Source organism: Stegostoma tigrinum, chromosome 12, assembly GCF_030684315.1.
Source record: "Stegostoma tigrinum isolate sSteTig4 chromosome 12, sSteTig4.hap1, whole genome shotgun sequence".
NCBI lineage: Eukaryota > Metazoa > Chordata > Chondrichthyes > Orectolobiformes > Stegostomatidae > Stegostoma > Stegostoma tigrinum.
Genome location: NC_081365.1, coordinates 33,790,337 through 33,862,425, shown reverse-complemented (window position 1 = coordinate 33,862,425; position 72,089 = coordinate 33,790,337). Strand labels below are relative to the sequence as shown.

Below are 72,089 nucleotides of genomic sequence, written 5' to 3'. Positions count from 1 at the left end.
TCAGCTATTTTCAGTGTACATAGTCTACCTTGTATGTAGAGAAAATACTTGAAATTACATTCAGTATTTAGAACTATAACTTAGCCTAAAACGGGTAGCCCTTAATGTATTTGTCTAATGTCAAAAAATATCCCTAATGTGATTAAATGGAGAACCTAATGCAGAACCGAGCTGTAGAAGTTGTAGAAGCTGCAGAGGAATGAAAATCTCAGGTCAATCCCTAGTCTTGTTGAATACCTATGTTTAGCCTGGTGATGAATTGAGAGACAAGTTGGCCTGAGATATCTTAGAAAGCTGCCAGAAACCTTGAAAACTTTGTTCCAATATAAATTAGCATTTTCAGGAAAGGAGCAGTAGAAATGAGGAAATATTGCAGAGAGATGTGTCAGAAAATTGGTAGAATTTATATATGCAACAAAATGACTGCTAATATTCAAAAATAAATACGCATTAACTTATCAAGTTTAAATCTAACATATATAAATGTTCCAATAACTTAGTGAAAATAATATTTCTAATAGTATTAGTACAAATAGAAACAGTTTTTAGATATTTTTTATTCACTCACACGATGTGGACATTGCTGCCTAAGTCCTTTATTAACTGCCTTGGGGGTGCCTTCTTGACCTTCTACAGTCCATTGGGTGGAGGTGTCCCCATAGTGGCATTGGGAAGGAGGTAATAATGTGAATAGAACGGACCTTTAAAGACTTTAATATACAGATAAAACTGCATCAGAATAAATTATTTGTATGGAAGTCACTGTTAGAAATAGTAGCACTTCAGGTTTTACCTAGTGTTTTTAAACAAATCTGATCATCCTCTTTTACTTCTTAAAGTTATGAAATTAAAACACCCTCAACCGTGACTCACCCCCAAACCCCTAACACAGAATTGATGCCCAACACCCCTCAGAATCAGCACACCTCTAGGTCTGACCCGATCATGGCTCAACCTCATTCGACCTCCCCCAACCTGACTCATCCCAACAGTCTGCAATTCATGTAATTTGACCCCATGCCAAGTCCCCACCCAATGGTCACCCACACTACCCACAACCCACCTGTCACCCATAGGCAAAAATGCCGATTTCATTGTCCACAAAGGAACCCAAAGTCCATCCCAGCCAATTTCTGTCCCATCGGTCTAATCTCAATCATCAGCAACGTGATAGAGGTATAATTGAGACCACTATTAAGTACCACCTATACATTGACAGCCTGCTCTCTGAAGCTCAATTTGAAGTTTGTCAAGGCCACTTGGCTCCAAATCTTATTACCACCTTGGTCCGTACAGACACAAAACAGCTGAATTCCAGAAGTGAGGAGATAGTAACTGCCTTTGACATCAAAGCACCATTTGACCAAGTGTGGAATCAAAGAGTCCTAGCAAAATAGAAACCCAAAGGAATTCAGAAGGAAACCTCCAAAGGCTGGAACCATATCTCGCAGTAAGAAAAATGGCTAATCATCTCAGCTCCAGGACATCACTACAGGTGTTCATCAGTGAATTGCCTAAGGCCTAAACATCCTCAGCTGCTTCATCACTGACCATGTCCCTCCATCATGAGATCACAAATGGGAATAAAGGCTGATGACTGCACAATGTTCAGCATTGTTCATGACTCAACTATCTCCAAAAGCAGATTTTCTGAAGTTCTTACCCTTCCTAAACAATGACATTGCCATCACTGATCAATATTCTGGGTGTTACTGTTGACCAGAAGCCAAAGTGAACTGATTTGAAATCTAACCATGTTGTTACTGTGACTAACTGGTTAGAGGCTGGGAAGTCTATTACAAATGAATTACTTCCTGACTATCCACAATTTACTAAGCACTAATGAGGTGTGTGGTGGAATATTGTACACTAGCCTGGAGTGTTATCTGATTTCTATAGTCAACAAGCAGGTGCTCAAGAAGGGGTGGCTATGGGCACCCGCATGGGCCCAAGCTATGCCTGCCTCTTTGTAGGTTACGTGGAACAGTCCCTCTTCCGTACCTACACTGGCCCCAAACCCCACCTCTTCCTCCGTTACATTGATGACTGTATCGGCGTCGCTTCATGCTCCCACGAGGAGCTCGAACAGTTCATTCACTTCACGGATACCTTCCACCCCAACCTCAAGTTCACCTGGACCATCTCCAACACATCCCTCACCTTCCTGGACCTCTCTGTCTCCATCTCAGTCAACCACCTAGAAACCGATATCCATTTCAAGCCCACTGACTCCCACAGCTACCTAGAATACACCTCCTCCCACACACTTTCCTGCAAAAATTACATCCCCTATTCCCAATTCCTTCGCCTCTGCCGCAGCTGCTCCCAGGATGAGGCATTCCACTCCCGTACATCTCAGATGTCCTCATTTTTCAAGGACCACAACAGTCCCCCCCGCAGTGGTCAAGAATGCCCTTGACCGTGTCTCCCACATTTCCCGCAACTCATCCCTCAAACCCCATGTCCACAATAATGACCAAAAGAGAACCCCCCTCGTCCTCACGTACCACCCCACCAACCTCTGGATCCAATGCATCATCCTCCGACACTTCTGCCATCTGCAATCCGACCCCACCACCCAAGACATTTTTCCATCCCCACCCTTGTCTGCTTTCCGGAGGGACCACTCTCTCCGTGACTCCCTTGTCCGCTCCACACTCCCCTCCAACCCCACCACACCTGGCACCCTCCCCTGCAACCGCAGGAAGAGCTACATTTGCCCCCACACCTCCTCCCTCACCCCCATCCCAGGCCCCAAGAAGACTTTCCATATCAAACAGATGTTCACCTGCACATCTGCCAATGTGGTATACTGTATCCATTGTACCCGGTGTGGCTTCCTCTACATTGGGAAAACCAAGCTGAGGCTTGGGGACCACTTTGCAGAACACCTCCTCTCGGTTCGCAATAAACAACTGCACCTCCCAGTCGCGAACCATTTTAACTCCCCCTCCCATTCCTCAGTCAACATGTCCATCATGGCCCTCCTGCAGTGCCACGATGATGCCACCCGCACGTTGCAGGAACAGCAACTCGTATTCCGCTTGGGAACCCTGCAGCCCAATGGTATCAATGTGGAATTCACAAGCTTCAAAATCTCCCCTCCCCCCACTGCATCCCAAAACCAGCCCAGCTCATCCCTGCCTCCCTAATATGTTCTTTCTCTCACCTATCCCCCCCTCTGACCTCAAGCAGCACCTCCATTTCATACCTACTAACCTCATCCCACCTCCTTGACCTGTCCATCCTCCCCGGACTGACCTATCCCCTCCCTACCTCCCCACCTAGAATCACCTTTACTGGCTCCATCCCCACCCCTTTAACTTGTCTGTCTCCTCTCCACCTATCTTCTCCTCTATCCATCTTCGATCCACCTCCCCCTCTCTCCCTATTTATTTCAGAACCCTCTTCCCCCTCCCCCATTTCTGATGAAGGGTCTAGGCTGGAAACATCAGCTTTTGTGTTCCTAATATGCGGCTTGGCCTGCTGTGTTCATCCAGTTCCACACTTTGTTATCTCAGGTGCTCAAGAGACTGAACTTCTGCACAAACTAGTTCCTGTCATAATGTGCGCATGAACAGACATTCCCCATGGAATGCAGCATGTCATGGAGAATAACCTGTTCATGCATCCTCTGTTTAAGTTGTGGAAGAGAAATAGGAGGTGGAGTAAGAGTCTTGATGGGAGGTAGCAAATCCCCTACTTTACCCACAGCAAAGATGGTGTGTATCAAAACTCTATTTCAATACAAATATTCTCAGCAAAATCTGCTACCTACTACAGTCACAACTGCAACAACCCCCGAGCAATAAGTCTATCTGCTCCAGAGATGAGTAAAAACACCTGTGTAATGGTTAACATAGTTCTGGTTAGTCAACATTTCTCCTTAGTCCGGGGTCTATGCTCTAAGATTAGAGAATGTTTCTTAATTGTAAGATTTTGTTTCTGAATGGTTTTGGTTATCGGTTCCAACAATAGGCTGTTCCTCCAATTTTGTTAGTGTGTCCCTCAATACTAACAAAGCCTTATTGCTGTTAAGAAAAACTAAGTCCTTACTTGTCAGGAAAGATAGCTGAGCCTTTGCGAACTTTAGACCTTTTTTTAAAAGTTCACACAGGAATATATCAATTTCCTTTATAACCCTTCATTATGACCACATTTCTTTAATTAGATTCCTTAAATGGAGTACCCTCCTATATGCATGTCAAGACCTGTCACAATCTACGTTCCGTGCAATTTGATCATTACAGTGATGCAGCCTTTGCTAGCAGTGCATGGTAAGCTGCTGAAGAATAATTGCATGAGGAGAAAGGGGAACAAAAGAGGTAAATGGAAGACTGATACCAGTAACCACAATTTCAAATACCCATTCACTATCGCTCACATACCTTACTGTTCTTCTGTCACTGACCATCACAGCATCCTCTTGGACAGAAACAAATAAATAAATATTCAAAAATAAATGTATAAATTAATGAATCCATTTTCATACAAAATTTAAGAAATCATCCTTTGTTTTCTCTCACTGCCTTTCCTTATCCCTTACCTACATTACTGCTCCTACACAATGTTAGGGGATTGGTTACCTCAGTTAGCCAGTCTTCTCGATTGTAATGCAGGGTGACACTGACAGCATGGCTTCAATACCTGTGCTGGCTGGGGTTAATATAACGGGCTGTTCTACTCAATCTTTCCCCTTGCCTGGGGCGTAGTGACCCTTAGGTTAAACAACCAGTTGTCCGTCTCTAATGAGGGAATAGGACTTTGGTGATTTTACCTTCTACGTAATGTGACCCCAGCCCTGGCAGAATAATGGGTGCCAAGTTGCTGACCTTTGCTGGGAAAGAATGAAGATTGTCTTGTAGGGCAACCTTGAACGACTCTGTCTTAGCAGACCAGGCTATAGTCAGCCTCAGTGTGGGCAACAGCTGTCTGTCCTGGCTGACAGGCAACACCAAGAATACTGGCAGAATGGTAGCGGTCAGAGGACTAATACCGTTTTCCTAAGAATTGACAGTAATTCAACGCTTCATGAAACATTTGCTAAAACCGGAGATGGTACTTCTTCAATCCTAGTGATGTGTTGAAGACAGATTGCTGTGACACCCTGCAAGCCCCTGTGAACTACATGATTCTAGTTATGATGGCAGCACTGAGATATTGGGTTAGTTACTGCTAAAAGACAAATCGACTGCTAATGTTGGTGAAGGAGAGATATAGATGATTTTTTTCATTCACTCGTAGAATGTGTGTGTCCCTGGCTGAGCATGTGTCCTTCCTGTTGAAAACAAAGCCAACAGACACTAAAAAAGTCATGGCTTCGGGTGATGTGGGAGTCTACAAAGGTCATGTCCTAAAGTAGCCGAAACCAGTGCTGAGTCATTGAGATTGTGAAGTGTGGCCATGGAAAACGAAGGCTTGTTCTTCCAGATAGTGTCAAGTTTCATTGGAACACTGAAGCAGGCTGAGTATGAAAGTGTTAGCATTGAAATAAGATGATTCATGGAAATGACAAATATAATAACCAGTATAAATGATCGCCACCCCTCTCACTCACTCCAACCTCAATTCAACAAACCCCATACTCCTGGACACCACTCCATGGCCTCACTATCCCTCGACCTCTTCATCTCCAACTGCCATTGTGACATCGATCATCTGAATCTCTCCACCCTTCTCACTCACTCCAACCTCAAACTCTTCGTAGGATACGTGGAACAGTTTCACTTCCACTGTCACACTGGCACCTTCCCTCAACTCTTCCTCCGCTACAATGATGACTGTATCAGTGCCGCCTTGTGGTCCCATGAGGAGCTTGAACAGATCATCAAGTTTACTAACACCTTTCGCCTCAACCTCAAATTCACGTGGACCATCTCTGACACCTCCCTCCCCTTGCTAGACCTCTCCATCTCTGGTAACCATCTCAGCACCAACATCTGTTTCAAATCCACCAACACCCACAGCTACCTTGACTACATCTTCTCTCACCTACCCTCCTGCAAGAATATGCTTTCTTACTCCCAATTCTTTCATCTCCACCATATCTGCTCCCAAGATGGAGCGTTCCATTCCAGATGCCTTCCTGCTTCAAGGACCACAACTTCTCCCATCCATTGATTCATAATGCCCTCAAGCAGTTCTCTTGTATTTCCCACACTTCTGCCTTCAAAACACGCCCCAACAAAAATAAGGACAGAGTCCCCCAGTCCTCACCAACATCTACATCCAGCGCATCATCCTCTGTCACTTCCACCACTTGCAATCCAACCCCACAACCAAAGATATATTTCCCTCCCCACCACTACCTGCCTTTCATAGGGATTGCTCACTCCGCGACTTCCCCATCCGCTCCGCACTCCTCACTAAGCCCACCACACCCGCCACATTTTCCTGCAATCACAGGAGATGCCACACCTCCCCCATACCTCCTCCCTCACTTCCATTCGAGGCCCAAGACAAATTTTCCATATTTGACAGGGATTCACCTGCACATCCTTCAACTTGTATCCATTGCTCCCAGCGTGGCCTCCTCTATATCGAAGAGACCAAGCACAGACTCGGTGACCGATTTGTGGAGTATCTGCGCTCTGTACACTATCATCAACAGCACCTTCCGGTTGCCAACCATTTTAATTTTCCCTCACACTCCCCGGGTGTCATGTCCATCCTGAGCTCCTTCCTGTGCCGCAATGATGCCACGCGCAAACTAGAGGAACAACATCTCAAATTCCACCTCAGGAGCTTACAGCCCAATGGCCTAAACATAGAATTCACCAGATTCAAAATCTTCCCAACCCCAGCCTCACCCCATGTCCAACCTTCCCTCTCATCTCTGCTTCCTTGACCTGACACAACCTGTCCATCTTTTTTCTCTCTCCTCCGCCATACCCTTCCCACTGACCAACTCCAGAACCCTCTAACTGCAGCCATTTATCAACATCTCACCTACCTTCACCCAACCTCAGCCCCTCTAATTTTTGTGCTTCTTACATCCTCCTCAGTCCTGATGAAGGGAGTAAATGCAAAACATCAACTTTCCTGCTCCTCTCATGCTGCCTGACCTACTGTGTTCTTCCAGTTCCACACTGTATTGATGAGTGATAATGGGAACTGCAGATGCTGGAGAATTCAAGATAATAAAGTGTGGAGCTGGATGAACACAGCAGGCCCAGCAGCATCTCAGGAGCACAAAAGCTGACGTTTCGGGCCTAGACCCTTCATCAGAGAGGGGGATGAGGAGAGGGTTCTGCAATAAATAGGGAGAGAGGGGGAGGCGGACCGAAGATGGAGAGAAAAGAAGATAGGTGGAGAGGAGAGTATAGGTGGGGAGGTAGGGAGGGGATAAGTCAGTCCAGGGAAGACAGACAGGTCAAGGAGGCGGGATGAGGTGGTAGGTAGGAAATGGAGGTGCGGCCTGAGGTGGGAGGAAGGGATAGGTGAGAGGAAGAACAGGTTAGGGAAGCAGAGACAGGCTGGGCTGGTTTCGGGATGCAGTGGGGGGAGGGGACGAGCGACAAGCTAGGCTGGTTTAGTGATGCAGTGGGGGGAGGGGAATAACTGGGCTGGTTTTGGGATGCATTGGGGGAAGGGGAGATTTTGAAACTGGTGAAGTCCACATTGATACCTTTGGGCTGCAGGGTTCCCAAGCGGAATATGAGTTGCTGTTGCTGCAACCTTTGGGTGACATCATTGTGGCACTGCAGGAGGCCCAGGATGGACATGTCATCTGAAGAATGGGAGGGGGAGTGGAAATGGTGCAGTTGTTTATTGCGAACCGAGCGGAGGTGTTCTGCAAAGTGGTCCCCAAGCCTCCGCTTGGTTTCCCCAATGTAGAGGAAGCCACACTGGGTACACTGGATACAATATACTACATTGGCAGATGTGCAGGTGAACATCTGTTTGATATGAAAGGTCATCCTGAGGCCTGGGGTGGGGTTGAGGGAGGAGGTGTGGGGACAAGTGTAGCACTTCCTGCAGTTGCAGGGGAAGGTGCCGGGTGTGGTGGGTTTGGAGGGGAGCGTGGAGCAGACAAGGGAGTTGCAGAGACAGTGGTCTCTCCGGATGGCAGACAGGGGTGGGGATAGAAAAATGGCTTGGGTGGTGGGATCGGACTGTATTGAATCTGACTCCAGCATCAGTAGTTCAGTGCTATCTCCCAATGATCTTTTATTGTTCCTTACAGCACTGCGTCACGGAGTCCATTTTTGGTGACAGTGAAATTCATTGTAAGAAGTGAGTACTCTCTTTTAAACAAGACAATAAAATGTGAGGCTGGACGAACACAGCAGGCCCAGCAGCATCTTTGTGCTCCTGAGATGCTGCTGGGCCTGCTGTGTTCATCCAGCCTCACATTTTATTATCTTGGATCCTCCAGCATCTGCAGTTCCCATCATCACTCTCTTTTAAACACCCTTGTTTTTGTTTTCTGCTCTTTGTGTCATTTTTGTAAAGATATCCTCTTATCCCCTCGGCATATGTAACTTTACTCTCGAAGGTTTCTCTTTCTTCCCACAGAGACTCCTTTGCTGAGTATTTTTCGAAGTATAAGTGGCTTTTTTCTCTTTTCCTGGCCCACGGTCTTTCCTCCATACCCTTTACCAGCTGTCTGATAAAGGTTTGTCTTTGGGATGCTGAGTTTACCCTTTTGCTGCAGGATAGGGTAAAGGTTGCTTAAAACAATGTGCTGCCACTTTTTTTAAATTATCACGGTCGAGAATAGCCTGAGTTATCAAGATGGTTTACTGTATGATAGCAATAAACGCAATTTAATTATCAGGGACTTTCAGGAGCTATACAGAATACATCTGTTTCCTACCAAAGCTGGTAATAGAACTCCCTGTTGTCACCACAAGATTCACAAGATGGTGCTCGTGCAATTTCAAAATTAACTCTTTTAGAACCTTTGCCTTATAGAACAATAATCACCTCTTCCATGCCTCTTTGCTCAGTTCTAATTGATCTCAGTAGGGTTTCTGCCTCTCCCCTATTTTTTCTATGAGAACTGCAATGCTGCCTCTGAAAAATGTTGTCCCTTTATGTTGCCCTGACTTGTGATAAGACAGTTTACAAAAGCCTTTTTGTAATAAAGAAACTGCAGTTTTACTATAATTCTCCAAACGGTGTCATAATTTGCAAACATGAAGCAAACAAAGCCATGAACTATAATTCCCAGTGTTCAGTAGTTCTGTTTGGACACACATATTGTAACAGAACCAAACCAGGGTTTTCAAATACAACTGAAACATCTAAAAAAAAGCAATGTTCTTTGAAGTGGAAATGTAATCAGTTCCTCTTTACTTGCAGAAAAATCGATATGTCCTGTCAGGCTTCTCCTCGGCACAGTAAGAAAGCTGAAATGTGTGCCAGGACAAAATGAACAAAATCGATCACTATAGCATCCCTGCCCCTTAGAGGGCAGCAGGTTAACAGCGCAGCACAATACTTTCTGTTACTTGTTTCCCTTAAGACATTTTAATGTATTATCAATGTACTGTCCTGTTCCAAAGTTATATACGAATTTTCTCCACAGCATTATACGTGGCTACATAATCAGAGAAAAACAATTATGCTGGTATATAACAACGCCTTCACATTTTGCTTTTATTTGTACAGTATGTTCATAAGATTGTCTTCTAAAAAATCTAATAATAAGTTAATGAGTTAATCCCAATGTTATTTATTTGATAGTTACCTGGCAGCCTATCCTAAGTAACTACACATTTATTTATAAAGTTGATGGATACTGATAAATGAGTCAAATGTAAAGTGGTGCAGATTTTGGTATCTGAAGCTGAAATTGCTAAGTTACATGGAGAAAACTTAGTTTATTCTCATTACCAACAATTACTGGAATTAGTAGATGCCACTTTATAATGGGTCAGAGTGAGAGGCTTCTAACTATGTGTAGGAGCATTTAAAATGGAGCAGTGTTTGCTCCATTCCCAGTCTGTTGAAACTTTAAAATGTCTAAATGTTCAGACAGGTGAGGTGACAGCCTCATACGCTTATGCAAATTATAGTCCCATGTCAACATGACATTAAGGCCATTTAGCAGTAAGTCAATGGTAGCAGTTGCCTAGCAGCACGGACCCGGTACAACACTGGACAGTCCTGCATGGGGTAGTTTGAGATTTCCCTCTGTGGGTCTACAGAGAGATCCTTTGTGTCCCTCATGGGAAATATAAACCTTCCTTGCCCAGATCCCTTCTTCTCACTAACTTATCATCACCCCCTGAATTCTCCTTACAATTGTTGACTATCCTACAACATTTCCCATCTCTGATCCAGTCTTTCCTTAGGCCATGCTAAAGGCAGCCTGACTTCTGTTGTTTTCCTGGACACTTTGGTGGTGCTTTGAGTCGTTACATTCTAATGGGAGCATGGTGTTAAGCTTGGTTATGTCTTTCACTGCTGCTCTTGGACAGGCCAGGCACTTACTATGCAGCTTTCCCAACTGAGGATTAAAATTTCCACTGTGGGAATGTCAAAATAAACATGGTGTAATTGCCACTATTGGCAACTGTATCTGCATCATCCAAATTAGTTGATGTAAGCAAAAAGATAATTAGAAAATTAGGAATCATTTAGGAATGACCAGAAGGTCACTGGCTTCACTACAACGCTGAGGTGGAAATGACAGGAGTTTCAAGAGTTTTGAGAATTCATTGTCAGTCTCATATCAGCAGTAGAAGCTGTTGAAGTGAATTCCAAAGTACACAATCAAAAAAGGACAATCTCTAATGTTGATTTCTTATTTCTAATTTTCTTACTTTTTGCTCAAAATATTAACATGCTTTTACGAGAACCAAAAGTAATTATTACAATTTATTTGATATATAATTTAGTAAAATGTTTCCTTTGATTGATGCACTTGCTGTTATGTATATGAAAATGATGAATCAGAAGTTTTCAGAAATAAATAATTAAAATAATTTCAAGCCCGGTAGCTTTACTGATTGGTTAGAAAAAGCATGGCCTTGGTGTCAACATCGTATGTTCCATTGCTTATATATAAAGCACTGAATTTGTAATTGAACTTTCAAAGCAGACAAATCAGAGCCATTGTCAATCTGAATAGTGTAGTGTACCACATTTCAGTTTCCTCAAGCAATTACAGCTTTTGTAATAGAATCTGAAACTTCTGCAATTTTTTATAGTTGCTGAATAAAGATGGTAAAAATTCAACGTGGCAATCTAATTTGAAGCAATGCATTACTTCAAAGCACATATGAAGAAAAGTAAAGGTACAATTACTGATCATTAAATAAGGACTCATTACAATCTAGCAATAACTCCGATCGTATCAGGCCATAAACCTTTTTCAGGGAAAGTGCCCTTAGGAGTTAGTAACGTTTCCGAAAGAAACATCACTTCATATTTTAGCACAGACAAAAGCCTCGATGAAACTCATGAATTGTGCGAATTTGAAACATGTAAAACCAATTGTGCATTCGACAGTACAATATGATGTGTCTAGTGTGGATTAAGAGATTCAACATACATTCTGCTATTGTGCGCTTGTTTGCTCTTCACTTTTAGTCTAATTTCTGTCTAGCTCAATGCATAAGAGAGAGGCATTGTTTCTGTTGCTTCAGGTCAATGGACAGCCTCCCGATTGGTAAGCCCTCAGTCCTGCTTCAAGGTAAACACAGAAACTGAATCCCTCGCTGTCCCAGTTGAAACCTCAGATAGCTTTAGACGTTTTGGCTCCCATACAGGTGGTGTGTGGCGACTCGCACACCCTTTGACTCATGGACCAAACTTCCTGCTATGGACAAATAGACCCGCCATCTTGAGTATCTCAGGATATTTAGAAACTAAGAAGGTAAACTGTGACACAAAAGCTGGAATGGTGACCAAAGGTGTTTTAATTTTAATGCAATATGATCTTTCCTGCAATTCCTGCAACCAAGCCTGTCTCATGGCGGCACGGTGACTCAGTGGTTAGCACTGCAGCCTCACAGCACCAGGTACCCAGGCTCAATTCCAACCTCGGGTGACTGTCTGTGTGGAGTTTGCACGTTTCCTCCAGGTGGCCTGGTTTCCTCCCACAATCCAAAGATGTGCAGGCTGGGTGGATTGGCCATGGTAAATTGCCCATGGTGTCCAAGGATGTGTAGAGTAGATAAGTTATAGGGAAATGGGTCTGGGTGGGATGTTCTTAGGGCCGGTGTGGACTAGTTGGGCCGAAGGACATGTTTCCACACTGTACGGATTCTATGTTAAATGTAGTGGTTTGCATTTCTTTGAACTTAACTGGGGATGGTGAAAAGGATTCCTGACTTAAAGCAAAAATAAATTTTGCCGAAATTTGTGCCCTAGAGAGGAATATTTAGAGTTAGTGGTAGCATGTTGACTCAATGTGGGAAACAACACTTACAAGTGATAAGCCCCCTTGGTGGCAGAAAAAACGGATTGCTACAGGCTGTCTCCATTGGTGGGAGGGAGCAACACGTTCTACTCATTAGCCAGCACCCGCATCATCAGGCAGCCCTTGATCAGTAAATTACTTATTTACTTTCCTAGGATGGTGACGGCAAGCACGAGGGGGCATAGCTTTAAATTGAGGGGTGAAAGATATAGGACAGATGTCAGATGTAGTTTCTTTACTCAGAGAGTAGTAAGGGAATGGAACGCTTTGCCTGCAATGGTAGTAGATTCGCCAACTTTAGGTACATTTATGTTGTCATTGGATAAGCATATGGACGTACATGGAATAGTGTAGGTTAGACGGGCTTGAGATCGGTATGACAGGTCGGCACAACATTGAGGGCCAAAGGGCCTGTACTGTGCTGTAATGTTCTATGTTCAATGGCCCCTCTTTGTCAATGAGTACTTGGAACCTTGAGTCTCTGTTCAACAAGTGGACCCACTCTATTGCATCTGGCAGACAAATCAAAGGCAGAAAATGCCAATACTTTATTTGCCAAATTAGAATGCCCAGATCATGTGCACAGGACTGACAAAAGACTTGTGGCTGGTTTTTAACATGAGCAAGATAGCTTTGATGGACATGGAACCTGATAGGATGAATATGAATATAATAATTACAGACTCGGCTCATGAAAGTGAACCATCTAACAAATAACAGTACATATTCATCTGGAAAGAAAAGAGTTCAGAGGAAATGCATGAGCAAGTTATGGGATCTGCAGAAAGTAACTCACGACTCTCAATGATAGCATCTCCTGCAAATGGTTTAGATTGATTTCTCTCTATCCATCTCTCAACTTAAACAAGGCCAGTTAACCTCTTGAATATCAAAGCTGCAATGTCGTACTCTAATACAAAGTTGAAAGACCAATTCTATCAGGAGAGTGACATTGCTATTAGCAGAATTCCAAAGTCAGAACATCTCAGATTTTAAAGCAAGTATCGAAGTGGACCATAAGGCTTGGCCATCCTGCCTCAGAGATCATGCCCTGGAAAAGATAAATGAGATAGTGACTACCTAGGTTTTGCTGCTATGACAAGCTTTATATCGCAAGCAATGATTTTTCAGAGCAAACCAGGCCTCAAGGTGTCCTGGAGATATCCAAGATCAGACCAATAGCATCAGCTGGATTGGTTCGACCTCTAAACAGCATCTCAATACACGTAGTTAACACAGCACTGACTGTGATACAGGTTGCTCCCTGCTGTACACCAGACTGAGGACGAAGTTTTTAATTCAAAGCAGAATACCATTGTCACATCAACAACATCCATACTGACTACCCAGATTAAAAGTTAGCATATCCATGACTTGAATAATTTAAGCTAAAATGTGGAAATTTCTTTGAATGTATATCTTGCTGCTCACCATGTGACAAATAAACTGATACATCATTACCCAGCCAATAACTGCTGTGCAGCAGTAAAATATGGCAACACAGATATACATTCAAATCATCTCATCTCTTTATGCTATTGAAAAAGTAGCTGTTTATTAATATGTGTTCCAATTATCAACTTGTTTTTCTAAACTAAAGATGATCAACATAGTAATTAAACTGAACAGTGTTAGAGTCTTTTATTACTTGTGGACTTCTCCCAGAAAACATTTTCATGGAATTACTTAAGTAGTAGGATATAGTGTCTTTATCTTGTAGGTTTTGATTCCATTCGCTCTTAGTGATGAGCTGGCAAACTACATATGTTTATTGCCTCAGAGATAGTAGGAACTGCAGATGCTGGAGAATCCGAGATAACAAAGTGCAGAGCTGGATGAACACAGCAAGCCAAGCAGCATCTTAGGAGCACAAAAACTTCTGCTCCTAAGATGCTGCTTGGCCTGCAGTGTTCATCCAGCTCTACACTTTGTTGTCTATGTGTATTGCCTGTCTGGTTGGAGGAGTCATGCATAATGACACCAAAGTTGCTAGTGACATTATTAATGTTGCACCACTTGTTAATGAAGCTGTTGATATTGTTTCACTGGTTAGTGATGTTGCTGGTATTCATCATGATTGTTTCTGTTTTTCCACCTCAGGTGTTGATCAAATATGAACAGTGCTCCCTCTTAATTGCATATCGGTTTTAATCGCAATGATATAGGACCTTGAAGTCTCAACTTCACCAATTATTGTGAAAATATTCTCTCTCTCTCTCTCTCTCTCTCTCTCTCAGCAGCTGATTTTTATTCTTAGCAGTCATTAAAAGAAAGCCTTGATTATCATGTAGTGTCAATTATGTCATATGTGATTATGTGTCTGTTTAGTATTGATACTTGCTGTGCTTGTTTGGTTAAACATTGGTGTGGACTCAGAAAAACAAACAAGATTGTGAAAAGAATTAGAAAATTCAGCTGCTAACATGGAAGATACATATTGAATCTGGATCAATAAAAGCTATTTCACATATGTAAGCTGATGATACCTCTGCACTGATTTGACATGTATATTATGCAACACAATTGTATTCAAATAGTTTAGTTAGTAAATAAACCAAAATTTATGGAATTAGTAGTTTTGTTTAGAATCAATCGAAAGGTAAACAGTGCACCCTGAATAATGGGTGGTCCACCTGCTCTTGTTCTTCAAAACTGTAAAACACTCATATGCACCCCATAACCTCCTGTAATTGTAATTTTTATTACAGAATTTTCATTATAAAGAAAAAACTTCTTATTAAGAAGGGTTAATTTTTGTTTTGAAAAAGATAACGAACAGTCTTTGATTTGAGGTTATACCTGTTTTAGTTTGGCGCTTTTGAAGCTTATCTTCTCCAAAGAGAGGAATTTGCATATAGCACCAAGTTCAGTAGCCAGTACATGACACTCAGGATCTCTCCGCAAGTCACACTGTCATTTAACTAGATTGAGCAGTAAAAGATGATTTAAGTAAAAGATATTTATTCTGTTTGAGCCGTAAAAGAGGATATGATTGCATCATAGAGGAGTCAGTGGTGATGCTGAACTTAAGAGGAATAACCTGTTGAAAGATCTACAACTTTGACACTCTTTAAAGTCTGTAATTTATGGAAGTTATCCGATTGCCTCATGATGCATTTACAGCACCTGAATAGCACTACTGGTACACAGTACCTGCACAAAATGCATACCGCATGGCAGTAGAATTTAGTCATTTTCTTTCTTAAAGAAAGAAAGCTCTGTTGGTCAGTCTATTTACTGGATTGTTTTTGCTTTCACTGTCATACGAGACTATTTGTGCACTGTTAACTATTTTGCAGAGTTTCAGAAAACCTTTCCAGGCTCCAAGAGGGTCTGTGAAACTCAATTTGAGAAGACAGACACTGTCATAATACCCTGATGCTGAAAGGCAAGTGTTCCACCTTCATTTTTTCTTCACAAAAAATAATATTTATACTTTTACTATCAAATTAATTCTTTAGAAAGAATCCATTTTATTGTCCTATCTGTAAAATTGCAATACAGGAAAAATATTAAGTAATAACCGAAAATGTGTGAGTGATTGTGTTTCTAAAATGGAACTTTTTTTGTAGGTGTAATGCATTATATGACCCAAGGTAATCTTAGAATGACTGCAGGCAATATTTCAAGTTGGTCATTAATAACACACAGTCCCATGGGCAAATAAGCAAAGTCAACAGTAGTTCCCTGCCTGAAGTCAAAGAAAGGCCAGTGACCCTCCCCCACCCAACGCACAATACTGCAAGTTAATGTAGGCAAGACCCCCGTGCCTCTTAGTCCAAATAGACCTGAGAGATCAAGACAAATTGCTTCGACCATTGATCAGAAGTTACACTCAGAGTGTGCAGAGCCAAGGCCAGAAACAAAATGTTCCAAGGTTCAGTTCTTTAAACATTGTGCTTTAAAAATCTGCAGTGAGTCCACAATGTGTCCCTTGCAAACTTTTAAATGTATAATTTCAAAATGTTTCACACAGAAATCTTTTATTCAATCTACGGTAAAAGTAAAGTTGTCATTTTTTTTCACAACACGATCCCAAATTTGCATTCTATCAATACGGCTCCTGTCACATTGGCATTCCCCCCTACCCCGCCCCCAAACTAACAGTGTTAAAAGCTCAGTTTCATCGATACAGCAGGAAGTGGAAATGTTCCATTTGAGCTACATCCCAGTGGTATTTTCTCAGACTGAGAATTAAAATCACCTTATAACCTCTTTGAAAGTGGAAGCCGGACATGAAATACTGAAGAGTAAACTGAAGAACTCATTTAAGCAAAAAGTATATATTGACATAGATTTTATTGCCACAGGGTTGCAAAATATTTTTCGTACAAACATCACAACATATTCATTAAATTTATAATTTTGCTGATGCAAAGCATTGCACTGCTCATATCAGGTTTGTTGCGGGCTGGGGGTGGTTAAATTGCTTGCTAAAATTGGCTACTTTATTTCTGTGTGCACTTCAATTTCTCATACAGCTTCTCATTCATTAATTCCACTGAACGCATAATTTTTATATTTATTCTGTTTGGCACTTTCTTTTATCCTTCATTCTGATTTCTTGACGATTTCTCCAAGCAGCTATAATTTTATCATCATCGTCACTACTGTTTCCTGATGCAGGCTTCATACCTTTCTTTGCTGTAGGATTCTCAAGGTCATGGTTATTCCTTTTTGCACTGCCCCGTTCCTGTGTATTTGCAAAACTCTGGTTAAATGTTCTCTTTGGATAGCTCTCCAGGGTATCATCATAAGTACTTAGTCCTATCTCTGCATGAGGCAAACAAGACCTCTTAGGGAAAAGATGAGTGGCTGGTTGGTCTGATGTCAGGAGACCAACATTTGGATATGGACATTTCATTTCAATACAAGATGTTTTGGAGTGCAGTTCGCTAGAACTACCAGGTTCTTCAGTCATTGGCCTTTGAAAACTGTAGTCAGGTGGTGGGGTGGAATATTTCAACTTAGTTAAGTTATTACCCTCAACATTTGTCCTGCATGCTGAAGCAAATCTTCGAGATGTATTTTCTTCAGATCCTGTCAATGACATTTTCAAATCAACATCTTTCATAGTACACAATGAAGCTGAATCTTTTGTCACATCCAATTGGTGTTTTGGCAATGACTCACTAAAAGCTTTGTGGAGGTAAGAATTTGAAGTGAGCCTTTTGTCTTCATTCATAACCTGGTCATATGCAAAGGTTTTGTTGTCAGAGACTTCCTTAATATCACTGATCCATTTCTCTATATTGGTAGGTGATGCTGGAATACTGCTGCATGTGTATGAATGATTATCTGAAATGTTGGATGTTGTATCAAACTTATCTGTTCTTGAACTGGAAAAACACTCTGAATTTGTTTCAACCAAAACCTCATCTTCACTTTCATCTCTCTTCTTCTTTTTAAACATTGTGCTCCGTTTATTGTCAAACACAACCTTTTCTTTTTGATATGCATCCATTTTATCTTTCATTTCGCTTTTAATTTCCTTGTTCTTGCAGTCTAACTTTTTAAAGTTAATTTCATCTGCAAATAAGCTATAAAGTGGTTTGCTTGTTTTTGTGATCTTCTCTTTTGAGTTGAAGCCTTCAGACTTGAAGCTAGACAGGCTGCTGCATGACAAGACAGACTGAGCATCTGTGCTGCGAACTGCTTTAGGCCCCAGAAGGGAACCAGCACAGGCTTTTCCAGACTGCATGCTGAGAAGTGACATTTTGTCATTGTCTATACATCTTGCAGTAGCTCCTTGTTGGAGGCTTTTGTCTATCGGGACAGCACCAATGATCTCATTTTGCTTTAGCGCAATTTGCTCATTAACCACAGAAGCAATCCAATCCTGAATACTGGAAAGTGAAACAGTAGCATCAGCATTTACTTGCAATGGTGGCATAGGGACTGCAGTGGCTGAGGCAGTTCTTGCTCTGGACATTGATGTTCCACTACTCTGCATGCTTAATATAGAAGCAGCATCATCACTTACGCTTCTATCGGACATTCTGCACCCAAAAATAGATAGTGGAATGCTTCCACTCATTGAACAATCCGTCTCATACCCAGATAAGGATTTACTCTCTTCTAATGTTCGTTTGGAACGTTCCAAGACCTCAGCACGCCTTTGCTTAGTCCTCTCGGATGTAATATCTCCATCTTTTGTCAAATTTATTATCTCATTTTTATTTTCATTGCCCAACTTTTTCTGATGTTTCAACTTCCAGCTTTGATAAGCAGTCAGGTTGACATCAGCAAGTGATATTTGTTCTCTTTTCTTTCCCTCCTCACTTTCATCAGGGGTGTTCTCATCATCTGCTTTGGGATCCTTTTTATTCCATCCAAATTGTATCCGTTTGATGCGCCACCTTTCTAGAGGGGTCAGATTGTCTTTGTTTTTCTTGCAGAAGTTGAACAAAGAACTAGTCTCTGACAATACAGAATTTTCTTCATCTGGGTCTCTCCTTTTTTCACCATAGTTAAAAGAGGCAATGCTACTGCTATCATCACCTCTTGCGGCTTTCTTGCTGATCTCAAGCAATCGTTCATCCCACATATCCCACGTGCTAGCTTCAGTGGACAAGGAGTCATTTCGAGTTCTCCTTGGCTTATTTAAATATTCCAAACGTTGTTGAAGAAGATCACTGTCAAGACTGCCAACACTTGCTGAGTCATCTTGCTTACTGGCAGGATATTGACTACTTCCTGCAATAACGGATTCTCTATCTTCTTCACTATTGCTCAGTTGTTCAAGCTGCCAAACTGGATCCAACTGAAATTTTTCATTTCTGCTTTGCCATTCCCTAACGAGCCAATCCACATTATTTGCTTCCTCAAAATCTTCAGGAAGTTTGGATCTATCCTCTCTTGGTTTTTTGGTTCGTTCTTTTAGTGGCATACCTTGTTTTGCTCTCCACTCTTCATAAATCCTTTCCTCTTCAGCTTCATCAATTAATGATGGCCTTTTGGAAGCAATGCTTGATTTTGCTACAGAGCTCATTAAACTATTAGCAATTAAGCTGGCCGTGTCCTCCTCTTCCACCATGATAGAATGTGCCTTAGCTCCCATGATGCTCTGTGCCTCCTCTTTGGCCACAGAAACAGAACAGCTTTTTGCTTCTATGACAGAGCATTGGCTTAGAGTCTCATCATCGTCATCATCAAAAGCACATTGACCACGCTCATCCAAAAGGTTTTCATTTAATTCCCTAAGCTGCATCAAGAATCCTTCATTTGGGAAGATTGGGCGTTTTTTACGTAGCATCATCAAAGCCTCCATGATTGTCATATGGTGGAAAATCATAAGGTAGGCTGTCACCAGGGCTGCTGATCGACTGACTCCCATGACACTGCAAACTAAAACTTTACCTGTGGAAATGCAAAAAAATGGCTTTCAACATTAAACTACTTCTCTTGTTATAATTATTACCCGTGCATGGAACAGATATATTTCCACATGGGAAAAGGCTTATGTCCTGAAGGCAGAATTTACATGGTTATTGAAATACAGGAATAGTAGGACAAAACACAAAATAAATGCAAAGCGAGTGGTAAACGAGGTTAGTGAGTTACAAGCACATGTTGCCACAGGGAACCATCATTTCATGGCAATAATAACAATCCATCTCAAAGAAGGGTAGAATCCTATACAAGTAATTCCTGCATAAAGAGCATTCCAAAATGATTTTGAAGTTGTGCCCTGTTTTCCAAAATCTGGATCATTAATGTATGTCAGGAAAAACAAGAATCCCAACAGCGACAGCCGGGGAGCACACTTTCATACTTTTCATTCCCAGAGTCTGAAAAGCATCCATTAAGTGAAGTATTGTGTGCAGCTCTGGTCTCTACATTACTGGAAGGACATAACTACTGTGGAGAAAGTGCAAAGAAGATTTACTGGCATGTTGCCAGGGTTGGAGAATTGTGGCCACCAGGAGAGATTGGAGAGGTTGGGATTGATTTTCTTTCTCACAGAGGAGGCTGAGGGGTGACATGATTGAGGTTTTTAAAAAAATTGAGAGGGTAGAGAGAGTGTAGACAGAAGGAAGCTGTTTCCGTTGGCAGAGGGTTCAAAAGTCAAGGGTCATACATTCAAGCTAAGTGACAGAAGGATTGGAAGTGACATGAGGAAAACACCTCTTACACAGAGGATGGTAGGTGTCTGGAATTTGCTGCCTGAGTTGCCTGTGGTGGAGACACAGATTCTAAACTTTTTAAGAAGTACTTTTATCTGCACCTTAAGTGATGTAAGCTGCAGGGCTATAGGCTGTGCACAGGAAGATGGGATTAGAAAAGGCATCTGGGTTGCTTGTGTCAGTATGGTCAAGATGGGTTGAATAGCATCCTTTGTACTGTATCATGTTTATGGGTTTCTATGGCAGTACACATTATTTCCTGTAACTTAGCCAATTTGAGCCATGTTGTTACTGTGAGTTTGCTCACAATTCAATTGTGCGATACTTTATCAAATGACTTCTGGAAATCCATCTACAGCATATTAACAGCACTACCCTGACCAACACACTGACTTCAGAAAGCTCTAGTGAAGTTGTTAAACATGATTTTTCCTTAAAACGTCCATGCTGGCTCTCCTTTATTAACCTGCAAGTAATTATTAGTTTTGTACTGAAATATTGTTTCGAGAACTTTCTAAAAAGCAAAGACTGCGATGAGATCTGACTGAAATATGCAAAATGATGAAAGGAATAGACAGAGTAAATTGGGAGAAAATGTTTCCATTTGTGAAAGTATGATAGGTTGCCCTGCTCTGCCCTTTCCCCAGAGCCTCCAATTCTCCCCTTTCAATTATGCCAACCTTTTGTGCATGATTAGGTTTCCCTTAATGAGCCTTGCTTGTTACTTCCTCAAACCATTTCAATAAATCACTGTCAAATGAATTCAAGTATAGGAGAAGATGACGCAGTATTAATGTCATTGGGCTAGTAATCCAGATAGTAGAGATAATAATTTAAGGATATGATTCAAGCCCTATCGTAGTACCTATTGTAAGATCATAACCAATGCATGCACTGTCTCTGAAGCCACTTATTTTAAGGCCTTGCAGATTGTCAGGTCTGGGGGACCTTTCAGGCTTTATGTCTAAGAACTTTCCCCGTACCATTGCCTTAGCGATTGAGATTATTTTACATTTCTCTCTAATTTTATTTCTTGATTTTCAAATACTCAGAATTTATTTTAAGTCTACTCATGTGAAGACAGACAGAATAGCTGTTCGACAATTTTGCCATTTCCTTGTTTCCTCAATTTCACTCTAAGTCAGGGCTCCCTAAAGTAGGTTTTGGAACCCCAAGTGGAGTTGTGAGCTGAAATGTTGGGTTGTAGGTGCTGAGGCAGGAATGACCACTGTGAAGCTCAGCCCACCCTTTTCACCCACTCTCACGGGTCTTGTCACCTGCAGTCATAGCTTTACTCATCCACCCCGGCACACTTCCCCCAACCGGTCACAGTTACCTCACTTACATTATCATATAAAATAATCAAAAAGGCAAATTGAATTCTGCCCTTTATATTTGAATGCCCACTATACACATGGATAGAAGTCATGCCTCAGCTATAAAAAATATCTAGCTAGACCACATCTGGAACAGTTCTAGATGACGCTTTCTGATTATCAGAGTTTACAAGTTTCAAGCCTTTTTAAAAAACGCTTTTCTATTTTTAATGACCTAAGGGAATAAGCCATCTTTTCCCAACATTATATTCCATCTGCTACCTTGTGGCCGTCTCACTTTACCTGTCGACATCATTTTGAGATCTGTTTTTGTCACACCCACAGCTTGCATTCACACCCAGCTTTGTCAGCAAATGTAGATGCATTACTCTCTATCTCTTTCTCTAAGTTAATACAAGGTCAGAAGTCGCATGACACCAGGTTATAGTCCAACAGGCTTAGTCTAAATCACAAGCTTTTGAAGCGCTGTCCCAAATTCAGGTGAAGTGAACAGAAGCATATAGGCACAGTATTTATAGGCAGAGTGATCAAAAGGCCATACAAATGGTATGAGTGGAGTGTAAATCGGCTGAATAATAAGTCTCTGCAGGTGATTAAGTGTTAAAAAGTGTGAATAAAGTGTCAACAGCTGAATAGCAAATGAGGTGATGACCTATAATCTGATTAATTGAGGCAGAGAAATAATTCCATAATATTAAGAATAAGGTGGTGCTGGATACAAATCAAGTGACAAGAATAAAATGATAAGCATAAGAGTCGTATGCCACAGTCTAACCAAAGTGACAAGTAATACAAAACTGCACAAAATAAGGCAGAGAAATCATAACAAATTATCAAGGTGATAGTGTCAAAACAGGACAATGAGGAAGATTTTAACAGATTCAGAACAGTATGGTGGGGTTACATGTAGCGCAACATGAACCCAAGATCATGGTTGACACTGCTTTCATGGTTATAGAACTTGGCTGTCAGTTTCTGCTCAGCGATTCTGTGTTGTCGTGTATCTCTAATGCCATCTTGGAGGGTGCTTAGCGGAAGATCCGAGGCTGAATGTCTTTGACTGTTCCCCAACTAGGAGGGAACATCCCTGCCTCGTGATTGTTGTGTGGTGGCAATTCATTGCTTATCGTGGCATCCACATGGTCTTGCCAATATACCATGCTTCGGGATATCCTTGCCTGCAGCATATGAGGCACATGACTATCTGCCGTGTACATGGTGGGTGATGTTCCCTCATGTTCTTCGCAGCCTTCAACATCTCATCAATGGCAATGAACATCTCACCAAGAATACCCCTACGACCCCAATTCTCACCTTCAAACAATCGCCAAGCCTTAAACAGACTGTCATTCACAGTAAACTACTAAGCCTTCAAGACAACATCAATCACAACACCACAAAATCCTGCGACGGCAAACTCTGCAAGGCATGCCAGATCATCGACCTGGACACTACCATCACATGCGGGAACACTACCCACCACGTGCACAGCAGATACTCATGTGACTTGGCCAAAGTTGTCTACCTCATATACTGCAGGCAGGGTTGCCCCAAGCCATGGTATATTGACCAGACCAAGCAGACGCTACTACAAAAGATGAATGGACACTGTGCACAATCACTAGACAGGAAAGCTCCCTCCTAGTTGGGGAAAATTCAGCAGTCAAGGACATTCTGCTTCTGGGCAGCACGGTGGTTAGCACTGCTGCCTCACAGCACCAGGGACCTGGGTTCAATGCCACCCTTGGGCAGCTGTCTGTGCGGAGTTTGCACATTGTCTGCGTGGGTTTCCTCCCACAGTCCAAAGCTGTGCAGGTTAGGTGGATTGGTGATGCTAAATTGCCCATAGTGTTCAGGGGTGTGTAGCCAAGGTGGCTTAGAGGGGAATGGGTTTGGGTGTGATGCACCAAGAGTCGGTGTGGACTTGTTGGGCTGGAGGGCCTGTTTCCACACTGTAGGGATTCTATGATTCTATAATCTATGATCTTCGGGTAAGCATCTTCCAAGGTGGCCTTTGAGATACATAACAGGGCAGAATCGCCAAGCAGAAACTGATAGCCAAGCAGTCACACCATTTGTATGATGTTTTGATCTCTCTGCCTCTAAATACTGTACCTACGTGCTTTTCTTCACTTCAACTCATAAAGGGGCAGCACTCCAAAAGCTTATGATTTCAAATAAACACATTGGATTTTAACCTGATGTCATGTGACTTCTGACATTGTCCACCCCAATCCAACACCAGCACTTCCACATCATAAGTTAATATAGACAATCAATAGAGAAGGGCTCAGCACTGACCTTTGTGACACTCTACTGGTCATAACTCCAAAATGCTTGATTTTCCCTACTCTTGCAGAAATAAAATACTGTCTAGGCTGGAAATATAAGAATAAAAACAGAAAGTGCTAGAAAGGCTCAGCAGGTCTGTCAACATCCAGAATAACCTTTCTTTGGAACTATACTGGACTCAAAATATTGACTCTGTTGCTCTCTCTACAGATGCTGCTAGGCCTGCTGTGTTTCTCCAGCACTTTCTGTTTTGATCCCTACTCTTTCCTGTCAAAGTTTTTCCCAACCCACCTTCCACGCTAATAGAGTCATACAGTCAGAGTAATACAGCATTGAAACAGGCCCTTTGGTCTAAATTAGTCCACGCTGCCCAGCCAGCTTGTTCCAATTGCCTGCATTTAATAAGTCAACTCTAATTCCATGAACTCTTATCAAAAAGAGTAGCAGCACAGATTTGTTAGAGGGAAACCATGTTTGTTTAATATCATTGAAAATATTTTTGAGGTAACAGAGGATCGGTGAGGGTTGAGTATTCAAAATTATAATAAAGACAGGATAGAGTGGTGAACAAATATTTTTAAGACTTTTTAGGTCATCCATTTAAGACAGAGATGAGGAGGAATATTTTCTCTCAGAGGATGGTGAATCTATCAAAGTCTTTCCCACAGAAGACTGTCAAGGCTAGGCCATTAAATATATTCAAGGCAGAGATAGATTTTTAATCACTAACAGAATCAAGGACTATGGGGATCAGCCATGATATAATTGAATGGCAGAGTGGACATGATGGTCCAAATGTCCAACTTCTGTCCCTGTGCAGCATTCCCTCCAATTTTGTTACCGAGTGTGAGGGCACCTGCAGCCCGTGGGCAGCAATGACTTTCGAAACAGGAAGCCAATGCAATGATCACAGTTCAAGGAACACTGGAGTGCAACTTAAATGGAATGTTGTTCGTGTGTTTAGTGGTCTTATAGACTTACTTATGGGCCAGAGTCCCATGCCATAATTTACTGGTCATGAATAGCATGTTCGTAATGCAGGGTAAAGAGGCTGGTTGACAGCTTGTAAATACTTCCAATGTGCCTAAGGCTGTAAGGTTGAGAAAATATCCTGACCAGCCAACCTGCAGAAGACAACAGTAAACCACTGCAGTACTTCTTTCCTGTATTGTGGGCCAATCTAACAGAACTCAATAACCCAAAGAGGAGGGAAGGGCAGAAAGACAGACGGACAGTACTAGGATACTCAGTGCTTAATATCGAAGCCTGCAGATGATTTAAAGCTCAGGAATGCAATGAGCAAGACAATAACAGATATCAGGAGGAGACAGATGGACAAAGACATAACAAATACAATTTAATGCAGAGAAGAGAGGTTTGAGGAATGAGAAGAAGCAATGTGAACTAACATCAAACTCTGGCTTTAAATACTAGCGAATTAAAATCTCTAGAAACAGACAGTTGCCAATGTTAACTTTCACCCAGGCTCAAAGTGGAAGAGTAAATGGTAGCACAATACATTTTGTTTAGTCAACCAAGATGATTTATTAATATGGGCAACCATAATGTTCATTATTTGATTTTATACAAAGCCAAATGGCACAGATTATATTAACTGAATCTAATCATAATTCTTGCTTTGTATAGTCACTTGTTGTCTTAGATATAAAATGGCTCAACGTTTCAATCTGGCCTTATTTAACTAATATGGAAACAGTTTGCTGATCCAAAGATATGAGATGCATATGAAGGTGCCAATGAAAGACAATTAATTATATCCAATACATGTAAAAAGTGGAATGCATCTTTATATTGTTAGCACTAGATTATTATATAAATATAAATTGGGCCATGTCAGGCAACTCCAAAACTTCAAGGATATGAGATTCACTTAATAAAATTGATTAAACCAACAATTGCACCTACAGAAGACCAAGCTTCATCAAATCCCAGTAGGGGCTATACCATTTCTTACAGTGCCCTGATTTGTTTAACCTTGAAATTTTCAATCACTTTTTACCTCTGTATGTTAGAAGTGCTTCATCCATAAACTCTGCAGCTTTACGGAAATGTTTGGATAGGTCAAAGTCAGGAAAGTCATCAGCTTCGATTCCAAGGTATTGAATTTCCATTCCTGCATAAAAGTCTGTCTTGGTATACACACCTGTACCGTGGGCAGCATTAAGGATGTGAGTTATACCCAACCGTTTCAATCGAACCTTATTTACAGTTGCACCCCTGAAAAGACAAAATTAAAGTTTATTCCCATTTTCTGACTAAATGGCAATTTAGGGCATAAAAGTATGCTCCAGGCATGTTTGTAGAACTAACACACTTTTCACAATAACATGATGTCAAGTGCTCTGGAAAATACACCACTGCAAGGTCACACATTAGATTGTTGTTGCTCACAGTCCATCCACTTTTAGTTTTATTCACAGATGTGATGTGGGTATCACTAGCTGGGTTAGCATTCACTGCCCATCTCTAGCTGCCCTTGAGGTGGTGGTGGTGAGCGGCATTTGGTGAGAATCATTTTGTTAGCCGTCTGAGTGGATAATTTGTGTTTGTTAGTATAGATTTTCCTGTGCAGAAGCCAGGAAAGATGAATGTAGCATTTTGAAATATACCTACACCGAGCACTTATTGTTGTGGTGAACAGCATTGCAGCAGCTGCTGGAAAACATGAATCAGATGATTTGCAAGGTGCAGTTAAGGATGTTCCCTATAATGAAAAATCTTAGGCATCACATTATGGAAGCTGCAGGTAAGGAGATGTGCCAACGCTGTGGTATCCTTCTCAAAATAATCCAGTAAGAGGCTGCAGAAAATTGAAAGCAGTCAGTGAAGCTCAGAGACAGACCTTCTAGATGGAAGAACTATGTGTTTGACAATTGAAACATAACACATGTATACCACTTTTACCTTCACTGCTGTTATTTCAGTCTCCACTTAGAACCTTTCACTACTACAAGGAGACATGAGGTTAAAGCTTGTTGCCTTGTAACCATCAGGACTAGGACATAAGAACCAGATTTAATAGGACGCTGCCATCAAGCTAAAATGTTTCTCCTACCACACAAAAGAGCAATGTGATATATGAGTTTTAATGCTGGTGTGATACCAGGTAAATAACCATATATCACAGCGAGTCATATCAAATGATTCATCCTATTGATAGTTTGCAGTCAAGCTCAACCAGCCTGAACTCGAAATCATGTGATTCTTCTATTGGACGACATTTATTAAATAACCTGAACTGTGCTAAGAATTATACCAGAGAGCAATTTAAGATTGCCAGTTAGGCTCACAGTGTGGTGTAGTTTTTTTGTGTGCTAGAGGCGACATATTTCAACACTTGGGACCCTGTCATATTGGCTAGGCCAGTTCTGGAATACTGCATTTATTACTGGTCTCCCTGCTATTGGAAAGATGCTGTGAAACTTGGAAGTGTTCAGAAAATATTTACAAGGATGTTGCAGGGTTGGAGCGTTTGAGCTATAGGGAGAGGCTGAATAGACTGGGGCTGTTTTCCCTGGAGCGTCGGAGGCTAAAGGGTGACCTCAAAATGTGAGGGATACAGTTAGGGTGAATAGCCAAGGTCTTTCACCAGGGTAGAGGAGTACAAAACTGGAAGGCATAAGGTGAAAGGGGAAAGATTTAAAAAGGACCTAAGGGGCAACATTTTCTTGCAGAGGGTGGTGCTTGTATGGAATAAGCTGCTGGGGAAGTGGTGGAGGCTGGTACAATTACAACATTTAAAAGGCACTTGGGTGGGTATATGAATAGGAATGGTGTAGAGGTTTACGGACCACATGCTGGCAATGGGACTAGATTAATGTAGGATATCTGGTCAGCATAGACAAGTTGGACTGAATGGCCTACTTCCATGCCGTACATCTTTATGACTGCATGTAGAAAAAAGGAGCTTGAAATATACAGTGCATCCTTCAGTTTGGGTTCAACAACCCTTTGCTTGCCCAATAATCCCTGCTGCATTTCCAGGACAACACCCCAAACCAGTCATAGTCTATCTGCCTGGTCTGACAAATGAGATTAACAGTTAACTGTTCCTGCTACATCTCTATGCCAATGATATTCTAAATAATCAGCACTCTTCTTCTTTTGCTGTGTAAGTTGGTATCCCTTTTACAAGTTTGCTTTTTCCATCCTAGCTCTGATCAGTGCAATAAAGGATTTTCAGCTTTGTGTCTCTTTTTGCAATATTAAAGTTTTATACTTCCAAGCAGTTAACCTTTCAGTACCATGCATACTGTCTATTGTTACTGTTCCGGTCTAAGGGTGCACAATGCTCAACCAGATTGCTCTGATGGGCCTCAGTCAGTCGTTGTTATTTTTTCATTGTAGACCAAGTTGGCACACAATACAAGAAAGGGGCTGAAAATTGAATACACTCTCTCAACACTCCAGGTCTTCAGGGGCTAACCCTATACGTTATTGGTGATCCCAATTCAACACCACCAGCACAGAAGCTCCTTACAGACAGTCATCAGCTAGCCATTTCATTCTGCTTTCTTGTCACTCTGCCACTTAGAAGCAGTGCTCCATTAGCAACCAGAACACCAAAAGAATTAACAAGGAAAAAAGCTACAGCACGTCACACAACCATTTCAATGGTTGCAAGGGATATTTGGTGGACATTGTATATTTTGCTCCAGTATATGTCTGGCTGTATAGTTGATTTTGGTTGTTTAGAAGTGGGCTTCACAATGGAAGGGAGGAAATTACTAGGAATGACAGGGATAAAATGGTGGAAGAATGCTTCCACTAAACAATAACCTTGGAAATGACATTCATTTGACTCTACCTTTATTTTAAGTCATGAGCATGTTACTACTCAAGCAGTGGTGCTGTGTCTTTGTTCAAACTCAACTGTGCCTCCACTGTCTAATGCTGTTCGTCCATTCCTCCCTTACTGACCATCATTGGTATATTGCTATTACATTGTTGGGCCTGTAGCGCAGAGTAGGTTCAGGGGGAACCTGTTTGACATGTACAAAGTCATGTGAGCAATATATAGGGCAGATAGGGTGAAGCTTTTCCACTTTGTAGAAGGGTCAATAACTAGGCGGGGGCACAGTTTTAAGGTAAGGAGCAGAAGGTTTAGAGGAGATTTGAGGAAACTGTTTTCATATCCAAAGGTTGTGGGTACTTGGAACTCACTGCCCTAAAAAAATGCAGTGATAACCGTAAAGACATTTAAGAAGTATTCAGATTAGCACTTGAAACACCATTGTATATAAGGCTACAGGCTGAATACTGAAAATGGGATTAGAATAGATATGTGCTTAATAATCAGCTTGGAAATGATGGGCCAAATGGCTTATTTCCATGCTGTAAAAACTCCATCACTCTATGACTCTCTAATCCGAGACCTTTACGAAAGGTCTGGAGACATGAGATCAAAAAGTTAAGTGGGGAATTTAAATTCAGCTAATTAAATAGATCTGGAATAAGAAGCTAGTATCAATAAGGGTGACCATGAAGCATTACCATTTTATAATATACAAGTAAATACCATTTATTATTGTAAAAATCCAACTGGCTTACAAAGTCCTTTAAGAAAGAAAACTTGTTCTCATCAGGAATAGGATGAGGATGTAAGAAACTGACTTGAAGAGGGGATACCATTTACACAGCAAAAAGAAGTCCTAACACTATCAGGCCTGTAGGTGATTCTAGACCCGTATTAATATGGTTGACTCTTGATTGCCCTCTGAAATGGCTTATGAAGTCAGTCTGTTATATGAAACTGTGAGGAAAATGACAAATAGCATTAAAACCAACTCAGCACCAAAATCAATTTACCGCTACAAAAACAAAGTTGCTGGAAAAACTCAGCAGGTCCGGCAGCATCTGTGAAGAAAAAAAATCAAAGTTAATGTTTCGGGTCTAGTCATCCTTCCTTGGAACAAGGAGGAACATTAACTCTGTTTCTTCCTTCACAGACCTGCTGAGTTTTTCCAGCAACTTTGTTTTTGTTCTTGATTACAACGTCCACAGTTCTTTCAGTTACAATTTTGCGCGACATGGACTGCAGGATTTGAAGCAGTAGCTCATTGAGCCCCTCCCAAAAGCACTCAGGAAAGATAATAAATTTTGGACTTGCCAGCAACGTTCATGTCCCATGAGCAAATAAAATAAACACTTTGAATACAGTTGGCAGAATTCCGAAGTAAACGCTCATATTGCGGATACTCAGCAAGGTTTGTTTTGAAGTGAAGAAATCAAATCCCCAAATAAATTTTGTCAAAGGGAGTAAAACAAAAGTAGGAGCATGTTCAATATAATATTGATGCAAAGGTAATGAGTTCACTTTAAGAGATTTCTCTGGCTATTTTTGGCATTACGAAATGACATTGCACTAATGACACAAAGTAATATAATTTCCAAGACATCAGAACTGTGTTTGGAACAGTCAAGAGCCATCAATAATCAAACATTTCCACTCTACCTCAAAATCGCTTCCCACCACCACTCCTGGCCCCAGCTTTCCACAACCCAGCACAAGAAACAAGCACTGGGATCAGCTCCAGATTTTCAGCTCTCCATATGCTGCACTTACGCCTGTTCTGTCAGAATAAGGGGTCACTGTTTCACGTTCTAAAACTAGATTTCCAAATTTCCTCCTCTCCTACACCCAGGTCTCTCCAGGAACATTGTGAAAGAATGTGTTTAAACACCTTGTCAAGATGAAACAGTGACTGACATACAATCTCCTCTACGTTGGTGAGATCAAGATTAGGTGATCATTTTGCAGCACATCCCAGTTGATTGGCAAACAATACTTTGTTGCCTGTTATTTTAATTCTCTCCCCCTACGACCACTCTGAACTCTTTACCCTAAGACTCCTACACTGTTCCAATAAATCTCAACAAGTAGGTCACTTCATCTTTTGATTCAACCTTTTACACTCTTATGGACTCAATACTGTTCAGAATCAGATTGTAACCTCTGCCTTCAGTTTCTTCAAACTTTCTTTATACACAGCTTTTGTTGTTTTACTTGTCCCAACACCATCTCAGCAAGTCTGGCAGCATCTATAGGCAGAGAAACTGAATTGACGCTAACTCTATTTCTCTCTCCATAGATATTGCTGGACCTGATGAGTACTCTAAACATTTCTGTTTTTATTTCAGATTTCTAATATTTGCATCTTTGTTTTCCATTGCCATCTCCTTTGTATTTCAGCATAATATCTTTTGTTGTTTTTTTTCTCTTTGCCTTACACACTTTCCCTTTCCTTGTCTACACTTGCTTATAACCTGTTGCAGTTCCAATCATTTTTTTGGTAGTGAAGAACAATCATTGACCTGACAAGGATTGTTACTTTACTTGATATACATTAATATCCCCAACTTGGATGTGCAGCTGAAAACTTCAAAAGCTTCACATGACACAAAACTTGACAATGAAGAGGACAGTAATAAACTTCAAGAGGATATAGGTGGGTGGAAGGAGAGGACATGTGACGGATGAAATTTCATGTACAGCAGTATCAAGTGATATAATTTGGGAGGAAGAATGAGGAGAGGCAATATAAAGGGCATTATGCCAAAGGGACTGCAGGACCACAGAGACCAAAATCTGTTGGAAATGATTGAAGGTGGTAGCACAGATTGAAAAGGTGGTTAAACAGGCATGAGGAACGTTGGGTTTTAGAAATGACAGTAAGGAGTCAGAAGCCACAAAATTATGATGAATCTTTAGAAATTCTAGTTTAACCTGAACTGGAGCATACTGCCCAATACTTTAGGAAGGATATGAATGCTTTAGAGAGAGTGCAGAAAATATTAATTTAAACAGTGCCAGGATGAGTCACTTCAGTCACATGGGTTGCAGGAGTGGGACATTGTTTCCTTAGAAAATGTTGAGAAGAGATTTGACAGAATTATTCAAAATCATGTGGGGTTGGGACTTCTTTTTATTCATTTTCAGGATGAGGGCATCACTGGCTTAGGCCAGCATTTACTGCCCATCCCTAATTGCCCAGAAGGTGTTAAGAGGCGACTACATTGCTGTGGGTCTGGAGTCACATGTAGGCCAGACCAGATAAGGATGGCAGTTTGCTTCCCGAAAGGGCATCAGTGAAACAGATGGGTTTTTCCAACAACTGACAACAACAATGGTCATCATTAGTCTCTAAATTTCAGATATTTATTGAATTCAAATTCCACCATCTGCCTTGGCGGGATTCAAACCCAGGTCCACAGAACATTGCCTGTGTCTCTGGATTAAATAAAAATCCGAAAGAACTGCAGATGCTGTAAATCAGAGACAAAAACAGAAGTTGCTGAAAAAGCTCTGCAGGTCTGGCAGCATCTGTGAAGAAAAAAATCAGAGAGTTAACATTCTGAGGAACAGTCCCTGGACCTCAATATGAACTCTGTTTATTTCCTTCAGAGTTACCGGCAGACCTGCTGAGCTATTCCAGCAACTTTGTTTTTGTATCTAGATTAAATGTTCAGAAATAATACTACTAAACCATCACCTCCCCTGCATAGAAAGAGAGAAACTTTTCCCATTGGCAGGGGCTTTGGAACTAGAGGACACTAAATGAAGGTGACTGGGGAAAAAATCCCAAAGCTACGGGAGGAAAAAGTTGTTTTGCACAGTTGTTAGCACTTGGAACATATGGGCTCAGAATGTGATGGAGGCAGGTAACATAAGGGCTTTCAAAAGGGGACTGGAGAAGCATCTGAAGAAAAAGAAATTGTAGGGATAGGGGTTAGGGTGAGAATAAGGGATCAGTTGCATTGCTTTCATAGAGAGACAAGTTGAATGCTCCCTCAATGTTGTAGCTGTTGTCTTGACCAGAGGATATAAAGAGAATCCCCCAAGAAAATTGTTCTATCTTCTGTATCTTCTAAAAATAGATAGTCTTACTGGTCTCATGAATTGGCAGAAGTTCAACACATGATTATATTTCCAGAAGCTTCTGAAACCCCAGCATTGAGTAAATCAACCAATACCTCACTGTGTGGACTTAAGAGGGGAAAAGCAATCACAATTTAAATTCCCCCAATTTAACTTGTGTCCATGTCATGACTCTATGAGACTAACATTCTACCTGAAGGCTCATTTTTTCCTACCCACAGATGTTACCTGACCTGCAGAGTGCTTTTTTTTGCCCTGGTTTTATGTCAGATTTCTACATTTGCAGTATTTTGCTCTTGTATTACTTATTTAAAACTTACTTTTCAGCTATGAAGACATTTGGCCACACCTCATCCATTAGTTCTCTGGGGGCCTCCAACTTGTGCATCAGTGCACGCTGAATGTCCATGATGCAAGGAGTGTTGAATTTGCTGGTGTCATCAAATTTTACTTTCACCCGATTATAAAGATCTTCCACCAGTAGCTGCTCAGCTGATTCCATCATTTTTGGTGACATTGGCTCAACCTTTATTTCTTTGGGTTTCAATTCTTCAGATACAAAAGACAAAGGATTAACAACAGATATAATGGCATCATTTAAAGTTTAGACTGAACACTGGAGCAATGAAACACAGACAGCATGAAATCCAAAGTAAGAAACATGAAATGAATACAGAATGTAGAAAGATCATCCAACAAAAGACTTGTAGATAAAGATACTATTCCAAGGGTTGGATAAAAGTACCTTACTAGATGTCCTAGCATATTTGAATCAATCCATTACTCAAAATACCATCTTATACCAAGTCAAAAAGTGAATTAACTCATTTCTTACAAGTACACAACACATTTTTTCAAAAATGTATTATCTGATTTTCTTTCAAAATCATTATGACTCAACAAAATAAAATAAAATAAAATATCTCTGTGTTTCCCGCAACACATCCCTCACACCCCGCCCCCGCCACAACCGCCCTAAGAGGATCCCCCTCGTTCTCACACACCACCCTACCAACCTCCGGATACAACGCATTATCCTCCGACACTTCCACCATTTACAATCCAACCCCACCACCGAAGACATTTTTCCATCCCCTCCCCTGTCTGCTTTCCGGAGAGACCACTCTCTCCATGACTCCCTTGTTCGCTCCACACTGCCCTCCAACCCCACCACACCCGGCACCTTCCCCTGCAACCGCAGGAAATGCTACACTTGTCCCCACACCTCCTCCCTCACCCCTATCCCAGGCCCCAAGATGACATTCCACATTAAGCAGAGTTTCACCTGCACATCTGCCAATGTGGTATACTGCATCCACTGTACCCGGTGCGGCTTCCTCTACATTGGGGAAACCAAGCGGAGGCTTGGGGACCACTTTGCAGAACACCTCCGTTCAGTTCGCAACAAACAACTGCACCTCCCAGTCGCAAACCATTTCCACTCCCCCTCCCATTCTCTAGATGACATGTCCATCATGGGCCTCCTGCACTGCCACAATGATGCCACCCGAAGGTTGCAGGAACAGCAACTCATATTCCGCCTGGGAACCCTGCAGCCATATGGTATCAATGTGGACTTCACCAGTTTCAAAATCTCCCCTTCCCCTACTGCATCCCTAAACCAGCCCAGTTCGTCCCCTCCCCCCACTGCACCACACAACCAGCCCAGCTCTTCCCCCCCACCCACTGCATCCCAAAACCAGTCCAACCTGTCTCTGCCTCCCTAACCGGTTCTTCCTCTCACCCATCCCTTCCTCCCACCCCAAGCCGCATCCCCATCTACCTACTAACCTCATCCCACCTCCTTGACCTGTCCGTCTTCCCTGGACTGACCTATCCCCTCCCTACCTCCCCACCTATACTCTCTCCACCTATCTTCTTTACTCTCCATCTTCGGTCCGCCTCCCCCCTCTCCCTATTTATTCCAGTTCCCTCTCCCCATCCCCCTCTCTGATGAAGGGTCTCGGCCCGAAACGTCAGCTTTTGTGCTCCTGAGATGCTGCTTGGCCTGCTGTGTTCATCCAGCCTCACATTTTATTATCTCTGTGTACATTGTGTCATGAGTTTCTCCCCACAAGTTTAGGAATCTAAGTTTATCTGAACTGGTTTAAGATTCTGAAATTTTTAAATATTCAAAATGTTGCAGATTTCCATGCTGACTCTTTGTAATGGAGTACATTTGGATCAGTGAGTTTTTCCAAGATATTTAAATCTATAAGTATCAGGCCAAGTCATGTTTTAAACTTCTTCCCTTCACCGAATGGCTTTAGAATCTGAACACAGACTCCTACATATTCCATAGGAACTGAAATGCAGTATATTAACTTCTCTTCAGTTCTTAACGTTGAAAGATCAAACCTGTTGTAAACATTACTTCTACATTTGGAGAGTAATGGCAATAAGAAAAGGTAAAACATACCCGGACCTCTTTGCAGAGGCAATAGCTGAGTTACAATTTCTACCGATTGCCCACCACCTGCACAAAATCTGTCTGGAATTAAAGTTGGGACTGCAGGATCTGTTAAAATTTGACATATTTCTGGAGATAATGTAGAAAGATGAGGTTCTTACCTTCATTAATTATCTTGGCTGCAGCAACTGTGGAAGAGAGATGGATGGGCTCCATGAAGATGCTCTCTGTGTCTGTATCTGACATAATGGAAAATCTGTCAATGAAAATAAAAAACACATTGTTTAAGTGTGAAGAATTTCTTTGCCCTTCTTTCATCGTTGCTCCTCGTCTCAAACAACTCATTGTTTATTTAGCTGCTTTAGTAGGTGGCATTTATTATTTTTACTTTACCATTAGCAGCGCTTTTTAATTTTAGAGGAGGTCTTACACTTCCATTTTTGCAAGTTTTACATCTCATGGATAGAAGGCTTGTTTCGGAGTCAAAAAGTTGTGGTTTCAAGTCCCACTCTAGGGTTAAACTCTTTATCTAGATGGATGCTTCAGTCGAATACTGAAGGATCACTGTACTGCTGGGGGTGTTGCCTTTTGGGCCACACATGAAGCCAAGACCCTTTTTGGTCTCAGACATATATTAAACATGTCAATAGAACTGTTTGAAGTGCAACAGGGGAGGTTTTCCAAAATTATTCACATTGTGAAGATCTAGTTCACAGAAAAGAGAAACATGTTTGTTGCCACATTCTGTTGAATGTTCTTTTAAGTAAAATATGTACAATCACAAGGTTGCAAGTTCATCCGGTTCTGAGGAAGGGTCACCAGACCCGAAACGTTAACTCTGTTTTCTCCTCCACAAATGCTGCCAGGCCTGCTGAGCTTTTCCAGCAATTTTGTTTTTGTTCCTGATTTACAGCATCTGCAGTTCTTTTGGTTTTTGCAAGTTCATTCCTTTAGCTGCTTTAAATTATTGCAAAGTTTGGTATAAATAGGGAACATAGAATTACAGAAAAATTTACAGGGCAGAAGGAAGCTATTCAGCCCATCTGGTCTACACTATCTTTCCAAACGAACATTTCACAGGAGCATTCTCATGCTTTCTACCTGTAACTCTACACATTCTTTCTTTTCAAATAATCAACTCATTCCCTTTCGAATGCCTTAATTAAACCTTCTTCCTGTACACGCTCAGGCAGTTAAACTCTCAAAATCTGAAAAGTTTTTACCTCTGATCATTTTTGCTTCTTTTAACAATGTTAAATTGATGTTCTCTCTTTGTCCATCTTTTCATGAGTGTGGACATTTTCTCCCTATTTACGCTGTCTGGTTCCCTCCATAAACTTTAATCAGATCTCTACCAAGTTTTTACTTCACCAAGGAAACCAGTCCCAAGTTCTTGAATTCATTTTTGTAACTGAAATTCCTTATTTCTAGGACCCGGTACATGTGACAATAGAACAAAAAAAAACAAAAATCATTCTCATAAACTGCTTCCGCCATCTCTCCAATGCCTTCCCATCCTTTGTTATTACAGTATCAGAACTGAATGTAATACTCCAGCTGGGGTAGAACTGCTGGCTTATAAACTTCAATATAACTTACTACTCTTGTACTACATGCTTATGTTAACAAAGAAAAAAAATTGCATGTCAATCCTAAAAGGCCATCCCTAATTTTAGAACACAACACTTAGTTTTGGCTTATCCAGACTTCAATCAAGTTGCTGCTCACTTTTCCAAATTCCAGTCTGTTCAACTTTTCCCTCACAAAACAACCCACTCATTCCTGCTCTGAATCTAGTAAAACTCCTTAAAAAAACCCCTGATTCATTTACATCATTTCTTAAATTAGATGGCCAAACCATGTACCATATTCAAGTTCCAGTCTCATCAAATCTGTTTATCTGATGCATAACATCCTTACTTTTATGTTCAATTCCTCTCATAACAAAGGAAAGTATCTTTATTACATGGTACAGCTGCATACTAACTTTTTGTAACTCATGCACTAGAACACCTAAAATCCCTCGAACCTCAGAATTCTCTAGTTATCATCTAAAGTAATCCTCTGCATTTTCATTCTTCGTGCAAAGTGAACAACTTTACATGTTCCTGAAATAACTCCACAGATGTGGTATACCATCACCAAGTCACCCTTTATTTACATGTGGAGAGTCTATGACACTGATCCAGCTCCATCAGAACCAGCTGTCAGAGTGAACAGAACCTCTGACACTCTTGTTTTTAATCTGTCAGCCAGGGCTCCCTGATTAGACCAGATTAATAGCCCCAATCAGGGAACTCATACTCTAAAGCTGACCTTGTTACAATCACCACATTACACGCCCTCTCCCAGAATTTTGTTCATGCTTTCAATCTATATCTTTCTGCAAACTCCTTATGCCTGCTTCATAACATACTTTCCTATTTAGTCACATCTGTCAATTTAACCACCGTGCTCCTCACTCCCTTTATGCAAGTCATTGATTTAAATTCTAAGAGGTTGGTGTCTGAGTACAGACCCCTGGGGGAATTTTATTTATCATATCCTGCCAATCAGACAAGAATACATTTTTGTATTCTCTTTTTCTCTATTCTCCGGCTAATCTACAATCAATGCCAATGTTACCCCCATGTCATGTGCTTTCTTTTTCTGCAATATATTTTAATGTGGCACTTTATCAATCGCCTTCTGGGAATGCAAGTACTACATACCGACAGTTCCTTTTTATCCACAGTGCAGGTTACTCCTCTGAAGAACTCCAATAACGTGTTTAAATATGATTTACCTTTAACAAAAACAAGCAGACTGTTCACCATTACATTGGGTTTTCTAAGTGTGCAGCTACAATTTCTTTGTTGATCAATTTTAAGATCTTCCTAATGACAGACACCAAACTAGCTGATCTATATTTATTACTTTACCGTGACCCCAACTTAAATAGAGGAGGATATATTTACTACTTTCCAGACTTTAGGCCTTTCCTGATTCAAGGGAGTTTTGAAATATTAACATCATCACATCATAGGTAACAGCTATCTCTTTTAAGATCCTAGCATGAAGTCTGTTTCAACCCAGTGATGGTCAAACTGCAGCTCCATGTTTCCTTAGTAAATCTTCTCTCGCTATTGTAATTTCTGTATATTCTCTCTCCTTTTCACCTTCTGACTTACAGTCACTACTGGAATTTTTATTATCTTCTCTATATCAAAGATAGAAGCAAATTATTTGTTTATTTCAACTGCTCTTATCATCTACTACTAACTCTCCATTCTCACTCTCTAGAGGACCAGCATTCACTTTATTAGTTCTTTTCCTTTTTAAATGCTAGTAGGAATTCTTGTTATTCATTTTACATTCCTAGCTATCTTCATCTCGTGCTCTAATTTCTTCCTTCTGATTAATCATTTAGTCATTTTCTTTTGCTCTTTATCTTCTGACCAATAATCACGACGCACTTACATGCTTTTTCCTTAACTTCTCTATCTTCTATAGTTAACCACAGCTAACGGGGCCTCGCATTAGAATTTTTCTTTATTTTAGAACTGACTGCATGCAGTTGTTCAGTAAGAAATTTTTATTTTAAAACTTTGTAGAAATTGAATTTAGTTAGTAACCAACCCTAAACTGAAATCTATGTTTAAATGTTATAGTTGTCAACCTTAAGAAGATTTTTTTTCAAGTATTCCAGAGAAAGAGTAGCTTAATTTGAGCCAATTACACCCTGTGTGGCTAATTAGTCCAGTTTAGCACTGGTGGTAGACTCGATGGGCTGAATGGTGTACTTCTCCATTATTTTATGTATAAATGATCCACCCACTGTGCCAAATTACAGGTTGGGACTCTATTCACTGGAGTTTAGAAGAATGAGAGGTGATCTCATTGAGACATATGATTCTTAGGGGTCTTGATTGGGTTAATGCTGAGAGGATGTTTCTCCTCTTGGGAGAGTCTAGAACCAGACAGTATAATCACAGAGTTATAGAGTGCCAATTTAAGACTGAGATGAGGAGGAATTTCTTCTCTCAGTGAGTTCAGAATCTTTGAATATCCTTGTCGCAGAAAGCTGTGGAGGCAGAGTCTTTGTTTATATTTAAGGTTGAGAGAGATGGATTGTTGATCAGTTGTTGAATCAAGGAGCATGGAGAAAGGCCAGAAGAAGGAAGTGGGGAGTGTCAGATCAGCTATGATCCTATCAAATAATGTAGCAGTCTTGAGGGGCTGGACAGCCTACTCCTGTGCCTACTTCTTATTATTTTATCGTCTCATTGAATAGGGTTGTACAGCAGTGTACAACCAGTGTTTCCTTCAGGTCTAGGCCCGAAACATCAGCTTTCCTGCTCCTCTGATGCTGTTGGCCTGCTGTGTTCATCCAGTTCTACACCTTGTTATCTCATTAAGTGTAAGTGGGTCTTTTTCAGGTCACAAGATGTAAAAGGCACTGCCACAGGAATTGGTATGGGACTTCAATTATTCACAATTCATATCACTGACATAGAAGAAGAGGCCGAATGTGGGTTTCCAAATTTGTTGATGACGCAGATAGCCAGGCAAGTATTTATGGAGAGGATACAAAAAGATAAAGATATAGACAGGCTAACTGAGTGGGCAATGATGTGACCATTGGAATATAATGTGGGAAAGTGTGAAATTGTCCAATTTGACAGGAAGACTAAAAAAGAAGCACATTATCTAAATGACAAGATATGGAGAGCTCTGAGTTGCAGAGGGATCTGGTGCCTTAATGCCTGAGTTGCAGTAAATTAGTATATCACTACAGCAAGTATTGAAGAAAACTAATAGAATGTTGTCATTTATTACAAGAGGAATTTAATTCAGTTGTAGGCAGGCTATGTTTTACTTACACAGAGCATTTGAGAAGCCACAATTGGAGTACTGTTCACGGTATTGGTCATGTTAGAATCGTAGAATCCCTACAGTGTGGACCTTATTTAAGAAACAATGCAAATGCATTGTAAACAGTTCAAAAATAGTTTATTAAACTAATACCTGGAATGGGCGGGCTGTCTTATAAAGGAAGTTTGAACAGGTTAAGCTTGTATCCATTGGCATTTACAAGAATAAGAGGTGACTTGACTGAAACATCTAAAATCTTGAGGAGTACTTGACAAGGTAGATGAGGAGCGGTTGTTTCCTCTTTTAAGAGAATCTAAAATAAGAGTCATGATTCAAATATTGTGTCACCCATTTAAAGTAGAGATTAAGCAAAAAAAAATCTCAGAGCAGAGTCTCTTTTCCTGAAAAGATGGTAGTAGCAGAGTCCTTGAATAATTTTAAGAGGGGGGTAGATACCCTTCAATCCCTTGCTTAATCTATCAGGAATAAGAATGTTGATGTGTGTTTATAATCAGATCAGCCATGATTTTATTCGAATTGCAGAGCAGGGTAGACTGACTGAATGGCCTGCTCCTGCTCTTGGTGCAGGTGTTAATATGAACTCTATGAACTATCACCTTAAATGTCTACCACTGGGTCTCTGTTGATCTACTCCTTGACTAGTATGCTGATTCTCTTCAGATAGCTCAGCTTTCACGTCCACACAGTTGTCCTTAGTTAGGTTTAAAATACTAGAGCTGAATCTTCCAATTTGCTGACTAAGTCGAAGTTGTGCTAAGTTTTTTGGAGGGCTTTTTTGCATGAGCCTTAGCGAGTTCTCTTGCCATATCTTACTAAACTCTCCATATTAATGAGGTACCTTGACAACGTGCTGTTCCTGGAACAACTTGCCATTCACTGCACATCCCAGAATTCACCATCACATGCACCAATGCCACCTTTGAAGGACCGTCATATACGTGGACAGGCACTGTTAGTTTGGACCTGCCCTGCAGAGAAGGCCACAATACCAGACTGTGCCAGCCCGGTCCCAGGTTGCCACCTGGTCTTAGGCAGTCTGATGGAATGCACTGCAACATGGGGAGAAGGTCAATGACTTCCTCCACCCCATCAATTTAAATGCCACCATCTTCTCACACTCACTCTCTCCTCTGTTCCCCCTCACTATTGCCTGTGAGTTATCCCCCACTCATTGCACCTGCCCAACCCAATACCACAAACTTGGCATGGCCTAACTTGGGGCACCTGCCAACCTGCACCAAAATAATAGCTATGCCACTTAGTTCCATCTCCCTTAATACCTACATCTCTCTCAAAGACCCCCTAACAAGGCCAAGAAAAAATTAAGACAGAAGTGGGCTGCCAACATTTGCCTCTTGTGGGGAGGATACTGACTCTGCCTGTAACAAGCAGGCTCTGGGCTGGTATTGGATGCTGCCCTTGACCCACTGTGCCAGGATTCCCTGGAGCAAGGCTATCCCTCTTGACCTGACTGAGGACTGTTGACTACAATGACAAGATTCCTGACTTTGTGTCTGTGCTGAATGACAGAAGTAACGTGGGCCAGGTATCTCTTACTGAGGGTTAAAACACAAAACATTAAAGCAAAGCAATACATGGTAGAGATGCTGTGAGTATCAGGCACTCAGATTCAGTGAGTGCTTGGGCAATAAGTGAAGAGTCCAGAGGTACAGTGTGGTCCAGGCCACGAGCATTGTGCTTGTCTCGGAGTGCCCAGTGCCCTGGCAGCAATATTACAAAGTTAATTGCTGCTTCAACCCAAATGACAATAGACAACAGACAACAGGTGCTGGAGTAGGCCATTCGGCCCTTCGAGCCAGCACCACCATTCATTATGATCATGGCTGATCATCCACAATCAGTATCCTGTTCCTGCCTTATCCCCATAACCCTTGATTCCACTATCTTTAAGAGCTCTATCTATCTCTTTCTTGAAAATGCAGCAGTGACATGTAGTAAGTGAACCAGAGATGTGCCATGAGGGATCCTACAGGCTGATAAATGTCAGATGCCAATGTATGTGGATGTGAGGCGTATGTACACAGTGTCTTGTAGCACAGACCGAGACCCTTTGGTACCTGTCGTCCAATGTGGAGGTTCCAAGCAGCAAGGTGAATCTATCCAATGAGGCAAGTTAGTCCATCAACAAGGTGTTTAACAAACAATAATCCCTGTTAATTGCTGCTGCCTAGCGAGGAACATACTATGCCACTTGTGAACAGCATAACAGATTGCTGAGATGCTCCCATCGACAAGATGGGCCTCACTGGACTCTTATCCAGATTCTGCCTCACATTTCGCATCACCCACATCACTCAGGCCTCAATACAAATCCGTCCCTAGTCTTAGACCCAATCTTCTCCCTTTTAAAGAGACGTGAAATTTAATCATTTGTTACCTATGGGTACCTTTACTCTGAGATAATTAATTAATCCTATCTCATGAAACAATACCAAAACTAATGTCAATTTTGATAAAGAGTCACTGGATTCAAAACATTAACTCTGCTTTCTTCCCACAGATGCTGCCAGACCTGCGGAGTATTGCCAGCAATTTCTGTTTTTATTCCAAATCTAATATAACCTACTTCCTATCAATAAAAGAATTTACCTTTCTGAGAAACCATTTCAAAACCATTCTATGAATTCCTCATGCAAGTGACTCCTGTTAATCCAGTTGACATGTCAATTGGAGTCACCTATGATTAGTGGCATCACTTTATCACAAGCACCAAATATTTGTTCTTGTATACATTGTAATTATTGTAAGGGGCCTACAGAACACTCGCACTAGTGATTCTCTTGTTATTCCTCATCTCCACCAAAACAAATTCTACATCCTGATCTCCTAAACCAAAGCCATTTCTATTACACAAATGCCATCCTTGATTAACAGTGCTAACCCTCCACATTGCCTTATTTTCCTATTCTCCTTGAGTCTCCTATTCCCCTCACTATTTAGAACCTAATCCAGTCATCTTGCAACCACATCTCTGTAATGTTTAATGGATCATTTTATTTATTTCTGTGTGTACTTTCAATTCAGTTCCCTTGGTGTGAACACTAAGTGTATTCAGATACAGAGCCAATAGTTTTGCCTTTTTGCTATCTTTGCAACATCTAAGTATCATTGTCAGTGCATTAGTAGAATTTTTCCCCTCTGTCCCTTCCTGCCAATTCCTGAGCTTCAATTCCCATCATACTATTTTCCTCAGTTACCTTGTCACTACTCTTTGAGATACTACATCATATACGTTTGAACCCTTACCCCTCATTTTGGGTGAAACCCCCTTGCTATTTCCTTAGTTATCCATTTTATAAAAATAGTGGCCCCAGCATGGTTCAGGTGTTGATCACCACAAGTTCAAGTCCCACGTATCCCAGCATTAGTGCCAGTGGCCCAGAAACTAAGACCCACAGCTCCCACACTTTGTGTTGAACCAGGTATTCATCCCTCTAACTTTATGTATTCACAGAATCCTTACAGTCTGCAAACAGGCCCTTCGGCTCAACAAGTCCACACAGACGTTAACAGCATCCCACCCAGAGCCATCTCCCTATAACTGACATCCCTGAACACTATGGGCAATTTGTACTGTGTGAAAATTTGTTTATGGCTCAGGAAGTACTTTTCTCTATAATTTAGTGCCCTGTTCTCCATATTGTCAATGCAAAACACCTTTCCTTAGTCCTAGCAATGCTATTGATACCTACATGGATCACAACAACTGGATCTTCGCCATGCCATGCCAAGCTCCTCTCCAGCCATGAGTGGATGTTCTCAACATTTACATCTATGCAACAATGCAAACAATTGCCCAGATATGTCCTGTTCACCAAAAGCAGGGCAAATGCAACCCAACCATTTCCTGCCCCATCAGTCTAATATCAGTCACCTGTAAAGTGATGGAAGGTGACATCAGCAGCGCTATCAAGCAGCACCTGCTCAGCAGTAACCTGCTCAATGAAGTCCAGTGTGGGTTTTGCCAGGGTCACTCAGTTCCTGGCCTCATTGCAGCCTTGGTTCAAACATGGGCAAAAGAGCTGAACTCCAGACATGAGGTGAGAGTGACCACTTTTGACATCAAGGCTGCATTCGACTGAGTGTGCACCGAGGAGCCCTAGCAAACTTGAAATCAATGGGTATCAGGGGGCAAACTCTCCTGTGGTTGGAGTCATATCTGACACATAGGAAGATGGTCATAGTCGCTGGAGGTCAGTCATCTCAACTCCAGAACATCTCCGCAGAAGTTCCTCAGGATACTGTCCGAGGCCAAAACACCTTCAGCTGCTTCATCAATTACCTTCCCTCCATCATAAGGTCAGAAGTCAGGATTTTGCTGATCATTGCATGATGTTTAACATTATTCACAACTCCTCAGATACTGAAGTAGACCATGTTTAAATGCAACAAGTTCTGGACAATATCCAGGCTTGGGTTAACAAGTGGCAAGTAACATTGATGTCACATAAATCCCAGGCAATACCCATCCCTAACAAGAGAGAATCTAACCATTGCACCTTGACATTCAATGGCATTACCATCACTGAATCCTTCATTAACAAGATCCTATGGGTTACCAATGTCCAGAAACTCAAATAGACTAGCCATAAAACATTGTGGCTACAAGAGCAGGTCAGAGGCAAGGAATACTGCAATGGTACCTCTCCCGAGCCTGTCTACCATCTAGAAGGCACAAGTTAGGAGCGTATTGGTGTACTCCCTACTTGCCTGGATGCATGCAACTCAAACAAAACTTGAGAAACTTGAAACCATCCAGGGAAAAGCAGCCCACTTGATTGGCATCACATCTACAAACATCCATTCCCTCCACCACTGACATTCAGCAGCAGCAGTGTGTATTATCTACCAGATGCTCCGCAGAAATTCAATGCTCCTTTGATATCACATTTCAAACCCATTAATCACTACCATCTAGAAGGACAAGGGCAGCAGATACATTGGAACACCATCACCCATGAGATCCCTTCCAAGACAACTCACCATTCTGACTTGGAAATATATCACTATTCTTTCAATGATGCTCGGTCACACTCCTGGATTTCACTTCCTCCTGGCATTGTGGGTCAACCTACAACATGTGGACTGCAGCAACTCAGGAAGCAGCTCACCACCACCTTCTCAAGGGAGACAAAGGATGAATAATAAATGGTGACCCAACCAGCGACACCCACATCTCACATGGGAATTTTAAAAAAATCTTGATACGAGGTAGGCATCACAGTCATTTAGATTCTCACTCCCTCCTGATGGGTCAATCCTCCCCAATGTAATATCCCCTGCTACTATGATTACATTCCTTGCTCCTCACTTTACTTGAATGACTTCCTGTACAGTCTGTCCATCTACCCTGCAGTCTCCCAATCCCATTCAAAGCCGTTGCGGGTACCTTAAATATGTTGGACAATTGCAGGGAAAATCACTCCTGTATTCCTGACCTTACCAAGACCCACAAAATAGATAATTCCATTCGCTGTAGTAGAGGCAAAACTAACTCTCATCAGCTCCAATCATCTAACTCTACCTCCGAATGCCACTCTCAAGATTCTGCTCCTACTTGCTACTCTAAGTGATGCTGGCTGCTTAATTCAGGGTTCTTCTCTCTCCTGCTCCTCTCATAACATCAAAATAAAGACAGTCAGAAAAGTCACCTTTACAGAATGCAAAAGTGGCTGTTTGCACAGACTTGAGTAAAAGTAGCAGCAAAAACCCTGATTTAAAATAAAATAAAATTGCTATGCAGGGAAAAAGACACACTTTTAGTAGCAAAATTTTAAAAATTGCACTTGCCAATGTTTTCGTCAAAAATGCCTTGCAATCTTCCTTATCATTCCTACTGTGTTAGGAATAAGACCATAGACATAGGAGCAGAAATTAGGCCATTCAACCCATCAAGTCTGCTCTGCCATTCAATCATGGCTGATAATTGCCTCAACCCCATTCTCCCACTTTCTGCCTGTAACCCTTGATCCCCTTGATAATCAAGAACCTATCTAGCTCAGTCTTTAAATGTACACAATGACCCGGCCTCCACAGCCTTCTATGGCAGTGAACTCCATAGATTCACCATTCGCTGGATGAAGAAGTTTCTCCTTATCTCTGTTCTAAAAGGTCTTCCCTTTACTCTAAGGCTGTGCCCTTGGATCCTAATCTCTCCTTCTATTGGAAGCATCTTCCCAACATCCACTCTGTCCAGGCCATTCAGTGTTCTGTAAGTTTCAATTAGATCATCACTCATCCTTCTACACTCCAATGAGTATAGTCCCAGAGACCTCAAATGTTCCTCATATGTTAAGCTTTCCATTCCTGGGGCCATTCTTGCGAACCTCCTCTGAACCTGCTCCAGGGCCAGTGCATCCTTCCTGAGATATCGGGCCCAAAACCGCACACAATACTCCAAGTGTGGCCTGACCAGAGCCTTATAAAGCCTTATAGTATATCCTTGCTTTTATATTCAACTCCTCTTAAAATAAACGCCAACATTGCATTTGCTTTCCTAACTACTGACTCAGCCAGCAAGTTTACCTTGAGAAAATCCTGGACTAAATAATGAGTTGGGTTGAGAATAATGAGAATGATGGGTTGGGTTGAGTCTGAACAAAAACAAAGTTGCTGGAAAAGCTCAGCAGGTCTGCTAGCATCTGTGGAGGAGAAAACAGAGTTAATGCTTCGAGTCCAGGGACCCTTCCTCAAAACAGGTTGAGTCTGAGCTGGAAGTAGAGGGAAAGAGATCATCTATGCCACTGCATACCATTGAAATCATCCATGTTTTCAATGTCATAGAATAGGTACATTTTGATCCATAATGGGGATTAGCAATTTAATTTTCCATTCCCTTACAGGGAACACTGATCCAGGCCTAGGAAATATTTGTTTGAATGTAAAAAGACTTACATTTGTGTGGTATCTAGTTTGCACAGGGCTAGTTCCCACAAACAGCAATATGATAATGACCAGATGATCATTTTTGTGACGTTGGTTGAGGGCTTAGATTGAAAATTGGGAGAAACTCACTGCTTTCTTCAATATAATGCCTTAAATCTTTTTCATTCACCTGCAAGCCTTGTTCACCATTTCATGTGTAACACAATACCTCAGTACTACACTGGGGTTTTATCCTGGATTTTTGTGCTCAAGACCTGACATGGGACTTGAACCAAACTTCTAGCTGAGCACTATTTACTGAACTACAGTTCACATGATCTGTGTTTAGATCTATTTATCCCAAGAAATTAATCACTGCACATATCAGACCTGCTTGGCGATGGACTGCGAAGATATCGGGCCTGTACAGACAGAACATCTTGTTGATCATTATCTCCTGGAACAACTTGTTCATTGTTGGTATTCTGAGATGTTGCCATTACTGCTTCCCAGTTCTGTAGAAAAACGAGAAAAATAAATATCTTGACATATAAAAAGGCAGACATAGAAATAGTGAAGAAATAAATTTACACAAAATTATCATTTCATATTCTCAAAATGAAAGGCAGTAAACATCATAAGATCGATCATTCGTCTGAATTGAGCTACTCCACTCAAAATGGAACAAAAATCTGTACCATGTAATTATTCTGACAATATTCCTCAATCCCAGCTGCACTGCAACATCTGACCTTTATATTTTCCATTCTCTATTCTCATACTATCTGAGCTGAGATTGCCAATACAACTTGGAAGAATTATCCTTTCACCTTTGTGGCCTGTGCTCAAATGCTGCTCAGGCAGAGAAATCTCCTACTTTCTTTGATTTTTAAAGGCTCTGAATGAAATGATCTTGAAAAAGCGTCATCTGACCTTCAGGAGTCAGGAGCTCTCCACAAACAGTAGTCACCAATTCTGGACAATCACTTGGTTTGACAGCCTGTTTTCTATCCCACAGGATGTACTTTCCGATGGAATGTGGAATGAAACAATGTACAGCAAACAGATAGTCCCATCCTATCAATTTCACACCAGGTCTGTTTGGTTAAAACTACTCCCCTCCCCCGCAACTATCGTCAACATATTTTTGAACAGGAGCAATGTGGAGATAAACTAGAAACCGTCAGAAGCACATTACTAGAACTACAAAATAACCGAATCACACTGAGACAGCAATGTAGGAACGAAGGGACAGAAATATTGCAGGAGCCAAAATAACTTTCCTCAAACATACATCTACAGGCAAAATTCACCAAGCTTCAAAAAATCTGTAAAAGCCAATAATCCTTGCTGCCAAGACAAGTGTATTTTCATCATGTATGAGCACAGTGCAACATTTGTTGAATTCAAAATTTAGGTCTTAAAGGGCTGCCAAGCATCAAATACTATTCAGTATTGATAACGAACAGGGACAAAACTGGAAACTGCATATCAGCAGGAGAAATGCAACATGACTCCACAAACTGAAGTCAGGAGATGGATCTGAGGGTACTTGTGCATTGTTTGCTTAGCTCATTAGTGATTGACAGCAATTTAAAAAAAACAGGATTTTCAGCTGATCAGAGATAATGGGAACTGCAGATGCTGGAGAATCCGAGACAACAAAGCATGGAGCTGGATGAACACAGCAGGCCAAGCAGCATCTTGCTCCTAAGATGCTGTTTGGCCTGCTGTGTTCAACCAGCTCCACAGGATGTTCAGCTGCATGGCCAGAGAATAGAGATTCCATCTCAGGGAGTGAAAATAAACTGGCGTAAACCATCAGAATGGCTTCCGTTGAAGAATGGATTGGGTTAAATACAAACATAAACACATGCTGGCTTTTGAAAGGGCACAGCAAAGGAGAATGACACAGAAACTACTAGGAAAATGCTAAATATATGGACAAACATTACACTGGAAGAAAGTCTTGGAGATCTTCCATCTTATTCACCTTTCTATTAAATGCAGATGATGGGGTTTGAATAGAATAAGAATAATTTTTTGACCAGGTATAAGTTTGTGGTTGCATACACGAGTCCCACTTACACAGACTATTGGGAGGCCTGGCAACTCTCAGGTTTCTGAGTGGGGACATTGATTTGGAGGGCGGATGAGGTGAGAACAGATTAGCGACAAACCAGTGTTGATCACAGCATGCCAAAATTCCCTTGCAAAAGTGGCCTGCAGCCAACTGGTTAGATTGCTTAACGCCTGGCACAACTTGTGGATCAAATGACAACAGGTATTCTTTTTAAGACTGAGATAACAAGGTGTAGAGCTGGATGAACACAGCAGACCAAGCAGCATCTTAGGAGCAGGAAAGCTGACGTTTTGGGCCGAGACCGATTGGTACCGCTTTAAGGGCCTGCCTTAAATTTGAATCTAGTGATGCCCAAGGTGCTCAATTCATTACTCTGTAAAAAATTCCAGTTCTGTAAGATGGAGTGGCAACTGAAAATCTCAACATTCACGTATCTGTAACAAAAAGTCATTAATAGGCTGAGAGGAAGGAATATGAGCTAATTGTATGGGAAGACTATGGATAGTGCCACAAAATTAGAGATATGCCCTATTATAGAATTAGATTTTTTTTTGAAAATAAAGGTTTTGAGATCAATTTGAGATTTTTTCATATTTGGGACCAGGTGCAGGGGCCACTATGGTTCTATTTTCTGACCAGCTAGACATGGCTGATTATGTTGCAAATCCACAGATATTTCATTCTTATTCTTTCATCACAGGGGTTTTCATTGGAATGCACATTGGCTACTGGTCCAGGAATGTACAATGAAAAAAAGTCCCCACATTTATGGCGCTTAGCCAGCTGTTCCCCAGCTGCTTTTTCATGGGATACCAGCATTTGTTGTGCCAAACTTAATGGCCCTTTAACTGAATGGCTTGCTAGCAAAATTGCTGTGGATCTGGAGTATGGATGGCTGATGTTCTTTGCCAGAGAGGATTAGCGAACCAGATGACTTTTTATTACAATTGCACCACAAACTAGCTTTGTATTCCAGATTCTCAGCTGTGATGGGATTTGCACCCATGGGCCCTGTACTATCCGCCCCTCCTTGAGTCTTTCAATAGTTGTACTTTCTACAGCTTGTACTCATCCACATAAGATTAAATAAAACCTGACTGATCCTATCAAGCAGACTCCTGAAAGTATAAAAAATTACAACAGTGGAGGGTGCAATTTAGAGGTTGCAAAGTAGAGAACAGTAGAGATTGCAAAGCAACACATAGCAAAAGGCATGCATATGCATACACAGATATAATTAGTAACAAAAATGTCATGGTATAAATAAAGCTATGAGACTTTACCATATCTAAGCACTTAAGTAAAGAATACAAAAAGGTGTTATAAATTAAAGCCGTCATTTAAATGTAGGTTAGCAGGCCAAGGACAGATTCTCCTACTCACCTTCGAAACAATATTATGGGATTTTGTACATTCTTCCAAGCAGATAGATGGCTTTAGTTTAACATCTCATTTGAAAGACTAGAGCACTGCTTGGAGAGGCAGTCTAAATTATTTTTGCTGGAGCCCAGAAGAGACTGGAATAATGTAAGTTAGGGACAAATGCACTATATGAGCCACAGGTGACTATTTTGCAGTTTTAGAAATGTCCTGAAGAAGAGTCATTTTGGGACTTGAAATGTTAATTTTGTTTCTCTCCTTAGATGCTGCCAGTCCTACTTGAGGTTTTCTATCACTTTTTGTTTCCAAATCAATGGTCTTGGAAAATGCTAATCTCAACAGCATTCTCTCACTGATAATGGGAACTGCAGATGCTGGAGACTCCAAGATAATAAAATGTGAGGCTGGATGAACACAGCAGGCCAAGCAGCATCTCAGGAGCACAAAAGCTGACGTTTCGGGCCTAGACCCTTCATCAGAGAGGCTCTCTGATGAAGGGTCTAGGCCCGAAACGTCAGCTTTTGTGCTCCTGAGATGCTGCTTGGCCTGCTGTGTTCATCCAGCCTCACATTTTATTATCTAGCATTCTCTCACTGCTAAGTTCTTCTGTCCTGGCTCAGCCACATACATCATATGGATGATGACTGTATACTCAAAGACATTTCAAATGGAGAGCCATCAGGAGGCCTAGATGCCTACTCAGCTTCCACCCCAATGAGGATAACCTGTAAGCACAATTTGAACATTGACACTCCGAAGGTTGACTACTTGGAGAGACATCAACGAAGGGGAGCAGAAATGAAACACTCAGATTGATGAGAAGAGGGTTCAGAATTAGTAGAGGCCAGTGAATTGTGTACCTTCTCAGCCTCACTGTCATCAGCTTCAGCAAATGGGACAAAATCGGATTAGAGTGGGGTTCCTGAGCCACAGCAGGTGATGTTTAACACAGTGTTGACCATACTAGCCAAACCATCATCTCACAATGGCATTTAATATAGGCAAAGGATCCCTGAGCATTTTAAAAATATTCTGTTTTGATAACTGTAAATGTAAATGCCAATCGAGCAGCTGTGGAATTCCAATACTTTTCTCTCTTTCACTTCATTTCTTACAAATTTTTGTTTTCTCAAAGTTTAATAAAAGCTACTTAGTCGCATCCTTCGAGATTGCAACAGCAATTCAAACTATGCTGGAAGCACTTTCATTTAAGTGAAAAGTGTTTCAGATCTCCTGATGTGGTCTTCAATGATGTGATGATTACTAGTCGAAGTGCAAGCAACAACTAAATAAATAAAAGAATTGCTTTCAATTCAAGTCAGCAAAATCTACCATTTTAAATGGTTATTTTGAAAAATGCTACTTTTCTAAGAACAAACCACAAGGATGGCAGAATCTTTCAGAATAATTGAGGATGCAGGTCACTGTTTCTGGATCATATTCAGTTCTGCTAGTCTTCATGCAACATCCTCAATGCATTCTTCTCAGATCAGATAAAACTGGATGCACAGATTTGCTTTAGTGCCCTTAAAGAAAGAAGTCCATGATCTGAAAATTGTCTCTTGTATTAAAAGTTTACTGACATCACATAAATTTTACTAACATCCTAGGCTGACAGAGGAACAATCTGCCATCTGGATGTCATTTTTACTCAGGATGTCAACGAAAAGGTAATAAATTTAACACTGAGGCCTGAACCATTGGAATATCTGTACAAAATTTTAATGACTCAGCTCCTGTCAGATGGAAATGTGGCAGGACAAAACCTCTTCGATTGTGTCCAAGACTGAAGATCTTAGAATTGATCCTTATGACCAGCAAAATTCATAGGCCATGATCCAGCTAGCCTGGACCTCCAAAGCTGGCCCAACCAGATTCTGTGAAAGGGTTCTTAATTCATATGATTCCCACAGGCCCTGTTGCTATCGTAGGTACACTTCCCGAACTGTGCATGTTGGAAATCTAAATGCTCATGTTGTGTTTAGTGAAAGGTTTTCCAGCTCACCTCCTCTTATATGTATTGAGGTGGAAAACATATGTAGGAGGCCAATCCAGTTACTGAAATTTACTTTGGATTTGCCTGGACCCAGCCTTGTTGGGGTGAAACAAAGTGCCCACTTGGAGGCCAATATTCCTCACCCTACGCCAATACCAACTTAGCGTCCATTGCATGCACCAAAAGATACAGCACTGATTAGATCTGAGATTGAAGACAGTCAAACATCATCTTCTCACATGTTTCTGTGTGAAGTGGGTGGATGTTCTGCCTATTATAAAAGGAAATTCTGGGAGGTTTCAATCCAGTTCCTTAAAAAAAAATTGGAGACTCTAACATTCTGCAAATTCATCATGAATTTAATGAATTTCATAACTGTTCATAACTATATATTCACTTAAGTGTTATAATGTTTGTAATACTTACTGGAATCTGCATTTAACCTGAAAATTCCAAGCAATGAAATCAAGTTTACAAATTATTGCCCCACCCAAATACCGCTTTTTATATTGACTCCAAAAGCAATTGACGAAGTGGAATATATGGGGCCAATTTTAACTCATGCAGAGCCATGCACATGAACAGAGGTAAAACAGGCCCCATTCTGCTTGGGGGTAACTCAATAGGAACACAAACCAATGAATTTTAGTGAGCAACATAGAACAAAAACAAGAGTTGCTGGGAAAGCTCAGCAAGTCTGGCAGCATCTGAAGAAAACATCAGAGTTAACACTTCAGGTGCAGTGATCATTCCTCAGAATTTTCTAATTTAATAGAATTACAGTTTAAAAAATAGTTAAATAGTTTAATAGAATCCTTAGTGTGGAAAGGAGTCATTCAGCCCATTAAGTTTGCACCAAATCTCTGAAGAGCATCCCACCCAAATCCTGTAACCATAAATTAATCATGGCTGACCCAGCTAGCCTACACATCCCTGGATACTACAGGACAGTTTAGCATGGTGAGCCTGCATATCTTTGGACCGTGGGAGGAAACCCCTACAGATACAGAGAGAACATGCAAACTCCACACAGGCTGTCACCCAAGATTGGACTAAAACCTGGGTTCCTCATCTTGTGAGGCACCACTGCTCCATCCTGTCATGATAAGAATCACAATGGCCAGGCCCAGTAATCACAGAAGAACCTGTTCAGTCTCCTAGTAGCAGAGAAACCTTCCCTAATTAAGGGTGAAGGTGGTAGATATGGGATTCTCAGCCACCTGGATTTGAATGACAATCGACCTTATTAATGAGCTGATTGACAACCACTATTCCTAAACCCATCACAATTCACTGGCAGTTTAGAGATTAAATTTGAGCCATATGACTTTCCTTCAACATCCAGACACTTGGCAAACCCCATCAGATTTTCTGGCAGCGTTCCAGGCAGGAATTAATGTCTCATTATCAGACACTCTGTGCCCTCCTGACAGTAATGGCATTGGCAAGAGAAGATCACTAAAAGCTATCCTGTTGCCTTTGCTTCTGATGTCCCTACCACCCTCAGCCATGATCTCCACACTATGAACCCCATCTCCCCCAAACCACCCTTGGCCACAATAACAAATCTACCCATGTCCTCAAGTGTTAGCAAGTCTGGCAAGTCTGTAGAGAGACAGACAAACAGAGCTAAGGGGCCAAAGCGTGGGGAAGAAACCTGACACAGAAACATAGAATCTAGAAGCAGCTGTAGGCCATTCAGCCCTTCGAGCTTTACTGCCATTCAATACGATCTTGACTGATCCTCTATCTCAATGCCATATTCCTACTACCTCCCCATATTGCTTGACACCTTTAAAATATAGACATTTATCTATCTCTTTCTTGAACATAATCAGTGACTTGGCCTCCAAAAACTTCTGTGATTAAGAGTTCATTCCCCATCACAATCCTAACTGATCTACTCTGTATTCTGACACAGTGTCCCTTGGTTGCAGAGTTCCAAACCATGAAAAGCATCCTTCTTATATCTAGTTTTCCCAGCTCTGTTTGAATTTTATAAATTCAGTCAGATGTTTTCTCATCCTTCTAAACTCTAGTGAATACAGGACTAATCAAACCAATTTTCCCTCACTGGACAATTCTGCCATCCCCAGTATCAACCTATTGAATCTCTGCTGCATTCCCTGTATGGCAAATATATCCTTTCGTATGTAGGAAGATGAAAACTGCACACAACAGGTAAGGCAATAACATATATGTAGAAATATTTGATTCTAAAATTCTACAGACTGAAGCAGCTCCTGCAGATTGGAGGGTGACAAATGTAATCTCACAATTTAAAAAAGGTAGGGAGCGAATAAACAGAAAGTTGCAGACCAGCTAGCGTAACATCAGCAGCAGGGAGAATGCTAGAACTTTTTAAAATAAAAGACATGATAAAAGAACTCTTGGAAAGAATTAATAGGATTGGACAAAGCCAGCATGGGTTTATGAAAGGCAATTCATAGTTAACAATCTACTGGAGACTTTTGAGGGTGTAACTAGCAGAATACATGTATACACATGTTTTACTTCTGAACTCAAATCCTCTTGCAATGAAGGTCAACATACCATTTGTCTTCCGAATTGTTTGCTGCACCTGCCTGATTACTTTCATTGACTGGCGCACAAGGACACACATATCACTTTGTACATTCACGTTTCCAAATATATCACCATTTAAACAATGCTCTTCCTTTATTTTCTTCACACTGAAGTGTATAACTTCAGAGTTAGCTACATTTTACCGCAAGTGCCATTTATTTGTCCACTCACTCAATTTGTCGAAATCACCTCACCTCTTCCTCACAACTCACAGTCCTGCCTAGTTTTGTGTCATTAGTAAACCTGAAAATGATGCATTTGGTTCCCTCATCCAGATCATTTATATACATTGTGAATATCAGTATCCAAGCACTGATGCCTGCAATATCCCACGAGTCAATGCCTGCCCTTGGGAAAATACTCACTTATTTCCACACTCTGATCAAAAATTGGTTGATAGACAGGAAACAATGTGAATATATTAAGCCCATCTCATGGAATTTATCTCTGCCAGCTACCCCATTATGAAGAACCTTCTGAAAAACCATACATACCATATCCACTGGTTCTTCCTTATCCACCTTACTAGTTTACAAATATTGTCAAATTTTTTTTAAAAATTCTGAACGGGCCTTAAGATGCATCCAGTGGGCTTTAACACTGCCTCCCAGTTGCTAGCATTTTTAAAATTGACAACAGTCCCAGAGGATAATAAAATGTGAGGCTGAATGAACACAGCAGGTCCAGCAGCATCTCAGAGCACAAGTTACAGTATTTTTCATCTGGGCAGCCCAAACAATACTAGATATGTTACTGGGGCACAGCAGTTGAGTTCACCATATTTTCTCAGTGGACAAGAGTCATGGAGATGCTGCTTGGCCTGCTGTGTTCAATCGGCCTCACATTTTATTATCTTGGATTCTCCAGCATCTGCAGTTCCCATTATCACTGATACAACAGTCCCAGAGGAGTTGTGATCCCAAGAAGAGAAGTCACATTAACAGTTTGTCTTTCTCCATGCATACAGTCAGCTCTGCTGAGTTTCTCCAGCATTCTCTATATTTGTTTCAGATTTCCAATGTCTGTGGTATATTGCTTTTACAGGGTATGAGATAAGACTGGTTTAAAAACATTACAACTGAGGGAAACAGAACTGAGCAAAATCAACTTGGCTTCCACATATTCTGAAAATACGATTTATGTTCTATCCTTTAAAGAAAACGAATGAATGTACTATGAACTTTCCCCTATGTTGCAATGTGCGCTCATTGGCCTGTTAACTCAACAGGCTGACATTTAATCTGGTTATTTTTGAGGACTACGAGTGAAAAAAAAACTGACAAAAATATTTTCAATCTCTACATGGAGTTATTTTAGATTTAATCTTCCATTGGTGAAAGCGTTCATGGTACACATTGAAAGGAAAGCCAAAAAGAACTACAGGGTTATGCTTTTAAACGCGGTGTAGCTGGAGAGGCACTGGCATGAAATGAGAGATTGGCGATTACTTTGAGGCTGTGACAGCTGTTGGTTGCAGAAGCCAGCTGCCCCCACCCCCAGGCACACTCAGTCCTATGGAATGTGCCCTTTGATGGCAATAACAGGCGACACCATTCGGGCAGTATCGATGTTTACTTATTTAATTTTAAAAAGAAGCTTACCGTTTCTTTCAAGACAGCTTTCAGAGAAAAATAAATTAAACTCCCTGATCTTCCCATCAGTCGGCAGTGAAACAAAAACGTCAGAAAATGTTTGAACGTGGGTCTTACCTGGATACTAAAGCGTATCTTGTCACCAAGAACACTCCGAGCTGCACACGGCCAGGGAGATCCTGACACAGGGCTGTCTGCCTGCAATGTACAAAGAAACTGACGCCGCACGGACAAGTGACAATTCAGCAACCAAAAATAAAACCGCTCAACATTCCTTCGTTTTCTCTTTTGTTTTAATCTTATTTAAATCCTTCATTGATTAATAATTTAATATAACTAACGAATATTGAACTTTTTTATTTATTTGAACCATGTTTATATAGGATCTGCTCAACTGCAGTTGGTGACATCAGTGTTATTTCAGTCACACAAATAAATCAGACTTAATCTTGTGATGGGCTCAGATTTCAGAATCTAACAAAAGCGTGTCAATATCCTTCGATAAACGCTCGTTGTTCACCTGATTGCAATGTACTGTTAAAGCATTCAGAAAACTTGGTGGGAAGTAATGGAGACAATATTATAAATGATTTGACAATGCAAATGAGACCCTGTAAAGACGACACCATTAGGAGTGCAGATGGAAGTGATACTTGTCAGTATTTCTCAGGAATAAAACAGAAACTGAAGGCGTGAACTGCCAGCACTAAGGCCCAAGGATTGTTTCGACCGCGTGGGGGCAAGTCTCTCACTTCGTTAATGCATTCTAAATCAGGATGAGTTTTCAGAGGTTTGTATTCCGACCCTGTACCCTTTTGATTGTAGTTTAGTTTCAGAGTTTTCACTTTCCCTTACCAGAAAGTTATCATTTTTGTAATTTTTTTCCTATGTTGGAAAATAGCCACAAACGACATTGTGCAAGGGCAGATAGCATCACTTGTAACAAACTTATGGTAATTTAATGTATAGTCTCAGAATGTATTCTTACAGCTAAATCCTCATAAGTCATTCAGTAGATGAAGACAGATCCACGGCTCATTGTCTGCTGAGGGGCATGATTGCCATTGCCTTCCCTCCCAAGAGGCAAAGGAGGGGACAGATCTCTAGCCAGAGTTAGAGTTGAGCATGGTAAACAAACAGGAGGCTGAGTGTGTGGGGTGGGTGGGTGGAACCTCCCTTTATCTGCAGCTCCCCCTACCCCACATCCAGTTCTGAAGAAGGGTAATACCCAAAACATTCACTTCTTTCCTCCTGATGCTGCCTGGCCAGTTGTGTTCTTCCAGCCTCCTGTTGGTATAACTTGGATTCCAACATCTACAGTTTTTATTGTGTCTTAGAATCGAGCTCATTCTGTCAGTGATATTCAAAATACTTTTCTGATGAAGGGTCTAGGCCCGAAACATCAGCTTTTGTGCTCCTAAGGTGCTGTTTTGACTGGTGTGTTCATCCAGCTTCACACTTTGTTATCTTCTATTCAGAACACTAGCTAGTTTCCTAGGTGAGCTAGCTAACCTTGCAAACGAACTAACTAGAATTGAGTTGGATTCATGACTGGTCTGTGATTAACCAATTTTTTTTTAATCTAAAAAAAATTATAGTGGTTTGAAATGAAAAATAAAGCTTTTCAGATTCTATAATTCTTTGACACGTGTGATGGAATCTTGTACTCCTGGAAGTGGTGAGCACAGAATGGCAAGGGTTCCTGAGGTAATGGTGTAGTCAAACTCTGACCCCTTCCCACCTCCCCCAAAATTAAACTCTAAGCAGGAATGACCAATGTCAACCTTCCAACTCTGCTGCTAACTGAGACTGGGGTCAAGGCCTTCTGGCTGACTGGGAGCTCTCACTGGGTACGACTTCCAGAGCTCACCTGGAAGATGCATTGTGGATCTTTCATTGGGATTGCAGCTGCCTTACCAAGACCTTCAACATCTCACAAAATTCACCAAAAAAGAACAAAACAAAAACAGAAATTGCCAAAGAAACTCAGCAGGTCTTGCAATATCTATGGACACACAACAGAATTAACATTGCAAATCTTGAGGGCCTTTGAAACATTAACTCTGCTTTCTCTCCACAGATGCTGCCAGGCCTGTAGCATTCCACAATCTATTTCTGGCTTTGTTTGTTTCAGATTTCCAGTGTCTACAAATCTTTACAAAACCCAAAAGAACTGCGGATGCTGTAAATCAGGAACAAAAACAGAAGTTGCTGGAAAAGCTCAGCAGGTCTGGCAGTATCTGTGAAGGAAAGAATCAGAGTTAACATTTCGGGTCTGGTGACCCTTCCTCAGAACATAAGGAGGCTGAGTGAACGACGGACTACATTGACCCGGTTAGCTTCAGATAATATTACGATTCAGTTACACACTTAGGTCCTATTGAATACATCATGGAAAGCTTATGGTTTTCAAAGCTACGTTTTAATGTAAGTTCAGGATTCAGCTGCTGCAGCCACAAACAGGTGTGGATTTTACTTCAAACGTCGGGCCTCACGATTATTTTCTCCCAAGGCTCTGCCACCTGCTTCATTCCGCACAATGCCTTCTTCTCTGTCATATCTTTCACCAGTTAGCACATGGTTTCTCATATCACCACTCAATATTATTATTACAGAAACACATGTACACTCTGCTTGTTCTCTGAACAGCATCCACTAGCAGTGGTCTCTTCTTGATTGATACAATCACTAACCTCCCTCATGGCTCTTTTTTCACCATACTCTAGGCATGCACTTTCTAATCAATATCTCCCCATCTTGCATTTATTAGTTTCTTCTTGCTCTCAACATTTACATAGGATGTAGAAGTCTCATGTATCAGCAGTTTCCTCTGTCGGTGATACAATTCTCATTCACTCACTCATTCGGACAAGGCACAAACCCAATAGAAGGGAAAAGGGTAAAACTGGAAGATGCAAAGTGTTGTCAAAATTGGAGCAGCAAGTACTGGAGCTCCAATCACTCCTCCAGAACTGGTAGTGTACGAAAAATGGAAACACAGTACCTCCTTGCAGCAAGGCCTTGGAGATTATTGCTTTCACTCCTTCATAAATATCTGGGAAATGTATAAACACATTCCTTTGCTCCATGCAATATGCATTGCAATGTCTTTCATTTGCAAATGACTAGCCTTTCAATCCTGGCCTTTATTTCATTTCTCCATTTCATTTTCAGCAGCAAGACCTCCCTGAAAAATACATCTTGGAAGAGGTGAATATTTCTGAGGAAGACTGTCATCCTTTGATCCATCATGTATTCCATTACTCTCGAATGCCAGCAAAGAGATTGATTGTCATAAGATGAGTTAAATGGGACAACACATGGTGAAACACAAAGCGCTGGTGAACATCCATAGTAATTCAGGTAGGGCCAATGAGAAGATAGGCAGCAATGGAGCCCACGGAAAGAGAGACAGTTGGACAGACAAAGAGATAGATACTGGTTAAGCCAGGGAGAAAGAAAAGCTGAGAATAGGGACCATGAATAGGTTATAATGGGTTGGCAGCCCTGAAAGCATGACAGGGCTATGGGCATGAAAAGCAGCAAATGTGAGAGTTGTGCCCTCTCTCAGGATGGTGATACTGTTCTCAACCACCGCAGTACCAGCTGAATTCTTGTGGTCTGCAGGAGGTCCATACAGGCTCAACCTCAGAGGTGTTGCTGATCACAAAGTACCTCAAAGGTTCCCATTAGGGCCATAACAGTGCTCTACCAGCTCTGTTGAAGTCATTGGGGTTGCACATGTTAGGAGTGATAGAATTACGAATGCCTGCCAGTTAAATTATCACTATGGAAGTGAAAGAATTCACACAGTAGTATGTTTAAATTTTGAATAAATACTTTGATTACAGTTGAAACTTTGGTATATGTTTTCTTCTCATTAAATTCTTAGTTTGTTTTGTCAAAATTTCTTTGACAATGAGATTGACAGATCAGTCAAATCCTCCATACAGTCATCTTAAAATCATGTCTTCAGTTACATCATTATGATTTACATGAGTTTCATGAAATCACAGTTTCAACCATGTGATCAGATGCTCAAGAAATGAATGAATCTTTTGTGTCATTATCGAAAGGTCCAATGATGTAATGAACAAATATTCAGGTTAAGGATTGATAAGTGAGATAGGTTAAGTGAGATAGTGTGCAAAATGATCAGAGATGTAGTTAGAATGGACAGCCAGAGACTTTTTCCTAGGGTGGAGGTAGCTATTATGAGGGGACATAGTTTTAAAGTGAGTGGAGGTAGATATAGGGGAGGTATCAAAGGTAGGTTCTTTTTTCAGAGAGTGATAGGGGTGTGGAATGCATTGCCGGAGAGGATAGTGGAGTTGGCCTCATTAGGGGCATTTAATCGGCTATTAGCTAGGCATATGGATGATAGTATAAGGCGGGGTGGAACTTAGATAGACCTTAGGTTTAGGGTAAAAGTTTGGCACAACATTGTGGGCCGAAGGGCCTGTACTGTGCTGTACTGTTCTATGTTTTATGTTCTATGTTAAGCACTAAAAGTAGAAAAGTATTTTTAGCACTGCATCTCATGTACCACAGACTAGAATTGTACCTATTGGAAGAGGAAAGGAACACTTTCCTGCAACTATGAAGGTTGACAATGATTTGTACAGATATCAATGAGAACCTGAATAATTGGTGTCCTGACAGCTCTGCCATTGCTTTTTATGCTCAATTTAATACAAAGGTGGCAAATAAATGGGGCAATGCATATTCAAAGCATTGCATTCATATTAGTCAACAATCAGTTAGGAATGTCTGTAAAATTCAAAATTAAAGCATTGATAAGGTGAACCACACAAATCAACAGTTCCAGTTCATTCAAAGAACTAGTCTTCCTCTCCCTTTCTCTCCTCATATTTGCTGTTCTGGGGGGATGAGATTTGAAAGTCATTCTGCCAGCTCCCTACCACACATTGCTACTTCTGGAATTTCCCACTCAAGGATCCCATTTTACATTCAGGCACTGTAAGATTAGAACCTTAGGCACTGCAGTTCAGATTGCTCTCTTCAGCAATCAAAGACCAGCAAAACATTTCCACTGCTATATTTTCTATGTGACATATTTTTGTGACTGACTACATGCCTCAGTATCAGTTGATAAATAAAGTGACAGACATGACTCAACAGGAACACATTTGTTGTCAGCTTTAATCATAAACAACACCTCCAGTTTAACTCTCCTCTACTCACACAGTTTTATCATATGTAATGATGGTGAGGATGACCTCTCTTACAGGAGATAAGAGTTTATCCCTCTAATAAGTCCAGCTTGGGCTGTTTCCCCTTTACCACATTATGCCACAATCCAAGGTGAAGTATTGCAGCATTCCAAGTATGAATAAATCTTGCATTAGCAACATGTATCAATTCTGTGTGTCAGAACTGCTCACACACCATACTGTTAAAGTCAAACTAAGTGGTAGCTTGTATATTGGGAATGCTGTCTTATAGTTATGCATGTGAAACAATCACTGGTCCATTGATTGCCTGGTATGGCTGCACCAGATAGTGTTGTAGGAATGCCAAGGTGACCCAACACATTAGTGAAAAGTTAGAAGGAAATATTGTGGCAAACATTCTTGTGAAACTATTGATGATAATGGGAACTGCAGATACTGGAGATCCAAGATAATAAAATGTGAGGCTGGATGAACACAGCAGGCCCAGCAGCATCTCAGGAGCACAAAAGCTGATGTTTCGGGCCTAGACCCTTCATCAGAGAGGGGGATGGGGTGAGGGTTCTGGAATAAATAGGGAGAGAGGGGGAGGCGGACCGAAGATGGAGAGAAAAGAAGATAGGTGGAGAGGAGAGTGTAGGTGGGGAGGTAGGGAGGGGATAGGTCAGTCCAGGGAAGACGGACAGGTCAAGGAGGTGGGATGAGGTTAGTAGGTAGGAGATGGAGGTGTGGCTTGGGGTGGGAGGAAGGGATGGGTGAGAGGAAGAACAGTTTAGGGAGGCAGAGACAGGCTGGACTGGTTTTGGGATGCGGTGGGTGGAGGGCAAGATCTGGGCTGGTTGTGTGGTGCAGTGGGGGGAGGGGACGAACTGGGCTGGTTTTGGGATGCGGTGGGGGAAGGGGAGACTCTACATCGCCGAGGCCAAACGCCAACTCTCTGACACCTCCTCCTACCGCCCCCTTGATCATGACCCACCCCCGAGCACGAAACCATCATCTCCAACACCATTCATGACCTCATCACCTCAGGGGACCTCCCACCCACAGCCTCCAACCTCATTGTTCCCCAACCCCGCACAGCCTGTTTCTATCTCCTTCCCCAAAATCCACAAACCCGCCTGCCCTGGTCGACCCATTGTCTCAGCCTGTTCCTGCCCCACCGAACTCATCTCCACCTATCTGGACTCCAATTTCTGCCCTTTGGTCCAGGATCTCCCTACCTATGTCCGTGCCACCACCCACGCCCTCCACCTCCTCCAGAACTTCCAATTCCCTGGCCCCCAACACCTCATTTTCAGCATAGACGTCCAGTCCCTATACACCTGTATTCCGCATGCGGATGGCCTCAAGGCCCTCCGCTTCTTCCTGTCCCGCAGGCCCGACCAGTCCCCCTCCATCGACACCCTCATCCGCCAAGCCGAACTCGTCCTCACCCTCAACAACTTCTCTTTCGATTCCTCCCACTTCCTACAGACAAAGGGGGTGGCCATGGGCACCCGCATGGGCTCCAGCTATGCCTGCCTCTTTGTGGGTTACGTGGAACAGTCCCTCTTCCGCACCTACACAGGCCCTAAACCCCGCCTCTTCCTCCGTTACATTGATGACTGTATCGGCGGCGCCTCTTGCTTCCCAGAGGAGCTCAAACAGTTCATCCACTTCACCAACACCTTCCACCCCAACCTTCAGTTCACCTGGGCCATCTCCAGCACATCCCTCACCTTCCTGGACCTCTCAATCTCTATCTCAGGCAACCAGCTTGTAATTGATGTCCATTTCAAGCCCACCGATTCCCACAGCTACCTAGAATACACCTCCTCCCACCCACCCTCCTGCAAAAATTCTATTCCCTATTCCCAATTCCTCCGCCTCTACCGCATCTGCTCCCACGATGAGGCATTCCACTCCCGCACATCCCAGATGTCCAAGTTCTTCAAGGACCGCAACTTTCCCCCCACAGTGGTCGAGAACGCCCTTGACCGCTTCTCCCGCATTTCCTGCAACACATGCCTCACACCCCGCCCCCGCCACAACCGCCCCAAGAGGATGCCCCTCGTTCTCACACACCACCCTACCAACCTCCAGATACAACGCATCATCCTCCGACACTACCGCCATCTACAATCCGACCCCACCACCCAAGACATTTTTCCATCCCCACCTTTGTCTGCTTTCTGGAGAGACCACTCTCTCCGTGACTCCCTTGTTCCATCCACACTGCCCTCCAACCCCACCACACCCGGCACCTTCCTCTGCAACCGCAGGAAGTGATACACTTGCCCCCACACCTCCTCCCTCACTCCTATACCAGGCACCAAGATTACTTTCCATATTAAGCAGAGGTTCACCTGCACATCTGCCAATGTGGTATACTGTATCCATTGTACCTGGTGTGGCTTCCTCTGCATTGGGGAAACCAAGCGGAGGCTTGGAGACCGCTTTGCAGAACACGTCCACTCGGTTCTCAATAAACAACTGCACCTCCCAGTCGCAAACCATTTCCACTCCCCCTCCCATTCTTTAGATGACATGTCCATCATGGGCCTCCTGCAGTGCCACAATGATGCCACCCGAAGGTTGCAGGAACAGCAACTCATATTCCGCTTGGGAACCCTGCAGCCCAATGGTATCAACGTAGACTTCACCAGCTTCAAAATCTCCCCTTCCCCCACGGCATCCCAAAACCAGCCCAGTTCGTCCCCTCCCCCCACTGCACCACACAACCAGCCCAGCTCTTCCCCTCCACCCACTGCATCCCAAAACCAGCCCAGCCTGTCTCTGCCTCCCTAACCTGTTCTTTCTCTTACCCATCCCTTCCTCCCACCCCAAGCCGCACCTCCATCTCCTACCTACTAACCTCATCCCACCTCCTTGACCTGTCCGTCTTCCCTGGACTGACCCATCCCCTCCCTCCCTCCCCAACTATACTCTCCTCTCCACCTACCTTCTTTTCTCTCCATCTTCGGTCCGCCTCCCCCTCTCTCCCTATTTATTCCAGAACCCTCACCCCATCCCCCTCTCTGATGAAGGGTCTAGGCCCGAAACATCAGCTTTTGTGCTCCTGAGATGCTGCTGGGCCTGCTGTGTTCATCCAGCCTCACATTTTATTATCTGTGAAACTATTGAGACTGGATTTCATGAAGCACTGTGTTTCCTGATTCCCTCACTAAAAAATCTTGGGAAGCCTGCCCAACAGAATGACAAGTCAAAACGTTTGATGCAAAAGGATCCCCTGCTTTGCATATTCCAGATCAGAGGAGATATATAACAGGTATCTGCATCAATGTTGTTCATTGTAGCCCCAAGGTTTTACGCTCGTTCCTTCTGATCAATGCTTATAAACAGAGTGGTTGAGTTCTGGGACACCCCGATATCATCTTTGACAGAGTTGATCGGTATTTCGCTCTGAATTTAAAATTGGAAAAACAATGCATTCATGATCAGCAGATTTGTCAGCAAGCAAAAACAATAAACAGCAACAAAACGTTTTGGGTGTAAACCCTTTCTCAGGATTTTGGTGGATATGTATTCAAAATGTTGAGACATGAATTGGACTTTAAACATGGTACCATCTGCATTGCTTTTGTGCTCCTGAGATGCTGCTTCGCCTGCTGTGTTCATCCAGCTTCACACTTTATTATCTTACATTTAAAAGGCATCTGGATGGGTATATGAATAGGATGGGTTTTGAAGGATACGGGCCAAATCCAGCAATTGGGATTAGATTAATTACAGATATCTAGATGGCATGGACAAATTGGACAGAATGGTCTGTTCCGTGCTGCTCATCTGTATTGACTCTGAGCCCAGAGGACAATGGTGGCAAATCAAGCGGAAAGTGATGCTACTATCTTCCACCCGGTCACCACAACATCTGGGATTTCTCATCCAGAGTGACAGCAGTCCTTCACTGCATCCAACAAATATTAATCAATACATTGAAAAAAAATGCAATTGATGGGAATATTTGCTGCAACCTCTCCCAGCCTCTGCTCCATAGCAACTCTGGGCTCTCAGAAAGTCTCATCTTTTATTCTTTGTATCACGTAATGAACATATTTTTTAGCAACATATTTCACGAAGTCTTTTCAAATTATTCAAAGATGGTAAAAGAAATAGACTCTATTCTAAATTTTATGAGGATTGAAGAGAGCTAAATTATGCTAATTATTTTGAGAAATCTTTTGTGTTACATGCCTATGTACAATGGATAGATCTTGTCTGACTTCTCAGGTGGATGGAAAAGATTCCACGATCGGGGTATCCTTCCCTGATGTCCAGGCCACTATTTAACCAATGTTATTAAGCCAGAAGTCAGTCATTATGTCATTGTTGTTTGTGGGAGCTCTGTCTATACTTCATTGGCTCTTTATTAGCTCTGAAGAGGGCTCTGGGAGGCCCTGACATTGTGTCTGATGAAATACAGGCATTATATTTTTTCCTTCTTCTTGGGAACTGCTTGAAAAAGATACTTTCAGTTGGTTTCTTGCATTTATAGCTTCTTCTAGTGTGTATTCTATTCTAGGTGTATTAACAGAGGTATGTCCAAGGACTGCTTTTACCACTAACTTCATAATAGAGTAGTCACATTGTACAGCAGATGATCAGTGGAACAGAAGTACCACATTCATTTGTACTTCTGTGCCTCTCTGCATCAGTTGTGTAAAATGAAGTGTTTATGTGGAACCGGAGGGAGGTAGCCAGCTTTTTATTTCCTAAAGGGAATTTCTGCGATTTCATCTATTGTGCTTTACCTCCTTGTGAAAGTGTTGCACAATGCTTAGTGATGTAAAGCTGGGCCTGAAATACTTCCTCAATTGTTTGAGAATTTGAGTCAGACTTTATTAATCATTGAAAAAAGGAGGATGAGGAAACATGCCACACGAACCCTAAACGATATCCGCTGAGCTTGAAAATGTTGTGGTAAATTCTCCAGTCCTCCTCCTCCTCTGCCCAATACAGAGTTAAAGTACAGCTTTTCTAACATACTGGAATGTAGCCAATGCCCACAGCTGTTTACAGAGGGCTCCAATTGAGCTGGCATGTCCTGAGCTGACCGGAGCACCCCACCACCCAACATTTAGTGATTTTATTTCCAGAACAGGAACGGGGCATTGGCTGGCATCTCATCTGAGTGCATTAGAAGGGAGGTTTAGCTCTGTTTAATGATCAGCAGCTTGCTTTTTGCCAAATTCCCAACCTGAACAAACATGTCATCTGGAAACTGCTGCTTACTAAATTACATACTCTAAGAATGGAGCCCTGGTCCAGGTGGGGAATGAAATTAGCAGGGAAGGCCGAAGGATTCCTTGTGAGCCTTAGGAAGAAGGTATTGAGGATAGACAGGAAACAACATCACACGCTGCAGTATTTAGTCACTACAGTAATTTGTTTTCATACCTTGGATAAATATTGTTTATTTCAAAAATATACTTTATTCATAAAAATAACTTTATATCCACATAGTCACAAATGCAGTTTGGTTTTTACAGTGACATCTCAAGGAAACAAACAAACATTGGAGTTTGATTCTATCCAAACAAACCAAAGGCAATATAGAAGACTATATTTATATGCATTGAGGCACCAGGAGGGTCCAATAACCAAACAGATCCCATTTAAGTTCAGCAGGAAGACCTCAGATGGTGGTCTTTCCCCACTGCACCAAACTTTAGTGCATCTCTCAGCACATAGTCCTGGACCTTGGAATGTGCCAATCTGCAACACTCTGTCGAGGCCAACTCCTTGCTCTGGAAGATCAAAAAGTTTCGAGCAGACAAAGGAGAGTCTTTCACCAAGTTGATGGTCCTTGAGGTGCAGTTGGTGTTTGTCCCACTGTGCATTCTGGGAAATGGACCATACAGGATAGTGTCATGCATCACGGAGTTGCTTGGGACAAACCTTGACAATACCCACTGCATCTTTCTCCAGACTTCCTTCGCAAAGGCACAATCCAGTGCAGATATGCAACAGTCTCAACATCCCTCCCACACCCACAGCTGCTTCGAGGGCAGCGTGCGGTGGTGCAGACCAGCCACAATTACATGAAGGATTTCACAGGTGGTGCCCTTTTCACCACCAGCCAAGCAATGCCTTGGTGTTCATTGGAAAGTTCTGGTGATGAGGCTTTCTGACAAATAACTTTAGCTATCTGCTCAGGGAACCACGTGACAGGATCCACCCCCTCCTTTTCCAGCAGGGTCTCAAGGCACAACATGCTGACCACTTCCTGATGGACTTGTGGTCAAAGATTTTTTTCTTTGCAAATTTCTCCACGAGAACTCCTTGGAGCATTCTGCGGCAACGAGACCAGTTCCATCCTTCACAACAACAGGGATAGGTAGAACCTCAGCACGTAGTGACACTTGGTGACTGCGTACTGCGGGTTTACACACAGCTTGATGCAACCACACACAAAGGTGGTCATCAGAATAAGGGTAACATTGGGTGTGTTCTTCCCCCACTTATCCAGACTTTAGTCCAATGCAGACATGGTCCATCTTAGAGACCTCGAGATGAAGTGGAAGGCGGCTCATGTAACTGCAACAGCGCAGTTGCACCCTGGAAAAATATTGGAAAGGATACTTGTTCTACAGTGGTGTCTTCCTGCCTGATTCAAGTTTTGCTCAGCTTTGGTTGTGCTCAAGCAGACACTCCTCAGTACTGCCGACAGTTTTATAAAAATGCTTGGGAATTTCTAAGAAGCCCTTACTAAATCAGCAGGTGCTGAAGTCACTTTTCAGAATTAATCTGTTTAATCGTATTACCTACCAGATGACAGTGAGCAGGCTGAGAGGCATACGCTAAGGCTAGATATGTTATGTATTCATACATGGGAGTGTTTAAAGTAGAGAGGACTGGGGTTCCATCATCAAAGAAACAGATTTCCTGAAGCATTACTCCACTATAAGTCCTGTTCTTTAAAGTCTATTGACCATTTGTTTCACAGTATAGATGCACATGAATCGTGGAAAATAAACATTTGTATATAAGGAGGTATTCAACTTCTGTATATTGAGTTAGAAATGTGTAAGGGTCAGCTTTGGGGATATTCTGTTCGTTAAACATGGTTAAAAAAAGGCTTAAGCTGTCAGCGTGAGTTAAAAAGATAATAAAATGTGGGGTTGGATGAACACAGCAGGCCAGGCAGCATCTCAGGAGCACAAAAGCTGATGTTTCGGGCCTAGACCCTTCATCAGAGAGGGGGATGGGGAGAGGATTCTGAAATAGATAGGGAGAGAGGGGGAGGTGGATCGAAGATGGTTAGAGAAGAAGATAGGTGTAGAGGAGAGTATAGGTGGGGAGGTAGGGAGGGGATAGGTCAGTCTGGGGAGGACGGACAGTTCAAGGGGGCGGGATGATGTTAGTAGGGAGGAAATGGAGGTGCGGCTTGAGGTGGGAGGAGGGGATAGGTGAGAGGAAGAACAGGTTAGGGAGGCGGGGACGAGCTGGGCTGGTTTTGGGATGCAGTGGGGGAGGGGGAGATTTTGAAGCTTGTGAAATCCACGTTGATACCTTTGGGCTACAGGGTTCCCAAGCAGAATATGAGTTCCTGCAACCTTCAGGTGGCATCATTGTGGCACTGCAGGAGGCCCAGGATGGACATGTCGTCTAAGGAATGGGAGGGGGAGTTGAAATGGTTCGCGACTGGGAGGTGCAGTTGTCTATTGTGAACTGAGCAGAGGTGTTCTGCAAAGCGGTCCCCAAGCCTCCATTTGGTTTCCCCGATGTAGAGGTAGCCACAACAGGTACAGCAGATGCAGTATACGACATTGGCAGATGTGCAGGTGAATATCTGCTTGATGTGGAAAGTCATCTTGGGGCCTGGGATGGGGGTGAGGGAGAGGTGCGGGGGCAGGTGTAGCACTTACTACAGTTGCAGGGGAAAGTGCCGGGTGTAGTGGGGCTGGAGGGGAGTGTGGAGTGGACAAGGGAGTCACAGAGAGAGTGGTCTCTCTGAAAGATACATTCGTTAGACTATTTTAATTGACTGGCTATTTGGTGTTAGTTTAAAACAAAACTACTAATTGTCATTTAGTTAGAGACTATGACCTGAGGCCACAGCCACAGAGTGAAGTGATGATTGTTTAGAACTAGAAAAGGACGAATTTGTTCAGTTGGAGGGTGAGGAATCTGTGGAACTCATTGCCAAACACAGCTGTGGAGGCCAAGCCATTGAGTGTTCTCAAGACAGAGACCATTAGATCCTTGGAAAGCAAGGGGAGTGACGGCTACAAGCAAAAGGCAGGAGAATGAGGTTGAAAGACACATCACCCAAGATCAAATGGTGGTGCAGATTTGATGGGCTAAAGGGCCTAATTCTGCACTATATCTTATCGTCTTATGGTCTAGTTCATTCACTTAGCCTAAAGCTTCTTGAAGCCTCCTTACATTCTTCTCATAACTTACATTCTACCCAATTTGTTGTCATCAGCAAATTTAGAAATGTTACAATTTGTCCAAACAACCAAATCATTTACATATATTATGAATAGTTATGAACCTAGCTTTGACCCTTGCAGTGCCCCAACAGTAACAGTCCCCCATCCTGAGATTGACCCATTTATTACTATTATCAGCTTTCTGTCAATTAACCAGTTTTTGGTCCATACCAGTGTATTCTTTGAAATTCCATGCACTCTCATTTTACTTACTAACCTCCTGGGTGGGACCATATCAAAGGTCTTCTGAAAATCCAAATGCACTAGATCCATTCATTTTCCTTTGCCTATGCTGCGTTTAACATCCTCAAAAACTACATCGTTTGTCAAACATGATTTCCCTTTCATAAATTCATGGCAACTCTGCTCAATTGCCCCCTTTTTAAAAAAATGGTCAGTTAACACATCCTTTACAATAGATTCCAACATTTTCTCTACTGCTGATGTCGCGCTAACAGCTCCATAGCTCTCCATGCTCCCTCCCTTCTTAAAAAGTGGAGTGATGTTGTCAATTCCAATCAGCAGAAATCTTCCTAGGATATGTAGAATCATGCATGTAGAAAAATGCATCCATTTCTCTTTCTTTATTGTTGCTTCATTCAATATCTAGGATTAAACTCATATCATAAACTCATGTATCCCGAAGATATATCAACACTCAATCCAGCTTCTTTTTCAAGCAGTACCCATTACAAATACTAATTTTTTTTAATCTCCTCAATTACAGAAGTCACTTGGTTGCTAGCATTTCTGAGGCATTTTCTGTATCTTCTTCTATGAAAACAAAGTAACTGTTTAGTTTCAGAGATAATAGGAACAGCAGATGCTGGAGAATGTGAGATAGCAAGGTGTAGAGCTGGATGATTAACAAGCATTAGTTATGTTTTCCAAGAGCATATAATTATGTATGAGATGTGTGTGCACAATTATTATTTTGCTGTTGTTATTTCTTTAATAACTCTTTTAATTTTAATTTAAGAGGTGAGACAGTAGTTCAGGTTCACACAACTAAATATCAGGTGAATAATTTAAACGTTATTGCACAGTATTTCTATTTTAGAAGAATATAAGTAATTTCAGACGAAGTCATTAAAAAACATTGTCAATTTCTGCACAGATAAATTACTTCAGGACATTCAATAGTAATTTTGCTCTGCAGGTTGTTTAGATGAAAATGATTGGGAGCCATTAAGTAAATTGTTTGATCCCAATTATCTTCCTCCTTAATCACTTTCTTATATGGAGAGTAACTTACAACAGTTTGAAGGTTTCTCTAATTTATCATTATTGCTTTCAGGACCAGTAGGATAGTTTAGATGCTGAACAAGACTACGCATGGTTACTTTGAATGCTGCATTCAGAATGCTGAGATCGCATTGTATTTCTTTAGGTGTATTGAAGAGCACAACCAAATTGAAAAGCCAGCAGTAAGCAGCATACAGTGATAAAGCATATAATAGGAAACAATCATATTGGTGTTCAAAGTCCTTTCTATTCATTCATAGGATGTAGGTATCTCTGACATGGTCATCCTAATATTCTGCGTTTGCCAGGTCAGAGCAGGAAAGTGAACATTTCAGGCCAAAACCCTTTGTCAGGACTTCCCGCTCTTCGGATGCTGTTTG

The 72,089-nt window shown here is 41.8% G+C and overlaps 1 protein-coding gene across 4 annotated transcripts; it reads right to left on the bottom strand.

The window, feature by feature from the left end:
- Window positions 1-16,678: 16,678 nt before the first annotated feature.
- Window positions 16,679-57,078, bottom strand: dusp27 (dual specificity phosphatase 27). 4 transcript variants are annotated; one of them, XM_048540675.2, is made up of 6 exons: window positions 56,952-57,078; window positions 47,588-47,712; window positions 35,599-35,693; window positions 33,348-33,576; window positions 26,149-26,366; window positions 16,679-19,732 (listed from the first exon to the last, which is right to left on the bottom strand). In XM_048540675.2, exons 2-6 carry the CDS (start codon window positions 47,695-47,697, stop codon window positions 16,896-16,898), a joined length of 3,489 nt encoding a protein of 1,162 aa, XP_048396632.1. In that variant the 5' UTR covers window positions 47,698-47,712; window positions 56,952-57,078; the 3' UTR covers window positions 16,679-16,895. The 4 variants fall into 4 exon arrangements, with proteins under 4 accessions (XP_048396632.1, XP_048396631.1, XP_048396633.1 ...); XM_048540674.1 differs by lacking the exon at window positions 56,952-57,078 and adding an exon at window positions 56,844-56,939; XM_048540676.2 differs by lacking the exon at window positions 56,952-57,078 and adding an exon at window positions 48,131-48,228.
- Window positions 57,079-72,089: the final 15,011 nt, after the last annotated feature.

Excerpts from the sequence above, each read along its gene's own strand:
- dusp27 (XM_048540674.1), bottom strand. The coding sequence starts at position 56,900 with ATGGGAAGATCAGGGAGTTTAATTTATTTTTCTCTGAAAGCTGTCTTG. Across the intron at positions 33,577-35,598 it reads AGCCAAGATAATTAATGAAG|AATTGAAACCCAAAGAAATA; the intron begins GTAAGAACCTCA and ends TTGTATCTGAAG. Across the intron at positions 19,733-26,148 it reads AGCACTTCTAACATACAGAG|GTAAAGTTTTAGTTTGCAGT; the intron begins GTAAAAAGTGAT and ends GCATTTCCACAG.